The sequence below is a fragment of the Elaeis guineensis genome, chromosome 11, assembly GCF_000442705.2.
Source record: "Elaeis guineensis isolate ETL-2024a chromosome 11, EG11, whole genome shotgun sequence".
NCBI lineage: Eukaryota > Viridiplantae > Streptophyta > Magnoliopsida > Arecales > Arecaceae > Elaeis > Elaeis guineensis.
Genome location: NC_026003.2, coordinates 13,269,085 through 13,334,890, shown reverse-complemented (window position 1 = coordinate 13,334,890; position 65,806 = coordinate 13,269,085). Strand labels below are relative to the sequence as shown.

The 65,806-nt window shown below is 36.3% G+C and overlaps 1 protein-coding gene and 1 long non-coding RNA gene across 7 annotated transcripts; one reads left to right on the top strand and one right to left on the bottom strand.

The window, feature by feature from the left end:
* Window positions 1-12,641: 12,641 nt before the first annotated feature.
* LOC105032470 (uncharacterized) lies at window positions 12,642-17,565 on the top strand. Of its 3 annotated transcripts, none has more exons than XR_012135525.1 (3): window positions 12,657-13,452; window positions 13,700-13,765; window positions 17,195-17,565. It is a non-coding gene; the product is annotated as an uncharacterized lncRNA (long non-coding RNA). The 3 variants fall into 3 exon arrangements; XR_012135524.1 differs by having other exon boundaries at window positions 12,660-13,187; XR_012135523.1 differs by having other exon boundaries at window positions 12,642-13,765.
* Window positions 17,350-21,773, bottom strand: LOC105032484 (uncharacterized). 4 transcript variants are annotated; one of them, XM_029261029.2, is made up of 4 exons: window positions 20,911-21,773; window positions 20,569-20,765; window positions 20,284-20,382; window positions 17,350-17,486 (listed from the first exon to the last, which is right to left on the bottom strand). In XM_029261029.2, exons 1-2 carry the CDS (start codon window positions 21,658-21,660, stop codon window positions 20,703-20,705), a joined length of 813 nt encoding a protein of 270 aa, XP_029116862.1. In that variant the 5' UTR covers window positions 21,661-21,773; the 3' UTR covers window positions 17,350-17,486; window positions 20,284-20,382; window positions 20,569-20,702. The 4 variants fall into 4 exon arrangements, with proteins under 4 accessions (XP_029116862.1, XP_019701860.1, XP_073102240.1 ...); XM_019846301.2 differs by lacking the exon at window positions 17,350-17,486 and adding an exon at window positions 18,046-18,822; XM_073246139.1 differs by lacking the exon at window positions 17,350-17,486 and adding an exon at window positions 18,046-18,813.
* Window positions 21,774-65,806: the final 44,033 nt, after the last annotated feature.

Here is a 65,806-nt window from a genome sequence, read left to right as displayed (position 1 = left end):
GAGAGATTAGTTGGAGAATTGATTTACCATGAAAAAAATATGGGAAGAGATGTCCCATATTTTTTTGGCATGTTTTGGGATGTGGAATTGTGAAGGAAAACAGAATCTTGCAAGAGTCCAAGATCACTAGGACTCTTCACCCTACCTCGTTACATATCTATAAAAGGAGTTTTTGTGGTTTCTTTTATGTGTATAAGATATCAAAAGAGAGCTCTTCATGTGGTAGAAGTTTGGGCATGGTTCATGACATGAAAAATAGAAAGGAGGGTCGTCTCTCTTGGGACGTGCGCAAAAATCTGAATTTCAGATTTTTGATCTTTTGGGTTTGAAAAAAAAGAATAAATTAAAAAAATTATTTTCTTCTCTATCTTTCTTCCATCTCTTCATCTCCTTTAGAAGTCTATCTTCAATCTCTGAAAAAATTTTAAAGATTTGAAGAACGGATCTAAATCAGCTAAGAAGAAGTTCTTCGCACGAGCTAGTACTTCCAAGAAGATCGATCAGATCGAAACTTCGAGTGGATTTTTCATAGAGGCTGGATGCATGTGCGGCTACGAGAAACTAATAAGAATCCTCTCCATCATGTCTATCAATAGTGAAGATCGTCGACCCATGATCAGGTATGGAGTTGTGAACTCAGATTAGAAGTAGATGTGATCTATTGCTCATATGCAAATATGTTGATTTTATCTTCGGATTATTTTAAATTTTATATACAACATAACATATCATAGATCCTAGGGTAGGTTGATTTGATGATTAGATTATATGCATGTTAGATTAATTTGATTAATCTAGTTATCTTTCGCTGTAATTTTTTCAAAAAAATTTTGAAATACATACATGCAATCGCCTACGCATCCCAACATCACCTTGATTGGTCAGCTTTGCTATTATGGCAACTAGTTTCTTTGCCCGAGCCGAAAGAGCTAACTCGGTCTCAAAAGTGGGGTGACCTAAAAGGGGCACTAAGAGTCCTTTGAATTTCAAATTCTCATCTAGCTAGTGATAGTTCGGCCCATAATCCATGCAAGCTCTTCACGTGTGCAACATGCAGGCAATCCATATGAATAAGATGCATGAGTGAGATATGCAAGCATGATGCATAGGTGGGATGCATGGATGGTTACCAAAACTCTGAAGCATATTCTCAGTTTTCTTTATGATAGATACCAAGCTTCACCTATATAACTTGGACCCAAAGAGACCTCCAGTATATTCTTTTTGACTTTACCACCATGCTACCACATGATTATCTCAAACCTCCTCTATTACTTGAGATCAATGCCTAATTTAGGCATCGAAAGATTCTCCATTGGATGCTCTCTAGTAAGTAGACTTTTACGTTTCTTGTTTTAGGTTAGATCTGGTGTTGAGCTCCAGTCTAAGTACAACCACCACCATCCAATCCTTCTATTTTAGCTCAGTGACCGGCAATAGACTCAAGCCAACCTTGTTGAGCTGACTAGATAACCCATTAAGCATCTCCTATGACTTCATTTGCTTGGCACCAAGGCCAGGCCGGATTTCAACAACAACAAAATCTATACCAATGATTTATGAACCATGGCAATAGATGGTGTAGCTAAAAATTATTGTCCCGATTAGGAGATCATTGGTATTAGCAACAATTTGTATACAACTAAAAGGAAATATTTTTGTTGCAAATTAATGCTAAAATTGAGTTGACTAATATTCAACTGAATCCGAATCCTCGTATCTGGATCATATACAATGGATCAAATCTAAGATCTTTTAGATTGTTCCCTACCATCCAACCACCATGATAACGTAAGATTCTAGTATAAAGTTAAGATTTATTATACTTATTCAAAATTTATTTATATTATAAAATATATTTATTTTAAATATATTATAGTATTTCATATTTGATAATTAATTATTTTTTATAAAAAATTCAATCCTCCTCTCTTTGATAGAAAAATAAGAAAAGAATAACTTCATTTTATTCTTTATAATCTTTTGGAAACTTTTTCATTTAAAATATTCAAAAATAATAATAATTCAAAATATTTTTATTATCATATATATATTTTTAAAGTCCTTTAAAATTAGATAATTTATGTTTCTTTTTATTCATGCTATAATTAAAAAATAAGGGCACTTAATTTAGAATACTTTTAATACTTTAAGTTTTATTTTTTAAAGTAATTTTATTTTGTTCATATATTTTTAATACAAATTGGTTGGATCACTAATCCAATTTCTTAGTTAAATCAATCTCCATGCAAATTTTTATTAAAAAGTGCTAGCAACTAGGTTTCTGAGTTGATTTGATGCAATTTTGGTTAGTTTTTCTTTATTTCAGTTATTTTGGAATTGGGAATCTAAGTGTTTAGATTTTCTTTTGATTATTTTAGGTCTCTGGCTAAATGATGGTTGAGATTAGATCTCACTAAAGTCCTTTTATTTTTATTTTTTTATGTTTGTTTTATGTTGACATGCCTATGACATGCTGATCCAATGCAGCAAGAGAGGGTCTAACCATTTTATTGGGGCTCCATGATAAAAGGTGGAAGTTGTCTGCCCCCTCCTATACTCCATATGGATTGGAGAGGATGTCTGTTTCCTCTTATGTGATGTAAAAAGAAAAAAAAGAGAAGAAAAAGTAACAAAAGAAGAAAGAAAGAAAGAAGGATAAAGATGCCCGGAGGTTATGCCAAGCCATCCATCAACTCTTCTTTTCACATTCTGCTATTTAAGGCAAACTAATCCATTTTATTTTTTATTTTCTACCATATGTATAAGGATCCATACAAGCATGTATTGAGTTCTATGTTAGTTATGCACTAGGAAGATCTTAGATACTCATATAGGGTCAAAAAAACTAAAATACCTTCTAACTAGCCTTTTTAGGTAAGATTTTGTGTTGTTACAAATAATATTAGAGCATATCTGATCATGGCCTATGTGAATGAGAGGATACTCTAGCATGGGCCTATTTAGATAGATCATGAGATGATCATAGTGTTTCTAATTGAACTTATAGTACTTATGATGGAATTTGAATTGATTTGCATCCTTATCCTAGTGAGGAAGCTAAGGCTTAAACATGGAAAGTCTGTGAGAACCCATGCAAGAATATGTTAAGTCCCACATCAGCTATATGTGTAGATTTTAGGTACTTATATAGGACCAAGAAATACAAATGATATCTTCTAACTAGCCTTTTTAGTAAGTACTTGGGCTGTTATGTCATGATTTGTTAAGAGCATTCTTGTCCTTGAATTAGGTCGGATGTTTTTTATATTTTTAAATGATAAGTAAAGATGTATTAGCATTATGATTGCAGTCATATCATAAGATCTCAGACTTTTCTTTGTTCCTCTTCCACTTTAATTTTTTTTGATCAACTTTTGGCTGAGTAACCTCAGCAAAGGCTTGTTCTTCATCTCTACCGCATCTCTTTATTCCTTATAAACAGATTTTTTGCACATTGTCTTAAAATCTCATATTTGCAGTTTGAAATTCAGATATGAACTTTTTAGATCTTACAAATATTTTAGATAGGCTACTATAGAATTGGTCCACTCTAGTTTGCACTCTTATTTATCAAATAGTGCAATATAGTCCATACTAGCAATTGTTGAGTTGACTCAAATTGATGTCAAGTTGGAATGATTCAACAGGTTGGGAGATTCAGCAGGTGGGAATGGTTCAATTATAAAATCTTGCGCCCCCCCACCCTTTGAGAGTGCCCCACCTTTGTTCATGGTGGTTCGAGAGAGCCCTTGGCCCTACACTTCTTCGTCTGGTCGCTTATTCTTCTTTAGTACTGCTTTATTGTCAACTTGCTCTCCCCTCTCTTTCTCTCTCTCTCTTGTCCCCCTTCTTTTGTCCCTTCCTCTCCCTCTCTGTCTTTTTTTCTCTCCCTTATTCTCCCTCTCCCCCTCACTCATATCCGGTGTACTCCTTGAAATGGCACGGTAGGGAACCATACTGTATCGAACAGATCGCCAGCTAGTACTACCCTATCAAATCAGTGAACCATGGTCCATGTAATAGAAGAGATGTTGAGCAACTCAAATTGGAACACTTTGTTTGAAGATAGTTTTGGATAACTTTTTCCAAGTAATTGATTCATGCTAGCAGCATTGCCACTATGTGATTGATCCTATGATACCAATTACGCTTGTCTGCTCTAATTTGCTGATTCTCCATTGGATCCTAAATAAAAGCTCATGCATTGTCAATGAGGGCATCTAAATGACCTGGTGGGAAAAACTAGAACTTTAGGATAGCATTTGGATACCCAAATGTTATTCTTGGAATAAGAATACGAATTCTCAGAGAATAGCTATTCCTCATTATTATTCCAGATTTTTGTTTGGTTGAAAATCTGGTATTCTACTTTATTCCAGTGCAATTAATGCAGTATTATTCCAAGCCCTGTTTGATTGACATGGGAATAAACTTCTATTCCATGAGGAATAGAAGATGAATTTTTCCAAAAAGATAAGAATGCCCTTGGCCAAGTTTAGGGTATGAGTTGGTTTTTTTGGCTAAATATGAGCACGGTGTAGTACTGTAAGGCAGCAAATAAGAATATGAACTTTCAATTGAATTCAAAATAACTTGCATACAATAAAAGCTTGTACAATTAGTAAGAGTAAAGAATGAAAAGTAGGGCTCTGTGGTTGCAGATGCGGGCTTCACCAGGGTCGGGGGAGGGGATGGCAGAAGCGGGGCGGGCTCCACGGCTCCACCTCCTTATTCTTTTTAGAAACAGGTGAACCTTATTTTGATTTTTTTTTTTGGATTTAAAGATATAAAGTCGGCAACTGGGTTGCCGACTTCACATTTTTGTAAAAAAAATAGCCGACTTCAATTTTTTTGAAAAAGAATTAGTGAAGCCAGTACGGGTACCTCTAGCAGTTCTGATTTCTGATATTTTTTTGATTTACACTGATACTTCTTTAATATTATTTGGTACTTTTATAGTGCTATATGATACCTTTCTATCTGATAGTTTTGTTCTTATCTGATACTTCTTTATAATAGACTGATACTTTTTTTAAAGTTATTGGATACTTTTATTCTTATACTAATATTTCTCTACTAGTATATTGATATTGCTTTAAAGTTAGTTGATACTTTCTTAAAGTTATCTGATACTTTTTAAGTGCTATTTAATACTTTTTAAATATCAGTATCAAATCAATACATCGAAGCATATCGTGTGTCGGTATGGTATGATATTGGTATCGTACCGTACCGACATCTGAAAATTCAAAACCAACAGTAGCTTAGAAAGGTCTCCCAACAAGTTGAACATAGCACCAACCCGTTGAATCTATATAATTGAGAACAAATAAGAACTGTACATATTCTTAACAAAAAGTAACCCAAAAGGAGCACAACTGTTGTTTTTTTTAGAAGAAGTATGTCATTGATAATTGATAAGTTTACTTACAATCCCAATAAAACCCATTGGTTGCATACATATATAGTTCACAATGAGCACATCTAATTTATAGAATCTGTTTGATAAAATTATGGACAACATCCTCATAGGCCACATGAATACACTACTACATCAACAGGTCGACAAACAAATAATAAAGAAAATGACTCAAAGAACACTTTCATTCAGATGCTCATATATCACCAATGCATCTTGTATTGCTGGTTGATTACTTTTTATCCATAGTCCACAAGACTTCAATTAAAGTGGTCCACCTAAGGATTTGTCCTGTCAGAAAATATAGTGTTATATTAAATGCTGTAATTATGAAACAACCATCCGTTTCTACAGATACCCAAATTCTATCCCACATGAATCCTTGGATGTTTGGAAAAGATAAGAAAAAAAAAGGGAAGAGAAAGAACATCATGATGTTACAAGAAATTGGATAATCAAAATTGAGTAGAGAAAGTAGTGTCTTTTATTGAGTATCTAAACCCACTCAAAATAACTCAAAATCACACCCCCAGCATTTGCATAAATGTGAGGCTGATGACTCTTTTTTTAAAGAGTATCTGCATCCCAAAATTATTGAAAACTCAGAAGTTCGAACATCCATGGAAGCTATAATTTATCCTAATAATCTTAATGGAATGCTACCTCATTTGCTTCTGGATTAGTGGGATGATTAGCAGCTTCTATTATGAACTTGTCCTTCACATCAGCAGCATTTTTCTTTTAAAAAAAATGGAACCATCAGAAAAGTTGAATTTTGACGGTAAATTATCTTGATCATCAATATACTCCACAAGAAACTACCATTAAGAGCCTTTCACTATTTAAACAGAAACAAGAGAAATATCTATAAATTTTGATTCTCACAAAGTTATACTGAAATCAAGAAGCAAACAAAGAATCATTGCTGCTTAGAGATAAAACTAGTAACTTATGATGTCCTTAGCAGAATTATATGCATTTTAGAATGATCAAAAAAACTTATTATTTAGTTTCATGATCAAATTAAAAACAAAATGGAATACCTATGAATTGGTTCCCATGTCCGGGGCTGGAACATCAGTGTGAGTTTCAATGAGACCATGAATTAGTTAAAAATGATATAACTTAAAAATATATGAAGATATTTATCCTTATCCGTTATCTGACTCCAAACTTAAGGGACAACCTACCAAACCATGCAAGAAGAAGATCATCCAAAAAAAAAAAAGATCGTCAGAATGAAGCAGAACGAGAGAAAAATAGAGATAGGAAGAGACGCACCGAGAAGGAGCAACAGAGGGGATGGAGGAGAGAAGGTCTGCGGATGATTATGACCCACCAAGTAGGTAAAAGGGTTCGAGTAGGAGCCACGGCGTGAAGACGAAAGAGCGGTAGATAGGGTTTCACCCCCCCCACCTTTTCCTTCTTTATTTTTCATAAATAACTCTACTACCCCGAAAACAAGCGAGAATACACAATTCTATCCACCACCATAGAATTCGTATTCCGAGATTAAAGAGTACTGATCGGAATACATAAACTTGGAGGGCCCACCATCATATTTTCAGGCATTTAGGGGAATAAGATGGAATAAGGCCTTATTTCATCGGGAATTCAGTAACCAAATACTACTTAGAGGTTTAAGCAAAAATATATGACACGTAAGGCTGTTTGGATGCTTAAAAAAATGAAAACAGAAATATTGTTACATAGCACCTTGCTTTTTAGAAGTTACATAAGGGTTTTTTCTTATTGAGTCAATTAATGAAGGAATAAAGAACTCGAAATATGAGTTTCCAATGATTACAATAGCTTCCATTTTGTTTTATTTTGGGAGACGCCTTTTGATTTGCATAAGGAAATCCCATATAATTGTGTTTTTTGGTGAAGGGTTGTAAAGTGGGTTTCACATGTATTACTAAGTTTAAGAATTCTTGTTCTCAGAAATCTTAGTTCTAGGATCCTTCATCCTTTAGTGTTACTGTTGTTCTGAAATCTTTTTCCTTGATTTCACTTGCTCTTGGTTTGACTCCATCTGATATCCTTAACTTATTTAATTCAACACCATTTTTCCACTATTCTACTTAACTGAGCTTAATCCAAACTAGTTGGGGTGCACCTGCACTGCACTGCAGGAATCCATTCTCTATTGATCTACTTAACCTAGTTGTCTCAGGTCAAGTAAGAAGTATGACCTAGACTCGATCTGATGTCACCACCTAGTTTTGAGTCCCAAAACAAATCTCGGAATGGTGGTCGATGGACATTTTGGGTCAAGAAGTGATGTCCGAAACCAGCATGCTGTATTGCCGTGTAAAACACTTTTGATATGTGATTTAGCTAGGATTATGCACAGAAGATTAGTATGCCATCTTGAAGTTGGCAAATGACGAACAAAACCTTAGGAAGTCTGGGGTGACAAAGCTTGAAGTCTGGGAAGGCCAATCCTGAGGATGAGGGATCAGCCTCTTCAAGTTGTGATCCTGCTCAAAGCTCTAGTCCTGATGATAATGCTCAAGAAAGAAAGTAGGGAGTTCTTATATTTTTTCTGGCTTGTAAGATTACTCGTTGATCATATTCCTCCTAGTGAATTCACATGAAACAATCTAAAATAATCCTTGTGACTTCACTTGAAAGAATTTAATAGCTGGTCCAAGGTCTCTTTGCAATGCTTGTGGATCAATGTGGGCAAACAAGGTTTGTGCAAAATTTTTGTCAATGTTAGTATGGCTTTATCTTGAATATTGAAAGACTTTTACCCCCATCACATGGTTGATTATAGCCTTTTGTGTATGGTCTACAAAATTGGTACCGAGAATCATACAAGTATGTTACTAGTTTGAAATGGTACAGTATGTGCCTTGCATTGAGACGGGCTTCCAATACCTTTTCCCACTCTCAACCATGGTACCATTCAAATCCAGATGGTACAGGTTGGTACCAGGCGGTTCCACTTGGTTCGGATCAGTATGAACCAGTTTGGCTCATAAACCAAACCAAATATTGATATGATACTTGTACATAATTGGCATGTTATGATACAGTGGTATGGTAGACCTTGCCTGTATGCGAATGTTTTGACTAAAACTAATTCTGAAAGTATCATTATTAAACACTTACAAATTTCTTTTAGTAACTCTGTTACAAACTCAGCGTAGGCGAGCAATACCTCAACCAAATTGGTTGATTACGTATATCATATATCACTGACCTTGAGCAAGTGGACGGTGCATGCATCTCTCATTCCTCCATTTGGTGTTTCTTCATTGATCAACTTATATAGTTATATTGTTCTAGCACATTTCTTTTTATTTTTATCATTCATATGATGTTCTCCATGGAGATTTGAACTCTCCATGCGATGTCTCTAACAGTTTGCCGTTCAAATTTGTTTCAAAAACACCCATCACATCAGTAATCTTCTAATCATTACATGTAGAGCAGTCATCATGATGACTACCTGTCGTTTTATTTGAGGGCATAGTTCATATTTGCAAAGATGAATGTATATCATTTAAGACGAGTTATTATACACTCTTTAGCATAAGTATCATTTAGGATTTGTTTGGAAAGGATAGGATTAGTCCACAGCCTATAGGATTTGGCAATCCCAAAGATAAAAATTCTATTTTACATGCTAATTACTATTTGGCTAGATTAATCATAGGATTAAAAACCTACTAGAAGCGGCTAATCCCATTGGAAAAAAATAATCATCTCTACGAGTCTTCTTTTTTTTGCCTAAGATCGTCAGGCTCTCCTCCTCGTCCAAACATCACGTTCTCTTCTCCTTTTCCGTCGTTCCTTCCATCACCCACCTCACATGCACCCTTTCCCTCCTCCTCCTTCAACTCCTCCATCCTCTCTCTGCCTTCTCCCATGTTGCCTATATCTTCCTGTCCTCCTCCTCGCCATCGCCGCCGCCATTGCCGCCGCTGTGCTCTCCTATTGTACCTGCCTTTGGTGGCCCTTCTGATCCAATTGCCCCCGCAGCAACTCCAACTGATGCAGCCCCCTGAAAGCCAGCGATTCGACATCTCATGTCAGATCAAGGAGGCCTTCCACTCTCTTCCATGTTAAACTCCTATAACCTTTGCTCATCAACTGTTTGATCTTATACTAAAGTGAAGATGGTAAACATTAACTATAATAGTTCCTATAATAAAAATTTTGATAGGTTTAACACCAGCAAGTATAATGGTTTAATTATTTCTGACTTTTTTATTAGTGATTTAATTTGTACTTACCATCTAGCAGAACTGAATTTTCTCTTTTGGAGATTAGCCTTTTGCCATGGTTGTATAGCTACATCATCTATTCTACAACCCATCACAATCTGCTGCTTAGTTGTCCTGTTGATCCTTTCTAAATTTCTATGGTGTGCCTACAGATACATGATAATATTGACTGTATTCCTGCACCCCTACACTCTCAAGATGTTTTATATGTCTTCTACTTTGAGCTTCATATTGTCAAAAAATTCATGCTATTATCTCTTGAAGATAGTATACCCTTGTCACTGCTTTTCTATTAGTCCATATGATAATTCAAATTTAACATGAACTCATCAGCGGAGACTCAATGAGAGCAATGGCTCTGTACCTGTAGCCAAAGAATTCATTAGCTTGAGTTCATTTAATATGTTGTTGCTTAGTTTAAAGTTCCCAGATGATATTTCAAGCTTTAAAGATTCTAATGGAAAATGCTCCATGGTATTAAACAGCCCATGCTGGCCTATAATTCTAAATTGGAGCTTGATTCTGCATATTATCTTGCTCTATCATTGTGATGTCTCATCTTCTATAGGGCACCAAGCTTATATGATATTGCTATTTAGCAGCCAGTCAAATGAATACTTGAGATTCTACTTCACTAAGAGTTTGGCTTATAATTATTGCTTGCATTATGAGAAAGTACACTCTTCTTAATGCTTTATACCTATATCTTACATGTAAGTTCTATATTGCTCTTTGCCTAGCTTCAACAATATCCTGAATACAGGCTTCTGATATGCACTGAAGAGGTTTACTATCATGCTAGTTTTCTTCTATTTTTTCAGTCTTATCTATCATGCTAGTTTTCTTCTATTTACTTTCAAGTCTTCAAATCCTTTCAATGCTTCAAACCATGCTAAAGGGTTGAATGTGCTTTGAAACAGCTGAATGTATTTTTCTTTATTGCAAATACCAGCTGGAAGGACTATATGTAGCAATGTCCATGCGGTTTGATGTGTAGTATTGTAATTATATTGCTGATGGGTCAACTAAGATGTATCATTGACTTTGTGGGCTTTTTGTTTTGATTCTATACTTTTGAACTTTCACTTATATTTCATATATGCAGTATTAATTTTGCTACCAAAAAAAAGTGAAAGTAGTTTCTCCCTTTCTTTCTTCTTTGGGTTTTTACTATATCCTTGAGAAAATTGCCCTATTTTACATCACCATATGATTGTAAAAGAGAGATTTCTTACTAAAATATTTTCTTAATTTTGAATCCCAATTTAAGTTGATTGTAAATTTTTTATAATTTAATTTTTTTCTAATTTTATTTTTTTGCTATTGCTTTCTCTAATTTAGAATTAATATTTAATCAATATGCCTTTTTATTCAATTACTATGTTATGGCAAATGCTAGAGCACAATGAAATCCATCTCTTGAAAAGGATCTAGTAGACTTATTACTTGAACATAATGTTTCTCATTATCAAGGACAGAATGGATGGACAACTGAAAGATGGAATAGAATAGTAGATGGCTTAAAGAAAAAATTCTCTAAGTCAAATCTAACGAAGCAACAAGGACTATGAGACCCAAATGAAAAGGGATTACAAAACAATAAAAAACCTAAGAAACAAAAGTGAAATGCCATGGAACCATATTAGGGGCATGTTAGTTACTAGCCATGAAGTTCAAACATCACTTATCATGGTTAGTTTTATATATATGTATGTTATATAATGAGCATTATATATGATAATTATCTTCTCTTAACCGGCAAACTCCAAGCTTAAGTAGTGGCAACGTAAATCATTCATGCATTATGATGCTTTAGCTAGTATATTTATATATATATATATATTTTGTGCCTGCTCGATATTCATTTTTTGAATATAGTGCACTAACGGTGAAAATTTTTTTGGAATAGAAAATATTGCAGAAGGACAAAAGAATTTCACATCCATTAGATCTAGAAATGTAGATTTAAGAGATAATAAAAATGAAGAACTTGCATCATGATCACCTCCTATTCCTCAAAGTTCAATTCTTGCAGACTCTTATGAAGAAAGAGATGAGTATATAGCGGAAGATGAAGATTTTGAGTGCACACTTGCTGTGATTACAATATGAATCACATATTACTAGCCAACATAGGCACCATCTATTTCTCCATCGATAATGAATAGGAAGAAAAAAAAGACCAATCGGGAAGAGAATTGTAGATGTAATGGAGATGTATATGAAATTTAGAGAATGAGAGAGTAGTAGAGAGAAGGAAGTAACAAATTATGAAAATGATTTGCCTATTCCAAAATGCATTGAGGTTCTAAATAAGCTGAAGGGACTTTCAATAGAAAAAAAAGTAGCAGCTAAGGTCTTAATTCAATCATATAATCGAAAAATTTTTCTCTCTTTGAAGAAATTTGAATATTTGTTGGCTAAAGCTTCAAATGCAAAGATATCAATTTTGATAGATTTATTTATTAAATTTTTAAAAAAATTAATTTTAGTATTTTTTTTATTGTAGAATTGAACAACATTGAGAAAGGATCGAGAACTATAGGAAAAGTATAATACTACAAGTTTATGGCTTCGTTGGTTTTGTGTGTCTAATTCATATTCATATCTTTAAATTAGTTATACGATTGTATTTTATCATCTCCATTATTATAATAAAATAAATTTGTGTTTATCTTATTTTAAAATTATAGAATTAAGATAAAAACAAGAGATAAAGAAGGAATTGGAAAGAGGAAGAAGGAAGGGGAAAAAAATTCTAATTTATCATCCAAACATAGGATAGGATTATTTACATGAGATTTTTTTTTCCAATAAAATTTTTTATATAATTTTATAGGATTAAATCCTATATCATATCATGATTTTTATCCTAAATTTAAAAATCCTAAATATCCAAATAGACCCATAGTGGTTAGACATGTCCATTAAATAATGATCAAAAAGTAAGGTTCGGTAACCTTTAAATTCAAATAGGACCCTCCAGCTTATTTCTTGAATAATGGACGTAATTTGGTTTATGGGCATACATGTTATTATGATACATATTTTGGTGCACAGTATGCATTCTCTTCTACCCTGTTCTGGTATTTTTATAGAGTCAAAGATTCATATGAAACTCTAGGAGATGATAATTTACTTCTGTTTTCCATCACCGTAGGATAGCAAGCATCATCAGAAATCCTCTCTATCTTGATAAGCAAACAACCAAAAGAACATCATTGTATGCTTGCACTTGGGTCAGTGAATTGGCCAGACGATATAGAGGTTCATCTAGAGAGTTTTGGGTTAAGTATCACTAGAGGCCAGTGTGTATCCAAATTGCAAGACCTGCGACCACAGGGTTATTATCTTTTTAACATCAAAGGTATGGTGACAAATTCGCCTTGTCCTCTGCAAGCTAGAGCAATGTTGATAGGGCAAGGAGGAGAAAGAAGCAATATAAATTTGGCCAAGGAACACACAAGTCTTAACAATGGAGCTGTCCTTAACACCCGTCTATTCCTCTCTTACCTCAATAGAAAAGGGTAATATAGAGCTAAAAGTTGAGGTCTTCCTTTGTTGTCTTGGTGCATCGGAGAAGACAATGGCTTTGGTTAAGTTGAAGGGGCCTTAGGAGCTGATGTTTGTTTAGTCTGCCATATAATCTCAGGGAGTCGGTTTGTCTAAGGTGTAATTGTTCCCCATGCTAGCATGGGGGCAGACTATAAAGTTGGGTGTTCTAATACATGAGTTCTTTGATAGGCCTGTGCTGCTAGGGTAGCGATGCTAGATCAAATTCATCAGAGAAAGGTGCCAATTAGATTGTGTTACTTGGACTCTCAAATTCACCCTATAGAATATGTCCAATACTTGTGTTCATGTTGGATAAGAGCCAGAATTCTAGACCATAACCATAACCATTCAGCTTTTTCCTAACTATTTGGCTTATGGTTTTATGGATTCTTATTTGCCAAGTATTTTTAACTAAGGCTAGCTCTAATGTTATTTCTAAATTTCTCTATATTGTTCCTCATAATCTCTCTCCATGTTATGTTAGGCCTTCTCCAAATTTTCTCGCAACCTTCACCCTTCATTGGTGCCTCCTCATATCTTCGTTGCATAGGTTCGTACCATCTCAATTGATTTTTCGTTACTTTATCCTTAATTTTTGCAACTCCTATATCTCTTCTATTATTACACTTACTTCTCAATCTATCCTTTCTGGCTTTACTATACATCCATTTTAACATTTTTATTTCTAATATACTCAACTTGTTTTCATGTATGTTAGAATTATAGAGAAATATGATATTATATAATTGTAGGTTTTAGAGATCTCTAGACAGTTGGCATTCCTAGCAAGTAGTTGGATCCCACCATAGCCATTTTAGAAGAAGGCTTTATTGTTTTAGAATTTAGTTAAGGATGCCAATTTTAAAATAACTATGTGAATTGACTTTTGTTTTATCTTTGACCTGTTTTTAGAGTTTTAACAAGGAACATGTGTACTGAAACACCTTGACTAAAAATCTTCCATGTTTTTGTTTTGAAATTTTATTAGAAAATGAATATACCATTTGTAGAACAATACATCCGGTTTTCCATTTCTCAAGTTCAATACTTGCCTTGGTATTTGAATTCAATTCTGGCATCTAAATCCATGCACGGTTGTAGCACCGACAATTCCTAATAAAAACTTTAGGGGTTTAAATGACTAAATTGGTTGCTTAAATCACTTAATAGTTTCTCATGATCAAATCAGCATGTTACCACCTGCTCTATTAGTCCATGAATAAGAACGGAACATCAGACAGCAAAGTAATTATTGTAACCAACGGATATTATTTTGTTGAGGTCACCTTTTCAATCAAATTTCTATAATTTAATTGACATAATAGGCACGCATGAGATGTATTGATCACAACTTTCTTAGAAAATCCATAGTTTCCAAATGCATCCACATAGCACAAACACAAAAAAGGAATAAAGAAAGTTTGCCAAAAGCAAAACTAAGAGCTAAATAAAGCTAGTTTGATGCCCAGAATTCCAAGAAATATTTAATAAAAATGAAGCCAGTTTTACAACATTTATTCCGAATAATATTTATGAAACATGAGATAATTTATGGAAAAAAAAAAAGGGATATGAGAGTGAGGGAATACTAATTATCCATTGTACTAATCAATGATATTTTTTTTGCACAAAGCGGCTGCTCACCATTGTACTTATCAGCTTAAGCCTTTTACTGTTGCACCAGCAATTAGTCCTTTTATATATATATAATATTGCCACCTCTTTTTTTTTTTATTATATATAATTTCTTCCTTCTTCTTTTCTTTTCCACAAGATCTATGAAACCCCTTAAAAAAATTGGAGAATAAAAAGAAATTAAAGCTTTGGGTAAAAACAAAGTAGTGTTGTCACAGGATTGTTTTAGATGCTTATTGATTATAGATCAGTAGTTAGGCAGAAAAGGAAGGAGAGGGGGGGTACTTCCACCAAGATATAGACTTCTGTATTTAGCATATCCTGGTCCCTAAAATTCCGAAAATCATTATAGCATTCCCTCTGGCATGGGTGCTATGAAGCAATTAGGTGGCCAAAATAAAATAGGAATACACTCTTTTTTTTTCATGGGCTAGTCTCAAGTACGATTGGTAGGGAGACTCATGGAATTAAGAACATTGTTATTCTTTTTCAAAAAAAAAAAAAGTTTATTACATGTAAGTCATTGCTGATATTGGTTTCAATCAAGATTATGCCTTGAGTGGAACTATGGATAAACTGAAAATGCCATCAACCTGACCAGACAGGCTAGTCTGACCAGAAGAGCTAAATTGAGCCTGGATCTACTGTAAGATGCTTAAGGATCTTAACCATTAAAACATGCTACAAACTTATACTATTATCATAACACAATATGATTACAACAATAACTATTTTAATTTAGTTTTTTATGCTTTTAGTCTGACTGGTTGAACTGATGATTGGACCAGTGAACCAATGAACCTCCTTGTTTGGGTCATTGTCTGGTTCAGTTCTAATAAATATGCTAAGATTATTTAGGTACAAATTAACAATTGATTGCATGTCGGCCCTATTGGTATGCATGCTCTGTGGTTGGGTTTTCTATGGATTAGGATATCTGTAGTGAATGGGGAACCTTAGGGGTTAGATTGTCTTTGCCGTACAAGTCTATGTGGTGCAACAACCCTACTGATTAGCATATGGTAAAAGATTATTGATAAAAAAACAAATATATTCACCCACAGAGGGAAAATAAACAGTATTCGCTAAACGCTGGTTACCCATCTTGTCCAGCATGAAATGTGCTTGCTCCCGATGGATAACTATGTTCTCTGCCATACAGTAGAACAAATTGAAAGCCATGAATATTGATCACCCACCCATAGGAATGCTTCTGAAAGCTTGACCTCCTGTCATTCCCAGATTCTAGCACAGTCAAGATGATTGCTATGAGAAGGATGCATCATGAAGTATAGGATTAGAAGAGTCGGATATGGTCAAGCTTCTTGAAGAAGAGATTTCACAAGGTGGTGGATGGTGGGAGGGAATATAATTATTGCTTTGCTGTGAGTGAGATTAAATTCCAGACAAATAAGGATGGTATAAAGAAGAGAAAAGCTGTTAATAAAATTGTTCAGCCCAGAGAGTGGCAATGGAAGTGGCAAATCTCTAGTGTCAAGCAAAGATGAGCCTCTTGACTTTGAATATATGGTGGTGACCAGTATCTTAAGTATCATTCTCATTTAATCTGTATCTTGTTATTATTCAAACGAAAATGTTTCCTCCTGGATATCTGTTAGTCCTGGATCTTGACTGGCTGAGAAGGGACATTTGCAGTTCTGAAGGTATGGGACCCAACTTTCCAAATAAAAATAGACAAATAATTAGGGAAGATAGGCAAGCTAGGCATAGAATAAATTGGATGATTTACGGTTTTCCTGCATAAGCAATGAGGTTGTTGTAAATGGAACTAATTTAAGGCCTGTTGGTATTGCTTTTGTTTTCTATTTTTGTTTCCAAAAATACATGAAGAAAATTGAACTAGGGTGAACTAATTTAGGGCGTGTTGGTATTGCTTATAATGAAAGCTCTTTGTTTTTCCAGATTGTTTATAAGATATTTAGAGCTTTTTCTATATAATGTCTTATGAGACTGTATAATAATTGTTTATAACATATTTGGTGCTTTTGGTAGCAAAGATTTGTTGCTTTTTAAAAATGTGAAAGTAAAAGCAAAGAATAGCAAAAGATTTGTATAGATGTTATCTATGACACCGATCTCCATGTGATATTGGACTAATTTTATAGACACAGAAACACGAGAACAACAGTACAAAAAGGTCCTTAATACTTATCTTTTTGTGCTGTGATTAAATTATATTTCATTCAAACTACTATTAAGATCCACATTATATTCAATGATGCCAGCAAAAATGATAATTTAATTTTGAAATTTGATATTTAGTTAATAGGTGGTCCGTTTCTGTCATGAACTGAGACATTCACTTGATTTTTGACATCTGCAGGGTACTCTGAGTAGTGTCTCTACAACCTTCAAAATGGGCACCCAGAATCCTTCCGAGCCAAATGAGAAGGTGGGGTGTTTGCAGCAATATCAGGAAATTCTACACAGCAGCATAAATATAGATGGCTAAATTCACAGACATACTGGCAAGTTTCTTTCGCAGGTAGGATACCCTTGGATCAGAAATGAAGAATGACAATAAGGCGGTTCTTCCATCAAACAATCATCATTCAATTGTGACCACTGCCGAGATGTGAGTGCAAGAAGCAAATCTGATAGCGAGGAATTAAATGCTACACCAAGCAAATCAAACAATCATACTTGGGGGCCTCAATGGCCTGAATCCAAATAAAGCAAAAAGAAAAAAAAAAAGGAAAAGGAAAAGGCTATGTTTTGATTGCGAGGAATTAAATGCTACACGAAGTGTGCAATGCTAGTGGTGGACATCATAGGAACAATCCAAAATAAGATGAGAGATGCAACAATTCAAGATGAGTCACATGATTGATGGAGCCCAACAGAACAAGAAATCTGATTTGTATGATGCACTGGTTAGGATTGAGTTCCGAACCAAACCAATAAATTAACCTGATTCTGCATCACTTCTGTTTGATATGCACTAAATTGGGCATTTTAAATTAGCTTTGCATACCTTTCTTAATAGAAACTAAATACATACTTTTCTAGAGAACTACATGAAGGACTGATAAAATGATTAAAATAGAAGAAAAGTTCACACCCCAATAAGTATTGAATATTTTGTTAATTACAGAATTATAAACATAATTCTGTGCCCTATTTCAACTTTCAAGTGGAGACAACTGGCCACTCATTACCTCATAATTCTTGAATTAGGAGGACACTTACCCAGATATTACATTACACATGCAACATGGTACCTTCAACACTGGAACTTGGCACATTATGTATTTTTATTATTGCAGTTCCTGACCTACTCTTGCTTATCCTAATAAATCTATTACCGTCTACTGCTTTACATTATCACCATTCAGAAAGTGTTCTTGGACAAGCTGGTAAGTAAGGCTTTAACCTTATAGTTTGCATAATTTACAGCTGCAAGAAATTGTAACCAGCATTTGTGCTTCTTTGTGCAGATCAATAATATTTGCTAGGCTGAACCTGAACCTGATCATGCACACTCAGTGGACCGCAATCTTTTGAATGCTTGTACAGAGCTTGTTTCCTGTGCAATAACTTTTGCAGACTTGCCCCATGATCAGCAAATATTGTCATGCAACTTGTAATCAAAGCTTCATAAAGAAGAGGTTTTGCTGTTACATTATCTCTTTGAATGAATGTGATTGACATTCTTTGTAGTACTGCTGATAATTATGCCGAGAAGGCCTTCTTCAAAGGCTAATGGTGGTCAGAATCCAGTTGATTCCTTTGATCATGCTTGCACAAGTTTTAGGCACACTCGTGAATCTCTACTATTATAACGCAAACCACCTGGGGAGGGTCCCTTGTATCTCTGCTCCCTTCATTTTCACCTCCGTGCCAGCATATTTGTTATTTATGAAGGTTTCTCAAGCAAGCCCCTAAGATGTGCACCTTCCTCTCAATGTTTATGTGCACTCTTATTGTAATACAGAGACGCCTCTACATTCACTTAAAATTGGCCAAGATAAAGTGAAGTAAATAAAACTATATTGGATTATTTTTATCATATTTACTCTAGACAATTTTGATGGGTCAAAACACAACATTCATCATAAATAAGTATTATGTATCGCACATGCTAAATACTAGTCTGCAATTATTGTAATAAAAGATAAACAATAGAAATTTTAAGAAGGCTATGACCGCTAGTCTTCTTACACAACATGGAGGGTAAATTACTGCATTTCAAAGTAGATTATATGATTCTTTCTCTTTTTTAAATTGGTTTGGAGACAATAAAAAAAATAAACTAGATTTTAATTTGAAGAGGTTACGTGAGTTGAATCACAACCATTCCCCAAAAACTCTAGTGGGTTGAACCCATGGCATACAAGAGCCCCAACACAATTGACGTATCATCATGTGACCGGACCCATGGAATAAGTTAAGCCCAAGATGGAGTCAAGCTGGATCTTATGACATACAGATTGCACATGCCAAATATCAGTATGCAATTATTACAATAAAACATAGAAATTTGAAGAAGATGGACCACTAATATTGTTGCACTTAACATGATAGGTAACTTACTGCATTTGAAGGTGGATGATATGGTTCTCTATTCTTTCTTGAATTTGGTTTGGAGACAATTAACAATTAAATTTAATTTGAATGAGTTATATCCAAGAAAAAAAACCATCAAGCATAGCAATGGGTAAGAAAACTTTAAATGATTTTAGAAGCCAATATTTATTGGTCGTATATCATGCAGATTTTTTTCCCACCCTTATCCATTCCACTGTTTAATTTCTTTTTTTTTACAAAACCTGTTTAGGCTTCTCTTCCTTTTGAAGTTTCTTTCAGTTTTTAGTGACAATTGGTCCAGAAATCATACATTCCTTATAAAGGGTGAACATCCTTTGGGGAGCAATGTGCGACCACCTGATATGGCTCACTGTGAGACAGCTTCCACTGGAAGCATTTTAGTACTCTCAAGTCCCTTTAAACCTGTGGTCATCTGCCATACTTTGCATGGAAAAGCATAGAGGCCATAACCATAATTCAAAGGCTAAATATATGCCCTTTGAGAGGTAGAGATGTTTGATATGAAGGACAAAATTAATACAATTATCCACCCTATTGGCTAATAGTGGCTAATACAGTGTTTGGGAATCTTTAATTAGATATATGTGAACCCTAGTTGTAGGAGATGGCCCTTTTCAGTGTTTAGAATGTTATAAGCTGGCCAAAATCTTGCAAGTCAAATTGCATTTGGGGCCCTATTACAGTATTTTGTGTTATGGCTACATTTATCGTAAAATAAGCTACAGCAACAAGGAAAAGTCTTTGGAGGCATCTATATCATGGATTTAATTTCAAACAAAGATGACAATTGGTGTAGATATAATTAATACTGTTTTAATAGTTAACCAAATATAGCTAAACAAAAATGCAACTGAAAAGCTATACCTTTAATGTGCTGAGATTTTATATTGTTTGGCCCCCTTCTCCTGCTCATTGCCTCCACTAATGAAAGCTATACCTTTAATGTGCTGCTCCTTTTCCATTCTGACAACAGGCGAAAAAGATAGAGCAGCAAATTTATTGAATTTTAACCAAAAGTAGAACAGGAGATGATCTTTCAACTTGTGCACCCATCTAATTAGTCTAACAGGGGATCCGCACTTCAAAAACATCCCATAAAATAAAACTAATCTAGCATTACTAAATTCTAGTAACTTTCAAATTACTGACCTTAAGCAAGGACCAACATTGTACTAAATCAATGGTGCAGTCTTATCATCAGGTAGTTTCTTATTGGCTTGGCAAAGTCCACCCAAAAAGTTTGGAATCTTTAGGGGTCCGATTCCGAAGGAGATGAAACCAGTCTATCTGAGGGAATAAAGACCGGCAGTGATGATCTTCGGCAACTCAGACCCAGGAAAGATCTCCTGAACAGACAAAAACCCATGTCAGTTCTCCATCTTACGAGCCAAGAAAACAGAAAAATTTTAAAAGAAAAACAAAAAGACAAAAGAATGATCTTTTAATTTAACGAGGCCAAAAGGAGAAGAAAGAAGAAGGCAAGATTAGTACATCGAGCTTCTTTTCGAGTAGCCTGGGCCGCTTCTTGGGGCGGCGGGTGGGCTTGGCGCCGGTCATGGCAATGAAGTCCTCCATGATCTCCTCGTTGGACAGCGAGATGCTGAACTCCGCCGGCCTCACCTTCTTCGCCGTCTTTTCTTCACCTTGTCTACCGGCTCCGGACCTCAAAGATCTCGTCACGGGACCAGCGACCGGCCTCGCGATCTCCAGAGGAGCCCCGCCGGCGGCGCCCTCCCTGGTGTCTTGGCAATGATCTCGCCGCTCCTCCGGAGCGGGAGGCCCGTCTCTCTCCGGATCCTTGGCCTGGGTCCGGCAGGGGATGCGTATCACGAGCCTCGGCCGTCCAGGAGGAGGGTTCGGATCGTTCTTGGTCTGGTGCGATATCGGAGGAGGAGAACGAGAGGCGGATGAGGGACGACGGTCGGTGGGGTCGCGGTGGTCGGAGAGTAGCTGGCAGCACATGCGACGCGTGCTGCCCCACCGAAGCGTGGGGTTCTTGAAGGCGACCGAGAAGCGTCCACAAGAAGGGGACGGATCGTTCTTGGTCTGGTGCGATGTCGGAGGAGGAGGATGCCGGTCGTTGGGGCCGCGGCGTTCGGAGACTGGCTGGCAGCGCATGTGGCCGGTGCTGCCCCACCGGAGCGTGGGGTTCTTGAACGGGACCGAGAAGCTCGGCCCCGCCGTTGCCGCCACAGGCGGGGACTTCTGCGCTTTGTCAATCTCTGAGCACCTCAACACCATCTCGAAGAGCGGGTGTGAGAGAGAGAGAGCGTTCTGGAACTGGAACAGGGGAGGGAGAGGGATTGGAGATTGCAGCGTTAGAGGTTTTCTTTCTTCCTCTTTCGCTGCGCTTGCTTTTGCTTCCGAACGTCGGAGAGAGGGAGAGGGGCTTTTATTGCTCTCGAGGGATGGTGCGTGAAGTGCCTGGGGGCAATGCGGGCCGTCGGATGGGAGAAATTACTTCACGGATCAGGTCCAAGTGCACGGTGGATGACGCGCAATCGGAACTTAGGGAAGTTATACACGGAGTAACGTGCCGTGATGTACACCGTGGGATTTTGGCATCGTCCATTAGACCTGGATCTAAGTAATAATTAGACGTCGGATAGATGATTAGCCAATCTAACATGAATGAGAGTGATACAAATCCAAAATAAGCCGCATGATGAATGGAGCTCAAGCAAATAGAAACTTGATTGGCACAGTTCATCGCTGACGTGGTGCACCTAGCATAGAAGGCGATAGAGCTCTTCAAGATGCGGACAAATCAAGCCATGCTTGCACTAGTAAAAAGCCTTATGATTTAACCATAGTTTATATATATATATATATATAATGCAAAATAGTAGATTTTTTTTGATTTTTGATTATCATTAAAAAATGAAAAAAATAAATCAGAAAATAATAATCAAATGATAAAGAGATTGTTTGCATAAAAGTCTTGCAATTCCAAAATAAAGAACATATTACTTAAGTTTTTGACCTTTATAAATAATGTGCACAACGTTGCTTTTGCGCAGCTATGAGGCATTCAGACATATTGAAAAGTATATTGAAATTATAAATATTCAAAAAATCATAACTTTAAAAGTCCATAAAATTACAAATCCATTATCGGATAGTAAACTAAAAATTTTGCTGTAAAGGATTCTTAGCATGAACTCCAAGCTTGGTTCATTCCCCCATTACTAGTGATCTTATTCATCTAAAAGAAATAAAAGAGAAAAATAAGCTATACAGCTCAGCATGTAAATGTTACATGATTTTACCAAAGAAAAAATAAATTTTTACATGAATCAATGTATAATTGAGAGATAATTGGTTTAGTTAGTATTTCTCCAAATTCCTGTAGGGAGATGGAAGAATTTATAAGTTTGAAGCTAACATAATATCCTCCATGATGCTTTAAGAATTCTATAAGATTGGGATCCAAGCCAACTTGACCTGATCTAATGTAACCAACATAACAATAAGACTAGAGGAGAATTATCTTTCTACTTAGTTATTCTTGTATTGGTTGGGAAAAAGTTTGCCTAAGAATCTTTGGAACAATGCAATGATCTTTCCTCTTTACTATCTGAAGGTTTCCAAATCAACCATCCAAGAGAAAAATTTGGTGAGATAATTAAACAAGTTAGTTTCATGTTGTACAGCGCTCAACCCAAACTCTTTTTTTTTTGTTTTATTTTTAACCATGTTTTTTTGATGTAAGACCATACAATATGGTATAGTTTTAGAATAAAATGAATTAGCAATAAAATAATGCTCACTATACTTGGCATGTATCCTAGCACATATATTGACTAGATAGAATGGTTATTAGGAGCCTGTTGGATAATCAAATAGGATTGGATTGAATTTCTACTAAATTTATGGATTGGATAGTCTATTTGAGCATGACCCGTATTAAATCAACATCCATCCAATCAGAATCATCCCTCCCCGCACCGCTCCAACAAGTCCACAAGCTGGGATTTGCACTAAGACTTTGACTAGCCCTTGGAAGGTGCAAACCAGATTGGCCAAAAAGCCTGATTCCTATAGGATATTCTTCAAAGAATATCCAAATAGGCCCTAAGCTATCAATAGAACAAGCATATTTTCATGTCAACAAAAAGCATGCAAGAGAGAGAGAATTCAACTTATCACATCAGAAAAGAAGTTATTGCCGCAATGCTTTGGGTCGAGGTAGAGTAATTTGGTCAGTGGAGATCTGAGGAGAAATCTCAATGGTCGGGACTTGTAAGAAAAGTTCGATCATCGAAGATTCTCCGATAGAGAACTCTCTGATGCTTAAGTTAGCTGGAGCTTTAGGAGCAATGAGAAAAAGTCTGTGACAAGAGAGTAGATTCTAAATCCAAAAAAATTTATTGAAAGATCCTTTGTCATCTACTTTTATAGAGAAAAGAAAATGTATGTTATCTTGATTATCGATAACCGTTGTGGAGAATCATATACCACGATGAGTCATGAGTAATGGGCAATTAATGGTGTTAAGTGGTGTGCCACGTTTTGTTACAACCATCAGAAGCTTTGTCGAAACTATCTGACATTTAAGGGATGTGGGGCTGGCTCATTTTCTTTTTGTAACGGCTTAACATCCAAAGATTTTTTTGAAGCTGTCAGCCTGAGTCCAACCAGGTGATCGAGGTAGCACGAGGTAGTTGTTGGTGGTTGGCCATAGACTTTATCTAGGGCCTGAGTCCAACCAGGTGATCGAGGTAGCACGAGGTAGTTGTTGGTGGTTGGCCATAGACTTTATCTAGGGATTAAGTCTGATAGAATCATCGGCTTCCTCCCAACTCCAAAGGATCCGAATCGAGGTTATAGCAATAAGGGCTCTCTCACAAGAGGAGTACAACAATCAGATGATGCTTGCTACCAAGGTCTACCAAGGAACCTCAGTCATTGGCCGATAATTGTCCGAGGATGAGCTCCGAGGACAACAGCCAAGGTGGTATGATCTCGTAACACTTGCCCCTACTTCCAAGATTGAGGTGTTTGCATCGAATGAAGTAATAGTCCTCGAAAGGTATCCTCGGTATTTGTTTGATCAGGTGAATCTGAGTTGTTAGGGTTTTAGACGACCCATCACACACTTCATACTTTGTAGAGTTAAATCAACACATAATTTCATAAATCCCGATGCTAATTTGATAAGTCACTTCATAAATTATGTCTTAATTATTGGGGAGATTCAGTGCTTCGTGGTTCCCAATGTGTTTATGAGGGATGGGTGGCTCGAGGTAGATTATTATTTCGGCTTTAAAAAGTGGGAGCCAGCAATTACGGGCTAGCCAATTGGAAGTCACCATGTGTCCGATGTTGATTGGTCCAATGCTTTTTCACATGGATTGGCCTAGGTGGCTGGATCTAAAGGGTGGTGCATCAAAGAGTCGCTTGGTCGGGCAGCCTTGATCTAAGATATGTGGTCAAAATCCAATAGGTCAGGATTTTGATTAAGACTATCGGTACACTGTGTAAATAGGCATGTTCTTCCCTTGTTCTCACTCTTTCAGCTTTCTTCTCCTCCTTCGCTCCTGTGTTTTGTTCGTTGGAGACTCTCTAGCTGCTGCCCATACTGCCATCTCCTCCAGCTCTAGCAATGACTTTCCAATCAAGGCCCCACACATTTCTGGTTTTCCCTTCTTCGAGTCTTTCGGTTGGTTCTTCTTTCCTCTCATTGCTTATTTTTTTCCCAGTCTATCCAATTCTTCATTTTTCTTTGAAAATGTCTTCTAGTAGAGAGGATCGGGACAAAAGTCATCAAGGCAGCCTGGGTTCTTGGCTGCCTCCTCCCCAATCTAGGTTTTAGGGTAGTCCTCGAACCACTACCAAGGCCGCCTCCTCATCTGGATGTTGAAGTTCTGAACCACATAGGTTGGAAAGTCCTGTGTGGGGATTTGAAGACTTCTTTGACCTCAGGAATGAAGAGTCATCCATTACTGGAGCCAACCTTAGAAGATTTTGATCTCTATATTCTATTCCTTCTGCTTTTCGGCTTGAAGTCTCGAATCGAAAAAATCACATCTCCAATGCTCCAGAGAGTTGAGTCATAATTTACAAGAAGACTCTTCAAGCAGGTCTTCATCTCCCTTTCCATCTTTTTGTTTTAATATCCTTGACTTCTTTGAAGTTCTTCCAACTCAGATCACTCCCAACTCCATTCGGGTGATTATCATTTTTGTTATTTTGTGTGACTAGCTCGGCATCCAATCGAGAACTTCGCTCTTTAGACTTTGTTTACTCTAAAAAGCACCCCCATGAGAAAGAATGGTGGTACTTCAATCATCGGTATCGATGCAAGTTCATTACTGGTCTCCTTTCTCTGTCCATGGCTAGAAAAGCTATTTCTATTTTATTTCATTGGATCAACCATGGGGCTTTAGCTGGTTCTAGGGTGATCCTCAACTCTCTCCAAATTAAGAGAATTCGGTCCTTTTCGAAGATGAGGAGGACTATAATAAGTTGCTCGACATCGAGGTGCTGAAGCTGAGTGACCTTGTGACTGAGTAGACACTTTATGACATCGGCATTAGTTCGGTTCTTTCTTAGAGTAAGACTGAGTCCTTTGCTTTGTTGATTACTTGACATTATTCGACTCTTCTACTAACTTTTTGTCTTCATCTTGTAGTGATGAGGCCCACCATCGACTCGCTTAGAGTGGCCCTATAGAAGAAAGTAGGGAGGAGTCTTCAGCGAGGAAGAAGTCGAGGCCGACAACTTCGACTCTAGCTCTCCCATCTTCATTAGTACTTCCAACTTCGACAACTTCTCATTTGATGGGGACTTTGAGCATCAACCTCATCGAAGTTGATGATGCTCCTACAGTCATCGTCGCATTACTACTGAGGGCAGCTCTTCCAACCACCCTGAAGTCGGTCCGAGCTTCGACTCCACCTCCATTCATTAGACCCCATCACCAACTAGGTCGGGGTCACTTTCTCTTTCCCTTATCATGCTGTCTATGATAGTCCGGCATAAAGCAAAGCCTTCCTCATCCACATCCGAGGAAGATTTTGTGACCCTCACTAGGAGGGGTTTGGAAGGATGACTCAGCCTTCCAAAACTAGCAACTTATGCAGGAGTTGTTAGGGATGCTACTGTTATCATCGAATAGGTTCGGGACCAAGTCCGGACCATTGGATAAGGTTTTGTTCACCTCGTTCCATAACCTTTTTAGGGTAAGTCCATTACTTAGTTTTTATTCTTGTTGTCTTCAAGGTTTCTGACTTCGATATTTTTTTGTAGGTGATTTATAACACCACCCACCTTGATGAGGTCCAAAAGAAGGCCGCGGAGGAGGCCAAGATGAAAGTCGAGGAGGGTGAAGCTTGGGTGAAGTCCAACTTCTTAGCTGCATGCTAGAAGATCGGACAGCTCGAGGGCTGCTTGGCTGTGGAGCATGGCATTGCTAATGTCGACAACAAAAAAATCGCTGTGCTGGAGAAGACCATAGAGCTTGGTGATGCGGTGATTCAAGCTTCTGAGGAGAAGGTCAGATTGGTGGAGGCTTGGGCATAGTCTGAGAAGGAGAAGATGATTGCCAAAGCTAAGATGTAGGAGATCGATGAGTTTCAAGCCTCATCTGACTTTGAGGCCGAGATCCTAAAGAGGTTGATAGTTGACTTTGGGTTTGGCTTTGACTCATGCAAAGCCCAAGTTGTTTAATGGCTCCCTAAAGTTGACCTTAGCCAACTTGATCCTGATGCCATTCTGGATGAAGCTCCAAGAGATGAGCAGGCTACTCGACCTATCCCTGAGGTTGGAACCCCGATCGAGCCTATAACCAAGGCTGCTTTCGAGCTGATCATCATCAAGGCCACCACTGCTGAGCCAACTACTGAAGCTGAAGTTGAAGCTAAAACTGAAGTGGTGGTTGAGCACAAATCCGAGTTTCTAGTTGAAGCTCCAGCCAAAGTCAAAGACTTGTAAAAAATTACTTGTACTTTTGTTTGTCTTCGATAATTTTGTAATGAAATCTTTTTAAAGTAATGAAATGAACTTCTTTTTGTCAAATTACTTATGTGTGTGCCTACTTATTGACTTGTCTGCAATGAAATTTTTCAATCAAAATTGATGTCAATGCCATCTTTCATCCAAAGTCTTTTCTGAAGTTGATCTATGCTTAGGTTTAGGCTTCAATTTTGCCAAGTTGTTAGCATCATTCGATAACCGACCTCCTTTTGTGTGGTCAAAAACTTTTCAAAGTTCAATATTTCTATGATCAATTCATCCAAAGTTATTTTTTTAGATGGAATCTGGTCCTGAAGCTACATTCCAACTGATGTAGATTACCAAAGTCAATTCTGACCCGAACATTAATCAAAATTTTGTAAGGTCCTTGACTTCAGTCGTGTCTTCGAATCTATTTGAAGAACTTAATTATGGAGGTCCTAACTTGGGTTGGGATATCTCTTCATTGTTGGTATCTTATCAAATATAATTTTAGAAGTCTCGACTAGAGCTAAGATATCTGTGAGGAATCGATCCATTTCGATCCAGTTATCAGGGTTCAGATTGGTGTCCGAATATACTTAGATTGATATTGTAATCAATCGGAGGCTGATGTTTGGACATTGTCATTGGCCATTGTCCGACCTTTATGACTTCCATAAAATTTGTATGAATTTGAAGAATAATAATTTCATTAATGAAACTGAGCGATTACACATCTTACTGGTAGTACATTTTGAGGTTTCTGGAGTTTCACGTCCAAGAAATCTGGGTGCTGTCAGGGATCTCCAACTTATACGCTTTGAGTCAGATGGCTTCCAGAATTCGATATGGTTCTTTCTAGTTTGGGGTCAATTTGCCCTATTCTATGGATTTGAACACTTCGGCTCATCTCAAGATGAATTCTTTGAATCAAAAAATCTTCATTTTGACCTGAGTATTATAGTTGTGGGCTATCCATCATTGGTACAAGGCCATCCTGATTCGAGCTCTTTCTCTCATTTCTTCTAGCAAGTCTAGGTTCATCTGAAGCCGATCTGAATCTTCTTGCTTGTCATAGAACTCTAGTCTGATTGACTGTATATGCCTATTTCGACAGGAATAACTACTTCAGCTCCAAAGGTGAGATTGACAGGTGTTTCTCCAATTGTCGTTCGAAGTGTTATCCGATATGCCCATAAGACATTCTCTTCTGCCCACATTCCTTTCGCTTGGCCTAGCCTAGTCTTCAGTCCTTGTAGGATCATTCAATTGGTCACCTTTGCTTTCTTATTAGATTGTAGATGATCTATCGAGGTGAGTCTATGGTCGATGTAGAGCTTCGAGTAGAATTTTTAAATTTTTAATTATCGAATTGGTGTCCATTTCGATGATGATTACTCATGAAAATCCAAACTGATAGATAACAAATTTTTACATAAATTCTTGAGCATTCATCTAGGTGATCTATGTTAAGGGCTCGGCTTCAACCCGTTTGGTGAAGTAATTGATCGCTACGATCCAGAACTTTCTTTGACCAATAGCCCGAAGGAATGGTCTGAGGATATCGACTCCCCACATAGCGAAAGGGCAAGAGGCGACAATCAATGTAAGCTCAGCTATTGATCTTTTTTGAATGTTGACATACTTCTAACATGACTTACACTTTTTGACAAGCTCGGATGCATCTTTCTGTAAGGTCGGTCCATAGTATCCTTGTCGAATGATTTTATAGACCAGTGACTTACCCCCTAAGTGGTTGCTGTAGATCCTTTTTGTACCTCCAGAAGAGTGTAATCCATCTCGGATGGGCATAAGTAGTGTAGTAAAAGCAACGAGAAAGATATTTGGTAAAGTCTCCCATCCATATAGATGTACCATGGTGCCTGTCACTTGATACTATGAGCTTGGATGGGCTCGGTAGATAGCTCTCCTTTGATCAAGTAGTTAATGATGGGATCCATTCAGCTCGATTTATGCCTAACCTATGGTACTATGGGTTCTTTGATACTTCGAGTTTGTAGATGCTCGATAAAGACCCATTTATTGTGATCGATCAAGCTCAAGGTGGCGAGATGAGATAGACATCAGTTTGGGCATTTTCTGACCTAAGTATCTACTGGACCTCTAGATTTTGAAAGGTCATTGATATTTTCTTAAGCTTCTATAGATACTTTACCATCATAGGATCTTGGGCTTCATACTCATCTTGGACTTATCTGACGATGAGCTATGAATTGGATAAAACTATGAGATCCTTCACCCTGAGCTCTTTTCCAAGCCAAAGTCTGGTGATGATGGCTTCATATTCAGTTTCATTATTGAAAGCTTTAAAATTAAATCGAAAAGTATACTCTATTATAACTCTTTTGGATTGGCGAGAATGAGACCAGCCTTGTAGCCTTGTAAATTTGAGGCTCTATCAATGTGTAGGACCCATCATGGAGCTTCTCTTTGGTCTTTAGGTTGTGCAGAGGATGACTCCTCATCCAAAATAGTACATTCTACTAAAAATCAGCCAAAGCTTGGGCTTTCATCATAAGCTGAGGTTGAAAAATGATGTCAAATTCTCTAAGCTCGATTGCCCACTTGGCCATGCGTCTGAATGTGTTTATCCTTTAGAGAATTATCTTCAGAGGTTGATCAGTCAAGATGACTACTGAGTAGGGTTGGAAGTAAAGTAAGAGATGATGCATAGAAGTAATCAATGTGTAGATCATTTTTTTTGACCTTGGAGTACCTGATTTCTGCATCTCAAAGAATCTTGCTCGTGTGGTAGATCAGTTTCTAGATCTTTTTATCTTTCAAACCAATATCGAGCTAAGAACATCAGATGAGATAGCTAAATATAATAACAACTGCTCACCTTCTTTTCACTTGGAGAAAAGTAAAGAGGATCTGAGGTATTGCTTGAGATCCTTAAAAGTAGTTCAACATTCGTCTGTCCACTCGAAGGCCTTCATTTGCCTTAGCACCTTGAAAAAGTTACTTTTTAAATAACTTAAAGATAAATCGATAGAGGGCAGCTATACGACCATAGAGACTTTGCACATCCTTTTTGGCACTCGACTGCTTCATATCAAGGAGGGCTCGGATCTTCTCTGGATTGGCTTCAATTCCTCACTGAGTCACCAAGAATTCAAAAATTTTTTTGAGGTGACTCTGAAAATGCACTTATTTGGGTTCAGCTTCATTTGATGCCGTCTGAGCTCTTCGAACACTTCTTCCAAGTTGGCAATATGTGATTTGCTTCTGTGCTCTTAATAAGCATATTATTGACTTAGACTTTCATATTACAATCGATCCTATGCTTGAGCACTTTATTGACGAAGTGCTGATACGTGACATCTATATTCTTTAAACCAAAAGGCATTACTTTGTAATAGTATAAATCTTTATTGATTATGAATGCAATCTTCTCCTCATCCTCAGGATCAATTCAAATCTGATTGTATCTTGATTAAGCATCCATGAAGCTTAATAATTGATGTCCTAAAGTGGTGTCTACAGGTTGATCAATCTTTGAAAGTGGGAAGCTCTTTTTGGGCAAGCTTTGTTGGGGTCAGTGTAATCTATGCAGACTGTCACTTGTCATTGATTTTTTTGACCTTGATGATGTTGGAGATCTACTCTGAATAGTGTGCTTCTCAAATGAATCCACCATCATTAACTTTCCACTTCCTCGTCGATGGCTCGTTGTCACTTCAGGGCAAAGCTTTTCTTATTTTGCCGCACTGGTCGGTATTCTAATTCACATTCAATTTATGAATAATAATGTTAAAAGAAATACTTAGCATATATGATGCCAACCAAGCAAAAATATCCTCGTTAGCTCATAAAAAGGTCATCAGTCAATCTTTATGGTCGACTGTCAACTATGAACCAATCTGAGTTATTCAGGTCGGATCATCTCTGAAGGATATGATGACAAGCTCTTCAATTGGCTCTCCTCAGGACTTCTTCAACTCTTCCTGGTGATCTTCGATTGGGAAGGTCTGTATTAGTTTCTTTTCTTTGATAGTGGTGAGGAAGCATTATCAGGCAAGCATCTTATCTCCTTGGATTTCACCTACTCCACTTCGAGTTGGGAATCTAATCAGCAAATGATAGGTAGAGATGATTGCTCGAAATGCATTGAGTTCAGATTGTCCAAAGATCACGTTATAGGTACAAGGCATATGGATAATGAGGAAAGTCAGCTACATGGTTCGCTACTGAGGTGCCACCCCAATAGTCATCGATAAAGTAATATTCCTCTTTATTATCATGGAGTCTCTCAAAAATCTGACTAAAAGAGTATTCACTCATTTTAGCTGATCAGTTGACAGTTTTATTCCTTGGAATACATCATAAAATAAGACATCTGTGGAGCTTTCATTATCAACAAGTTTTTTTTTACATCATTGTTTGCTATTATCATAAAAATGATGATAGCATCATCATAAGGAGTTTGAACTTCTCGGATATCATCATCAAAAAATGAAATAATGCCTTCAGTCCTCTATCTCTTCAGACTTTCAGCTTGATCTTTTGCCCCTTGCTACCTTTGAGGTCGAAATCATGTTGATGACATCAACCATTGGTCGGTTATTGTTGTCATCCTCATCAGACTAGTATCGAGGTGATTCCTCGAGTAATTAGTTCTATTAATCTTGGACATATTGGCCGAGGTAGCCTTGTCAGATGAGAGCCTTGATCTCATCCTTTAGTTGGAGGTATTTCTCGATATTTGATCATGGTCATGATGGAAGCGATAGTACTTCCATTTATTTCACTGGATTGTCAGAGACTTCATTAGTGGAGGTATCCTTGACCCTTGATCTCTATAAGGATTTAGCTCAAGGGGTGGTCAGTCGGGCATATCTGTTATAGCACGAGGTGGACTCTTTGACTGAGGGGCTTTTGTTGGTCGGAATGATTCTCCTTCAGATTGGTTTGGGTGCATGTCCTCCCATGCATGCTTCTTCTTGTTGGAAACCCGACTTCCCTCTTGTCGATATGAACTCGATCCTGTTTAGCCTACATGTACTTACAGACTCAAATCAGAAGGTCACGTTGTTGGATTTTAACACCTCAAATTTGACCCACAGCAGTGAAGCCCATAGCAGTAAGGCCCAAGATACAGAAGCCCATGACATTCAGGCCCACACACATAGGCCGCAAGCATGCGGCCTACAAGCGCATAGGTGCACAGGCCGTAGGCACGACTGCGTGAGGCACGATCCATTATGTGAGGCACAATCTACCATGTGAGGTGCGATCTACCGAGTGAGTCGTAGTCCACGCACCATGCTTCATGCAGTCAATATGTGGTTATCACACGGAACACATGATCTAATGATTGTGGGTGCATGCAAGTGCAATCAAACGGTTCAATTTGATTTTAGAGTCGTAACAGAAGTCTTGTACATGATGAGATATGATTTTAGGGTCTTTAAAAGGGGGCAAATGGCTTGAGTTGAGCACAGAGAGAAGGTGGTGGCCAAAGAGTCTTCTTAAAATTTTTGAGAGTTTTTTTAGAGTCTAAAGCTTCTTATTGAGAGAGAGATTGATATATGAGAGTTGAGAGGGTGTGATCTATTCTTGTATTTATTTTTTTTTCCATAATGAAGCTTGTATGCCCCATAGAGGTAAGCTTAGAGCTGATCTATGTTGTTTAATTGTATCTTTTGTGCATCTCTCTTCTTCCTTCCTCCTGTGGTATCTACATCATCACCAGCATTTGCAATCTTGGGTGGTTGTCCAGGTTGTGGTAGTGTTGATTGAGATTGAAGAAGATAGAGAAGACAGGCTCAATCAAGTTAGAAATCAACCAATATAATGGAAGAGTAATTTCTTTCTATGATAAATGAGGGTAAAGTATGTGCTCATTCAACAAGGATTGATTGATGCTCTCTTGTATGAGAAGAGCTGACTACCATAGAGGAGAAGGATTGGAAGCGGCTTCAAATACAGGCAGTGAGCATGATCCTCTTATACTTGATGGATGATGGGTAATCTATGTGCTTAGCGAGACTTCGTCGAGATGATGTAGATGAAGTTTGAGGAGATGTACATAGCAAAGTCACTTACCAAGGCTCTCTTTCTTTGAAAGTAGTTCTACCAATTTGGGATGAGTGTGGGGCAGAGTATGCAGAAGCATCTTAGTAACTTTCAGAAGATCCTCATTGATCTTCTCAATATTGGTGAGAAAATTGAGGAGAAGATCTGGGTGTTGGTTTTGCTTTCATTATTTTTTTTTTGAGTCTTTGATGACTATTCTTCTTATGGGAAAGAGCGTCATCAAAATGAATGAGGTCACTTCTATACTTCTCTAGAATGAAGTTCTCAGATGAGAGAACTGACTTTCAAATTCAGACAGCGACTCGACTTTGGTAGTGACTGGAGGTGGTGGTGGCAAAGAATGAAGCGACAGAGGATCGTAAGGTGGATGTTCTAGATCCAAGTCGAGGGACTTCAGCAAAATCAGATACTATCGATGTGATGAGTTGGAGCATCAAGTCAGAGACTGTATATAGCTCAGATATCAGACGAAGGCTATTACGATAGCAGTCTATAGTAGCGACACTGATGCGACTGATGATGTGCTTATGATCTCAGATAAGATATCTACTTTTTTCCTCAGTGAATTTTAGATTGGCATATTTACATCATGTTTGTTATAGAGAGAAGTTGTTTGACTCCATAAGAGTAGCGAGGGTACTGTTCATTTGTTAGATAGATCGAGTTATACAATCCAAAATATTGGGACAGTCAACTTGCAAACACATGATGAAATAGTGAGGAAGTTGGGTTAGGTCTAATACTTATAAAATTTTAGGAGTTATCTGATTCACTGAGCAGACTGGATTCAAATAGCTATAGATGGAGAGCTGATGATAAAATCCTGAAGGTTGTGCATCGCAATAGGATTGTTATGAAGGAGAAGAAGTGTGGAGGATACTATCTCTTAGCAGAGAGCTCAGTATGAGATAGAGCTTCAGGTGCAGTGGGAGCTCGGTGCGAGATGGAGCTCAGGTACAGATGGATTGGGCATGAGATCAGAGACTCGAAAGGATGATAGTGACATCATAGAGTGAAGTTCTTATTGCTGCAGGATGCTACTCCTAGCAGGTCTCCGATCAAACAGGTCACGGACATGATGGAGATGGGATCGAGTGGCCTGACTCGACTTTTTATTTTCCATCCATGAGCAGTCAGGCATTTGTCTCAGGATGTGGGGGTGAGATCATTCACGAGCTCTCAAAGTTATGTGAAGATAGAATATTGAGTCAAGATGGAGATTATTAGGTTTTAGCACCTCAAATTCGACCCACAGCAGCAAGGTCCGAGATGCAGAAGCCCATGGCATTCAAGCCCACACATGTAGGCTCACAGGCATGCAGCCCACAGGCATGACTGCATGAGGCATGATCCATTGAGCGAGTCACGATCTACACAGCATGCTTCACACAGTCTATGCACAGTCCATCACACAGAATGCATGATCTAATGGCTGCGGGTGCTGCAGGTGCGATCAAATGATTTAGTTTGGTTCTAGAGTCCTACTAGGAGTTTTGTACATGATGAGATACGATTTTAGGGTCTTTAAATGGGGGAGATAGCTTGAGTTAAGCACAGAGAGAGATGGTGGCGGCTAGAGAGTCTTCTTGAGGATTTTTAGAGTTGTTTGAAAGTCTAAAGTTTTTATTGAGAGAGAGATTGATGTATGAGAGTTGAGAGGGTGTGATCTCCTCTTATATTTATTTTTTTTATAGTAAAATTTGTATATCCCATAGAGGTAAGCTTAGAGCTTATCCACGTTATTTGATTGTGTTTATTGTGCATCTTTCTCTTCCTTCCTCCTATAGTATCTACATCATCACTAGTGTTTATGATCTTGGGTGAGGATTCATATTCTGCATTCGTGAGGGATCCTCCCAACAAGTAATCCCTCAAGTATGTTTTGTCAAGGGTGTAAGTGAGGCACTCATTAATTCAGAGGCTTTGCTTCAAAGCTGATATAGTGATGGCTTCATCTAGGTTGCTACTTCCAATGTAGCCATATTGAAATACCCATATAATCATGTAGAGATTCACCATACTCCTTGTAGATGGAGAAGAGACTGTCCGAGTTCCTGGGGAAACTTGGTTGTTGTCGAAGTAAGCAACGAACTGATATTCGAGTTACTTAAAAAAAAAATTAACCCCGACTAAAGTCCAAAGTACCAAACTCTTGTCGCCTTCTTCAAAGTGGTGGGGAAAGTGAGGTAGAGAAGGAATCTGAGGTGTCCTGGAGCATCATGAGGTCTTTGTTGAAGAAAATCTGGTAGCATACATGATACAAAATTAAAATATAGTAGAAAGTAAAGAGATTAAAACTATTTTAATCAGACAAGCATGCAAGAGATTGCATCTCTAAAACACTAGGATCCCTCATAGTTAAGATTAAGAATAAAATAAAAAAGAAAGAAGATCTGGTCTTCACCTTGTGTGGGAGATCTTCATCACGATTCGATAATTGTGGATATCTTCAAGACTCTTTTGAAGCTGCACATGCATCCAATCTCTACAAGTATCCATACGAGAACGATCTGATCAGAAGATTTTGATCTCACCGAAGTGCTAGCTCCTTGCGAGATCGTCCTTGGATGTTGAATCTTTTTTTTCTTTTTTTCTTCTCAAGAAAAGAATAAAGAACTTGTTGATCCTATGATTGATTTTGATGATTATCAAATTTTGAGTAATTATGATTTTAATCGTGTATTTTAAGATTGGATGTAGATTTTCCAAGTATCTAAAATGAAGAATTTATTTTAAAGATAAATTCTCTCAAAATGCTAAGCTAAAGTACTTAAAAGAATAAGTTCTCATAAGTTGGATGGCTCATTATAAAGAAAATAAAATAATATCATTTGGAAGCATTGAGGCCAAAAAAATTAAGTTTAGGAAGCTAAAATATGAAGAAAAATATTGTTAGAATATTCGAAGCCGACTCGAGAGATTTCGAGTTGACTTTGGTATGTTAGAAGAAGACTGACACAGACCCAAATCGACTTGCTTTCAATCCGAACCGACTCTCTCAGAGAAGATAAAAAATTATATTTTTAGGATCTCTACTCAAGCCAATGTGCTTTCAATCTGAGCTGACTCACCTATAAATTGAGCTAGCTCATTTTTAATCCGAGCTGACTCACTTGCAAATGGAGTCAACTCCATTCATAGGATTGCACTAATGGTCAGTTTTTCTATATTTTCTCAATGACTAGTTTTTACTTCTAATGACTATTTCAACCCTTCCAATGGTCAAAACTTACTCTCAAGCCTCTTCCCAGCTTATAAAAGACTAGAGAATCAATTGAAAAGATAGCCAAGAGGATTAAAAAGAGAAAATCATTAGTTTTAGTGAAAAACATTGAATTTCAAAGAGAAGAAAAGAGAGAATTAGTATATAAATTTGAAAGCTTTCAAAGAGTGATCTTCTCTAATATCATCTATATCTTTTCTGGTATCATTAAAGAGAAGCTTCAAAAGAGCCATTCCACAGTGATTTCTTTGAGCTTCAAGGAGTTTTTTTTTTGAATTTTATTTTGTGCTGAAAATTATATCTTATATTTTTATTTTCTTTATAAATTTTTGGAGAAAAGAAACTTAAGATTTAAGCCCATCCAAGCATGAAATTGGACTTGTTAAATTTTGATTGGTGAGCCTGTAAAACCAATTGGATTGATTGTGAGCCTGAAAAATAATCAATGTATAGGTTATGGTTGGTGGTCCTAAAAAATTAATTAGATTTATTTATGATTGTAGGTAAGATAAAACAAAGATGCTATAATCAAGAGGATTATAGTAGAATTTCTATAGGACTCTTGGAGAGTGGACGTAGGTGTGGAATTATACCAAACCATTATAAATCTCCTTATGTTTGTATTGGGTATTGTCTTGCTTATCTTACTTTACATTCTTACTTTACTTTCATTAGTTTATATCCGCTGCTGCATATATAAATTCTACACAAACTCATGTTAAGCTTAAATTGAAGCACATATTTATTTAGACTTTGATTTAGTTAAAATTTTTAAAGAACTCAATTCATCCCTCTTTTTGGGTTGCTATCTTTTGTGCAACAATTGATATCAGAGCGGATGCTTTATTATTTGTTGTTGACCTAGCGGTTTGGAGTAAAAGATCATAGCAACCCGATGGTTCTTCATTTGTCGAAGGTCAATCTATATTGAGACCACCACTCTTCAATGGCACAAATTACACTTTTTGAAAAACTAGAATAAAAATTTTTATACAAACTTTAGATTATGATATGTGGGGAGTCATAACTAGAGGATCACACACACTACTATTGAAGTAAATGGAGTATCTCATCTCAAATCGAAAAAGGATTGGGATGAATATAATAAAAATATGGCATAATTAAATGCTAAAGCTATTAATTACTTTATTGCTTTTTGGATGTAAATGAGTTGAATAGAATATTCACTTGTACATTTACAAAAAAAATTTGGGATACATTTGGAATAACTTATGAAGAAATAAGCCAAGTTAAAAAGTCTAAGATTAATATGCTTGTTCATAAGTATGAAATATTCAAATGGAACAACATGAGTCTATTTCTAATATGTTTTCCAAATTTATTGATAATATCAATACTTTAAATGGTCTTGGCAAAATCTATTCTAATTATGAGCTTATTTGCAAGGTTTTAAGGTGTTTGTTAAAGATATGAAAAGCTAAAGTGACAGTAATACAAGAAGCAAAAGATCTCATCAAGCTATCCATGGAGGAGTTGATTGGTTCACTCATGATACATGAGTTGAACATGCATCAAAAGGAGGAAGAAGAAGATCAAAGAAGAAGAAGACTATTGCATTCAAATCAACTATCAAATTTGAAAATAGCAATGAGTCAAAGGATGAAGATGAAGATGAGAGTGAAGATGAAGATGAGGACTTGAGACTACTCACTCCGAAATTTAAAAATTTTTTCAAGAAGAAACGATTGAAGAAAAAAGAAGACAATGAAGAAAAAGAAAAAAGAAATATCATTTGCTACAAGTATAACAAGCTGGGGCACTACAAGTCGGATTGCTCTCTAGTCAAATAGTATCCCAAGAAGAATAAAAAGATGGCAATGATGGGCATTTGGGAAGAGATCAATATTTTATCTCGGATGAAGAAGAAGAAGAGGAAGATATTGCAAATCTATGCCTCATGACCAATGATGATAAAGTATATCTTAAAAACTCCTCTGATTTTTTTTTTGATGAATTATATGAAGCTTTTAATGATTTAATGGATGAATACAAAAAGATGAGGCTGAAAAATAGAGAACTTAAAAAGTTCAATCTATTTTTGGCTGAAGAAAAGAATATGATTTTGATAGAAAAAGATAATCTTTTGAAAGAAAAAAAATTAGATGAAAAAAAAAGAAATTCATGTGAAATCTGAAAAATCTCCAATGGAAGAAAATATCAAACTTAGAGAAGAGATTAATACATTGAAGCCTATGCTTGAAAAATTTACTATTGGCTTATAAAAGCTTCAATTAATTTTGAACAATCAAAAGACTATTTTTGATAATGCTGACATTGATTTTAATTCTTCTAGAAAGTAGAAATTTATTAAAAATATATTTAGCAAAGCTTCATATAAAAATAACTCTATAGTTTGCTTCAAATGTAACAAGATGGGCCACAAAACTTTTGAATGTAATATTAAAAGAGTTTGCCATACTTTGATCAAATAAATTTGGATTTTAAAAGAACCATGTGCTCAACTCCATTGGACCCAAGATGGCTTGGGTATCAAAAATTAAGAAATGATTTTGCAGGTATATCGAGCATCCAAAGGCAAAAAAGAAGTGAATTCTTGAAAAATGGATGTTTAGGACTTAAAGTAGATGGATGATAATGTTTGGTAAAAGCTAAATCTTTCTCATATCACACTATCATTGCTTGCTAAATTTACTTTGTTTGACTGATTGATTTTGATGATCTTTTGTCGTAGTTATAGAATATATTGTTCCTACTTGCATTTGAGAATGCCTTACTCTTGCCTTGAATGTCTTAATGAATACATCATTGTAAGCATATTTTTTTTGGATGCTCTCTCAATTATCCATATCACTTTAATCATTAATTATTTGAGAAACTTAATTAAAAAAGCTTACTTGCATCTAAAAATATTTGAGTAAAAATCTCACTATTCAACTTTTGACATTCTCATAAGACATGTAACTATTAAAATATTTTAAAAATTATTTGATTTGAAAAATATCAAGATAACTCATCAAATCATAAAAGATCACATGCTTGATGTGTTGATTTACATTGCATCTTAGCTTGAACCCTTAAAGATTTAAAAATTTTCTAATTGAACCTAACCCTTAGAGCCTTCATCTAGATTCTTCGAATTATTTTGATTTGATCTATTTGCTTAGATTAATTGTAAACCCCCATTTGATTAATTCTTCATCCTTCAAATTGATTTGAATATCATTCTTGATCCCTGATTTGATTGTCCATTTATTTCTATTCAATTTGAATAAATTTTTTCTTGATTTGAAACTTCTTGAACTATTTTCTACTTTAAGAAGTCGACTCTTGGACTTGGGGAGTCGACTCATGATTTCTGAAGGGAAACAGTTCTATGAGAAGTCGACCCTTAATTTAATAGGAGTCGACCCCCGTGTCTGGAATGAATTTTCTAATTGAAGACGTCCCATGGCTCTATCATTCTATTCCTTTTTTCTTTTGAGCTGAACCTTTTTCAAACCCCTCTCCCTTCAAAATTGGACATCTCCTCTCCATTTTCATTTGATTCTTATGTCCTTATTCTCTAGTGGCGCCCTAAAAGTAACTCGCATAAAGGAAGAAGAAGTTTTGTGTGAAAATTCAAGAATTTAAGGCTTCAAGTAGTTTTCCTATGCAAGAGAAGGACTAAGCATCGAAATGATCAGTAGTTTGGTTTTCAAAGTAAAAGGTTGGAAATTGAGAAGAATGTTGATAGCATTAGATGTACGCTACATATATAAATCGATGGGTGAACTTTAGATTGTCTCAAGAGCAACATATCAGATTAAGTTTATATTAGATCGAGATGAGATTGAGGATATCGAGGATATCAGTATCAGTACTCATACTATAACAGATAATGATGATGAGACTTCTATAGCAAAATCCATTATAGTAGATATTAGGACTAAGGAGCTAACAGAGCAGCATGAGAGACTACATCTTCATAAGCCAGCCATCCAGAGAGTAGCTCATGATTATTTGATATACTAGATGAGGATGCACTTTCGAGAGAATTTTCACCAGAATTGCCTCTTTTGTTGGTGCAGAGATTTAGAGGTATCCATCAGAGGCACGATAGATGAAGAGAGAGCTAATAGATGCTCTACCACTAGTCAGAAAGGAGTCTGCCTGGCTGATTTAGACTTTCATTATAGTGAGGGATATTCAGAGACAGTCATCTAGAGACATCAGACTATCCTCTCCTTCTAGTCAGTCTAGATCTATGTCTTAAGATTATCCTGATCTATCCTTGCTTAGGATGCTAGCATTCATTTTTTAGATCTTTAGTGATCCTAGCAATCCATCTTTTGATAGATATAGCTCTCATCCATCGTGCATGCTTACATTATCTTCTATAATCATGTTTTGCAAATCTATGAAATGTGACTTTTTATGAAAATATAATGTTTTGATGTTTATACTTGTTTGATTGAATATGTATTTTATGTGTAAAATAAAGGGGAGAAATAATTGCTTACTTAAGTGAAATGATTGTGCTTATTTGCTTAATTAAATATTTACCTTGTTTATGAAACTAAAGGAGAGAAAAATATGTTCTTACAAAGCTTATTTTTTAAAATGAATATGCATATTTTGAAAGAAAAAGGGGAAGAATTAAGAAAATTAAATTTTATTGCATTTATTATGAAAATTGAGAAAAAAATATTATTTAAATATTATAAGAGAAATTATTTTTGAACTAAAAAAAGAATTTATTGATAAACTTTTATACTTTACTTATCTTGACTTAGCCATATAAATTTGTTTGAGTATTTTTGTTATTATGTTCATGTGATTTATTTTGGAAGAATCATTTTTGAACATAAAAAGAGAATTATTCATACTTTACATATTTTGATCATATCATCAGTTTTTGATAATTAATTGATATTAAAAAATTATTTGGATCTCAAAAAAAAATTATTTATAATGAACGTTGATACTTCACTCCGATTGATTGTTTTTGAAAAATAAATTTAAAAAATATTTTCTTGAATCTTTTAAAATTAATATCAAGCAAAATATTATAAGAAACTGTCATTTATCTTTAAAGCTAAATATTTAAAGAAGACTTTAGTTTTATTCAATTGATATCAGATAACTTACTGATTGTTTTATATTTCATTGATCTACTTTTTGGCAAAAAAAAATCTTTATCTCAAATCCAATTGTATAAAGCTATATTCTTGATAAGATATTATTTGAAATAAATCTAAAAAATAATATCTTTTCTAAACTTAATTGCTTAATACATCTTATGAAAAGGATGAAATGATCTTTTTAAATAATAACTAAAAATCTCTTAATTTGAATAATTTACTGACATTAATTCAAATTGATTTATCATTCTAAATTCTCAAATCTATTTGATTTAAATTGATATACCTTTATCACTTCAAAACTAAAATAATTAATATCAAAAAATTTTTGAAAAACTTGTTATTTCAAAATATATGGTATGAAGCTGAATTTGAAATATATTTTTATACTTTGCTATGATTAATTATTTTCAAAAAATAGATTTAAAATGTGCTCTTTTTTAAAATCTCTAATTGATATCATGATAATTATTATTTGATTTAATTTTTAAAATAATTGATATCAAGAAGATTAATTTTCACAGTTGGTATCAGACAATCTAGTTTTACTTTATATTTCAATACTTTATCTCTTGGCAAAAGGAAAAGAATACTTTGTCTTAAGTTTATTTTGCTCTGTTATCATATTTTGTTCTGATATATTTTGGTACGATGTCATTTGAGATAAATTAAAAAAATTGATACCATTTCTAAATTTAAGTGTTTGATGCTTTTTAAGAAAAAAAATAATAACTTTTAAAAAATTAAACTTATCCTATGAAAATTTATTATTCTGAAAAGCTCTATCCTTATTGAATCTTTGAAGTTTAAAGTAATTTTATAATTAAATTTGAGAATCTATTTGATGCATCAACTTTATCCAAAAAGAAGAAAATATATTTTTAAATCTATATTAATCAAAAGAAGAAAGATAATTCTTTTTAGATTGTTTCTGTTTGGATTGAATCTCAAAATATTTGATAAAAAAAGAATTAAATTGATTGTTTTTCAAAAGAAATAAACTAAAACTTCTTTAATTTGTATCAAGCAAAATTTTTCAAGAATATTATCATAATTGATATTAGATTGATATCATAATTCTCATAATTGGTATCAAATTCTCATAATTGATATCATAATTCTCATTATTGGTATCAAATAGTTATTTTTACCTTAAATCCTATCACTTTATCTTTTGACAAAAGAAAAGTATGCTAGATCTCAAATCTGAATTTTTATGGCTATATTTTTGCTATTACATTATTTAAGACAAACTCTCATGATATATTTTTAAATGATCTACTTTAATACTAAAAAAAAGATAAGTATTTTCAAGACTATATTGTTCAAAAATTTTATCTCTATTAAATTTTTAAAGTTCGAGTACTTTTAATTGAAATTGAGAAGTATTTTTATATCCATATTTTTTGAGAAAAAGGAAGAAGTCTTGGTCTAAATTTAAAAGTTAAACTCAAGTTGAATTTGAAAGGGGGAGAACTTAAATAAAATTATAAAAATTAAATTTCTTTGGATGATTTTTGATTCAAAAAATTTTAAAATTAAATTCTAAAAACTTAACTTAATCCTTTCCTTATGCTTTTTGATGCTAGCAAAAAGGAAGAGAGTTATCTTGAGTATATATGTTTTGGATAATCATGTGCTTGAGTTGATCATTTGATTCATTATACTTGAGATACTCATTCGCTTGCTTGAGAAAATCATATGAAATGAGTATATTATGCTGAATATAATTTTGGATATATACACTCTTGAATATAATAGTAACATTCATGAAGTAAATATTTACAAATATTTACTTATTATTTTATATTTATATTGATAAATTAATTCAAATATATTATATTTTTATTATGCATATATATAAATTTTATCATCATCAAAAAGAAAGAGATTGTTGACCTTATGATTGATTTTGATGATTATCAAATTTTGAGTAATTATGATTCTTATCATATATTTCAAGATTGGATGTAGAATTTTTCAAGTATCTAAAATGAAGAATTTATCTTAAGGACAAATCCTCTCAAGGTTCCAAGCTAAAACACTTAAAAGAATAAGTTCTCATAAATTTGGATGGCTCATTATGAAGAAAATAATATAAATATCATTTAAAAGTATTGGATCAAAAAAAATTCAAGTTTAGAAAGCTAAAATATGAAGAAAAATATTGTTGAAAGGTTTGGAGCCAACTCTAGAAGGTTGTGAGTTGACTCGGCATATTGAAAGAAAACTGGCACAGGTCCAAGTGACTCGCTTTTAATCCAGTCTACTCTCTCAGAGAAGACAGAAAATATATTTTTAGGATCCTTGCTTGAGCCAGCTCATTTTCAATCTAAGCTGACTCACCTACAAATCGAGCTAGCTCATTTTCAATTTGAGCTGACTCATTTGTGAATGGAGCTGACTCGTCTGCAAATTGAGTTGACTCCATTCACGGGACTGTACTAATGATTAGTTTTTCTATATTTTTTCAATGACTAGCTTTTACTTTTAATGACTATTTCAGCATTTTCAATGGTCAAAACTCACTCTCAAGCTTCTTCTAAGCTTACAAAAGGCTAGAGAATCAATTAGAAAGATAGCTAAGAAGATTAAAAAGAAAAAATCATCAGTTTGAGTGAGAAACATTGAATACCATTAAAAAGAGAAGAAAAGAGAGGAATTAGTGTATAAATTTGAGAGCTTTCAAAAAGTGATCTTCTCCAACATCATCTATATCCTCTCTAGCATCATTGAAGAGAAGTGAAGCTTCAAAAGAGCCATTCTACAGCCACTTCTTTGAGCTTCAAAGAGTTCTTTTCTGATTTTTATTTTGTACTAAAAATTATATCTGATATTTTTGTTTTCTTTATAAGTTTCTTTGGGGGAGAGAAACTTAGAGTTTAGGCCTATCCAAGTTTGAAATTGGACTTATTAGATTTTAGTTGGCAAGCCCATAAAACTAATTGGATTGATTGTGAGTCCGAAAAATAATCGATATATAGTTATGGTTGGTGATCCTAGAAAATCAACTTAGTTTGTTTTGATCCCAGGTAAAACAAGCACACTGTAATCAAAAGGATTATAGTAAAATTTTCAAGAAACTCTTAGAAAGTGCATATAGGTGTGGGGTTGCACCGAACCACTATAAATCTCTTTATATTTGTGTTGGGCATTGTCTTGCTTATCTTATTTGCTTTACATTCTTGCTTTGCTTCGTTAGTTTATATCCGCTACTGCACATATAAATTCTACACAAATTCATGTTAAGCTTAAATTGAAGCACATATTTGTTTAGATTTTAATTTAATTAAAATTTTAAAAAATCTAATTTACCCTTTCTCTTGGGTTGCTATCTTTTTGGGCAACAGAACTAAAGGAGGAAGATAGGAAAGGAGAGGGGCATGGATGTTGAAGAGGAGGAAGTAGGCATCAATCTCAATTAGCGCTCCTTCTTTCTTTTGCACCAACTAGCTTCTCACACACACTCCTTCTTTCAGATGAGACTAGGTGCTGATTTATCTCAAGGCCTCTTAAATCCCAATGCCTTAAACCCTTCTTAGGGTGTAGATAGAGTCCATGGGTGCTTTGACTATTCAAGATAGAGTTGTGCCCCATATCTTTTAGCACCACCCTTCTCCATGTAAAAACCAAAAGAAGAATCAGTATTTCTTCATGGCATGGATCTATCTTAGGTGTGATCACTCCTTGGACCAAGTCAAATACTTGGTCAAGGTTTGGTCCAAATCAAATCTAGTTTGAGTTTCATTATAAGTCAAGCACTTAATTGAGCCTAAACCCTTTTAGACCTATGAAACCCAATTTGACTCAAACTTTGACCAAGTCTAATCAAATGTAATCTTAATTTAATTTGACTACGACTCAATCTCAATTATTTGATCAAATCAAATAATATAGCAATAATTACAAATAAGTTCTCCTTTAACTCACTAACTGTTAGCAAGTCTTCTCTTGTAACTTTTATAAATCAATACAATCATCAATCATATTGATAATTGGATCCTCCAGCAATTCAAAATCATAATTCAACTATCCCATGAATCAGAATTTTTATGTGTTGACTCTATAATTCTATTCTATCTAATAGTGAGATATATTATGATCTCCATCACTAATATCATTAAAAATTTTTCAATAGATTAAAATATTTTTAACTCATCCAATGAGAATTTTTATCATTAAAATAATTTTATTAGTCTTACAATCCATCAGTGATGTCTAGCAGCATGTAGGACAATCCAATAGAACAGAAGGAATCAAATCTCTAGGTGTAGTTATCGAGTGATATAGTTCTTCTATCATGAGTTCTGACCAGATGGAGGTTATGAAAAATTTATCAAATCCCATCATCTGTCATATATGAGATTTATTCAATTCAAATTTATACTGTAAAATTTTATGAAAATCTTTTCATGGCCATGATCTTGAAAATGCAGTCTCATAAATTATATAGGACTACTCTTCATCTGTCAAGATCAATAGATCTCATCTAGATGCATATCCTATAACTATAATGAATCTACTGTAGCCAATATGCATCGCAATGACCATATAGCTAGAGACCAAATATATGTATAGTCAAACTATAGCAACCTCATTATGAATAACCGAGGCACCATAGGTAAAAAAATTAGTCACACCACTACAATATTGAAAAAATCACTGATGAGTAAGCAGACATCCAAGTGACTTCTCATATTATTCACGTTCGGTACCCTTATTTTCTAATAACTACCTGCACTCTTGCTTCAGTATCTCCACACTATAGACTCGAGACTCATCCATCCAAAAAGAAGCGATCCATGCACCAATCTCATCAGATCAATCACCATCTCTTTGATAATCCATCATCGAAAATAATTTAAAAATTAATCACTAATGACATATGTCTCAAATTCTCAACTCTTAAGAATGTGTCATCTTCTTATAATCCTCTAGATGATTCATAAATACATACACAATATGAATGAAAATAAATTACTCAATTTTATTAATAAATAATAAAATTAAGTATAAAACTATACTTTAGAAAGAATAAATGAGTCAGTCAGATTGACTTCTAGGGCATATATCTAACAATCTTTCACTTACACTAAAGCCAATTGTCATACATCTAAGCTCCATTTTCTCAAAATGGACTTTAGTCTTCTACTGGCTAAGCAGCTTAGTCAGTAATTTGCCATATTATCCATAGAGTCTACTTTCTATATCTCGATATATTTTTTTTCGAGATAGTCGCATATGATATGATACCGTCGCTTAACGTGCTTAAACTTCTAATGAGATCTAGACTCCTTAGTAAGGGCTATGCACTATTATTGTCGCAGTATAGTGTGGTGGCATCTGATATTAAGTTCTGCAATAAATATTTTAATCCAGAAGGCTTTCTTTGTAGCTTTTGAGGTAGCGATATATTCAGCTTTCATAGTAAATGCACAATGATCGATTGCTTAGAATTCTTTGACTTGTTGATCCACCATTGCACAAGAACATACAATTTGATGTAGATTTTTATTATCAACATCAAACATAAAGTCTGAGTCAATGTATCCTTCTACCCTTAATTCTGATCTTCTCTAAAGATCAAGAATAAATTCTTAGTCCTTCTCAAGTACTTAAGGATGTTCTTCATAGCTGTCCAATGCTCCTCATTTAGATTTAATTGATATCTATTTATGACACTCATAGCAAAGGATATATGAGAATGTGTACATAGCATGGTATATATGAGGCTCTCAATCGTCGAAGCATAAAGGATCTTACTCATGTGCTGAATCTCCTTAGATGTGTTGGAACATATCATCTTGGAGAGATGTATTGCATACCTAAGGGGTAATAGTCATCTCTTGAAGTTTTTCATGCTAAACCTTTTCGACACCCCTCTATGTATATTTTCTATGAGAGATCCAATATTCTTTTAGATCTATCTCTATAGATCTTTATTTTCAGAATATAGGATGTTCTTCAAAATCTTTCATGGAGAATTCTTTAGATAGCCATATTTTAGCCGAAGTCAGTATGGTAACATCATTCCTAATCAGGAGGATATCATTTACGTACAATATGAAGAACATTACAATACTCTCACGACCTTCTTGTAAACACATGGTCCCCTCATTTTTGATGAAATCAAATGATTTGATCATATCGTTGAAATGAATGTTCTAACTCTGAGATACTTACTTTAGTCCTTATATGGATCTTTGCAGCTTGTAGATCTTGTGATCTCCATTATTGAAAGTGAAACTTAGAGACTGCTCCATATAGATATCTTTCTCAAGATATCCATTCAGAAAGTAGTTCTCACATTCATCTGTCATATCTCATAATCATAATATGCTGTGATAGCAAGCAAAGTGTAGATGGACTTTAATATGTCCATAAGTGAAAAAATCTTCTGATAATCAATACTTTCATATTGACTATAATCTTTCGCTATGAGTCTTGCTTTATAAGTTTCTATCTTTCCATCCGAACCTATCTTTCTTTTGTAGATCCATTTGTAACTAATAGTACTATACCTTCTGATAGATCTACTAAGGTCCATACTTAGTTGGAATGCATGGAGTCAATTTCTAACTTCATTGCATTTAACCACTTCTCGTAATTGATGTCTAACATTACCTCATAGTAGTTTTTGGGATCATCTCTATATTTTCTATCTCCTATGAGTAATATTTTTTCTACATCCTCTATAATTAGACCCAAGTATCTTTTAGGAGAATGGAAGATTCTATTAGATTTATAAGGTGGAGGAGGTACTACATGTACTGATTCAACATGAATGGTTCTATAGGTTCTATGACTCGACGCTCTTTAAAGATTTTTTTTTTTAGCTCAATTTTTCTTCCACTACCTTCATCTGGATAAACTATTTCTTTAAGAATATGACATGTTGGCTTACAATCATATTGTGATTCTTTGAAAAATAAAAGTTATATCTCAAAGACTCTTAGGATATCTTATGAAATGAACTCTCATAGATCTAGCCTCTAACTTATCTGTCTGCTATTACTTGATATGTGTCGAACATTCTCAAATCTTGAGATGATCAAGACTCGATTTCTTACCATATCACATCTCATACACGTGATATGATAGACTTAGAGAAAATTTAATTCGATATGTAAATTATAGTAAGCAAAGCATGTCTCTAAAAGAATAAGGAAAGATTAGTAAAGCTCATCATTGATCGGATCATATCTAATAGAATTTTATTTCTCCTCTCCAATACTCTATTGAGTTGAGGTGTATCAGGAGGAGTCCATTGTGAGATTATGTTATTTTTTGTGAGATAATTTTAAAATTTTTTAGTAAGATATTCACCTCCTTGATCTGATTGAAGAATCTTGAAGAATTTTTCAGTTTGCTTCTCTCATTCATATCTAAATTTTTTGAACTAATTAAAGGCTTCAGATTTATGTTTCATAAAATACGTATATCTATATCGTGAATAACCATCAGTAAAGATAATGAAGTAAAAAAAACCATCTCTGATCTACACATCAAATGGGCCACACATATTAGTATGTACTAAGATAAGTATCTCAGTGATCCTCTCCCATATCCTATAAAGGGTAGTTTGGCCATCTTTTCTTAAAGATAGAATTCACAAATTGAATATGACTCAAAAGTCAATGAGCCAAGAGCCTATGCTTTTCTAATTTGTTTATTCTATCCTCTCCAATATGATCAAGTCTGAGGTGCTACATATACTTCTAATTTATCTCATCTCTGGATCTCTTAGATCCTATAGCACTCATAACTTGCTTAGATATATTCACACATACATTCATATACAAATGATAGAGATTGTTAATCATAAAACCACATGCAACCAATTTATTTTCAAAATAAATCATATAGTAGTCTTTATTGAAATTAAAAATATAATCATCCTATGCTAATGATGAAGTAAAAGTAAATTTCTGCTAACAGTAGGTACATAGTAATAGTCTCTAAGTATCAAATTAAATTCAGATGATAATTGCAGAGGATAGGTGTTTATGGCTACAGTAGCAACTCTTATCCCATTACCAATCCAAAGGGTCACTTCACTTTCTCTCAGTCTTCTATTTTTTTTGGATCCTACATTGAAGTACAGGGTGAGCACTTGAATCAGAGTCTATAGTTCAACTAGAAGTAGAAGAAACTATAAGGTTAGTTTCAATAACGAGAAATCTGACATACTTTCTGAAGGCGTGTCCTCTTTGCTTTTCTTTAGGCTCTTCAGGTATACAGAATAGTTTCTTTTCTAATGGCCATCAATATTATAGTGAAAATACTTTTTTTTATCAGGAGCCTTCTTAGGAGCTTCCTTCTTTGGCCTACTCTCGAACTTTTTTTTCTTCACGGACATTCTTTTCTTCTAAGTAGACTTTCTTTTAGGAGTAAAAGCCTACTCCACAGTGAGAACCATACCTCTTGAACTCTTCAAGGTCCCTTCAGTAGTTACCAACATGTTCAACAACTTAACCAAAGTACAATCAATCTTATTCATATGATAGTTTTCTATAAACTGTCTATATGAACTAGCAAGGGATTGCAGGATCAAATCTACTTGCAATTTCTTATATATGTCATGCCTAGCTTTTCAAGCTCTTCCAAATTCTTAATCATGATCAAATAATGATCATGGACAGATTGCCCTTCACGCATCTTGACATTGAAGAGCCTCTTCGACTCCTCATAGCATGCAGATCGGCTCTTCTCACCATACAACTCTTGCAGGTGAGTCAGCATAGCCTTAGTAGTCTTCATGTCCTCACACTGGTGTTAAAGTTCATTAGACATTGATGCCAAATATAGCACCCGACTTTATTGTTGTCATCTGTCCATTTATCTAGCACTTTTCTTTGGTCAGTGGTTGGACGACTTGGCAATATAGGGGGATCCTGGTTGAGTACATAGCTACGCTTTTCAAAACTTAAAATAATTTTTAATTTTCTTAACCAAACTTTATAGTTAGTTTTGGTTAAATGGTAGTTATTGAGGATTCAGACTAGAGGATTAGAAGCAGATATAGTGAACTACAGAGAGTAGAGATTCTAGTTAGATATTTGTACTTGATTTTTAAATTTTAGTTTAAGATCTTTTAAAATAAATATGCTTTCTTTTATTTTTTTGAATCTTTTACACTCCTCAGATAGAGAGATAGAAACCCTCCATGACTAGAATTTCAAATAGGTATTGCAGTCCCTCTGATCTATGCACATCTCATCTAACAGTTATTGATGATATATAAATCAATGAGTGGATAACTCTTGTTCAATAATTCTCAAGTATGTTACAGCAATAACTGATCTTTAAGTTATGTAGGCCTCATCTGATAGTTATTGGCCCCATTCTTTAGTTAAGTCAGACCCACCATTCAAATATGGATGCAAAGCCATCATTGGATCCCTCACTTAATAGTTATTAGGCCCAACTCAATCTTTATTCTGTAATATCTCATGCTAATAAAGTGGTTGCATCTTTTTGATGTAACTGAACCATTGTATTTAGCAGAAAAAAGTCAACACCAGTAGGATGCCCACACATCTACAATGATAGAAAATCGCTCGACTTAATATATGCAAAGAGATTTAATTTAAATCTCATCTAATTGGAATTATCTATATCTCATGTAAATAACTAATCAGCAAATATATGACTGGTGATGATCATAGATCTATGATTCGGGCTCGAGCCACGAAGTCAGAATCAGGTCTTAAGGTCACTATTACAAGCACATGCACGTCAATTAGTTTGATCATCTTCAACTTTTTGATCTGATCCCGAGCACCTTGATCCGATCGTGATCAACTCCTTGATCTGGCATCAATCAATCATCCAACTCGATCCACATCCATCATGTGCGATAGATTTGCAATTCGATCAACTGTTGACGTGTGAACACATCACAAAATACAACTCAGAATATCAAATTAATAACAATTATTACAATCCTTTTTAATAAGACTCATAGGTTTCTAAATTACATGAATCATATGATGTGCGCAGGCACCCAAGATATAAACATTAGATCTAATCTAACGAGATGCACAAGTCTTCAAATACATATATTTAATGGTGCTCACGACACCATGATCACATCATAGATCTAAAAAGGTCTTATCTATGATCATCATCTTGTGCATTTCATACATGAAAAATAAAATTAAAATTCAGATCTGAATACAATTGATTTGCATGCTTTTAAATGATCTGTTGATCATTTGGTTCATGATTCTGATTGCTTATGATCAATCATCACAGCAACAGAACAATAAAAAATTAGTAAACACAATCAATTATTTTCAGATCTAACATCTTAATCTTAATCATATGAGGGTGGCGTTGATACCACTTGAAGAAAATCTGATAGCATGCATGATACAAAATTAAAACATAGCAAAAAGTAAAGAGATTAAAATTATTTTAATTAGACAAGCATGTAAGAGATCGCATCTCTAAAATATTAAGATCCCTTATAGTTAAGATTAAGAATAAAATAAAAAGGGAGGAAGATCTGGTCTTCACTTGCACAGATAGATCTTCATTATAATTCGATGATCATAAATGTCTTCAAGGTTCCTTCGAAGTCGCACATATATCCAACCTCTATAGGTATCCATATGAAGATAATTTGATCAAGAGATCCTGATCTTACCATAGTGCCAGTTCTCTTGCAGAGATCGCTGCTTAGATGTTGAATCATTTTCTCTTTTCTTTTTCTCTTCTCAAGATAAGAATAAAGAACTAGATGAAAAGGAAGATGGGAGAGGAGAGGGGTGTGGATGCTTGGAGACCTCCAACACCTTGGACGTTGAAGAGGAGGAAGGAGGCATCAATCTCAATTAGCAGCCCTTCTTTCTTTTGCACCAACTAACTTCACACACACACACCCCTTCTTTCAGATGAGATTAGGTGCTGATTTATCTCAAGGCCTCTTAAATCCTAATGCCCCAAACCCTTCTTAGGGTTTAGATAGAGTCCATGGGTGCTTGGACTCTTCAAGATAGAGTTGCACCCCAAATCTTTTAGCGCCACTCTTCTCCATGCAAAAACCAAAAGAAGAACTAGTACTTCTTCATGGTGTGGATCTATCTTGGGTGTGATCACTCCATGGACCATGTCAAACACTTGGTCAAGGTTTGGTCCAAATCAAATCTGGTTTGAGTTTCATTGTAAGTCAAATACTTAATTGAGTCTAAAACCTTTTAGACCTATAAAACTCAATCTGACTCAAACTTATATCAAGTCAAATCAAATTAAATTTTAATTTAATTTGACTAGAACTCAACCTAAATTATTTGATCAAATCAAATAATATAGCAATAATTACAAATAAGCCTTCCTTTAACTCATTAATTGTTAGCAAGTCCTCTCTTATAACTTTTATAAATCAATCCAATCATCAATCATATTGATAATTAGATTTTTCAGCGATTCGAAATCGTAATTCAACTATTCGATTAGTTAGAATCTTTTATGTTTGTGACTCCATAGGTTCTATCCTGTCTGGTAGTGAGATATATTATGATCTCCATCACTAATATTATTGAAACTCTTTTCAATGGATTGAAATATTTTCAACTCATCCAATGAGAATTATTAACCATCACAATAATTCTCATTGATCTCATAATCCACCAGTGATGTCTAGCAACATGTAGTGGCAATACAGTAGAATGGAAGGAATTGAATATCTAGGTGTAGTTATTAGAAGATACAGTTTCTCTATTATGAGTCCCAATAAGACAGAGGTTATGAAAAACTCATCAAATTCTATCATCTGTCTTATGTGAGATTTATTCAACTTAAGTTTATACTATGAAATTTTATGAAATTTTTTTTTCATTATTCATACTACCATAGCCATGATCTTGAGAACTCAGTCTTATAAATCATATAGGACTACTTTTTATCTATCTAGATCGAAAGATCCAATGCACACCCTACTCCTATAATAAACCTACTACAGTCAATATGCACCACAAGAACTCATATGGCTAGAGATCAAATATATGTACAATCAAACTACAGCAGTTTTATTGTGAATAGTCGAGGCACTGTAGATTAAAAAATCAGTCACACCACTACAGCATCGAGAAAGTCACTAATGAATGAGTAGATATCCAAGTGATTTCTCGTATTGATCACGTTCGATATCCTTATTCTCTAATAACTATCTATACTCTCGCTCCAGTATCTCTACATTGTAGACTCGAGATTCGTCTATACAAAAGAAAATGATCTGTACATCAATCTTATTGGATCAATTACTATCCTCATGATGATCCATCATTGAGAGCAATTTAAGAATTAATCACCAATGGCCCATGCCTCAAATTTTCATCTCTTAAGAATATATGTTATCTTCCTATTAATCTTCTAGATAATTCATGGACATATACACAACATGAATAAAAATAAACTATCTAATTTTATTAATAAATAAAAAGATCAAGTGTTAAACTATTTTTTAGAAAGAATAAATGTATTAGTCAGTTTAGTTTTTAGGACATACATCTAATACTTGTAGCCCTCAAGGTGATCTAAAGGGTCGATAGAGCCATCATACGGCTCTACCTGCAGCATGTTGAACCGATCTAGAATTAGTTTTTGGATGATATTGCTGGAGAAGGATAGTCGAAAACTAAAGCTGAGGGCTTCGTCATTCCCTTAACTGCTTATCTAGAATTTGCCCAGATGGTGCTCAATCTCCCGGACCTTTTGCTCGAGGTCCTCCTCCTGGTAAGACTTTTCAGGGCTTGGAGAATAACTTGGGATAGAATCTTTATCGGAGGAGGCTAGGGAATGGTGGCATTGCTCTTCGCATCTAGACTCCCATCTGGATGGCGATCCAGTTGGGCGGGGCAGACCGGCGTGCACCTCAAGGGAGGTTCTCAAGAATCGGGGAGTGGTTCTGATGGCTATGTCAGGAAGGCATAGTTTGTGGGGCAGGTTGCGGAGGCTACCACTACTCCATAGTTTGTTGCGGGTGGTGCACGGCATTGATCAACACTTGGACCTATCGACCAAATCGTCGAACCATTGGGGGTCTACTGTCATGGGTAGTGGCATAGGTTACGTGGCCATGTGAGAAGTAGACAACGAGATGGCTCCACCTTGGCTTCATCAGGTATATTGTCAGTGAAAAGCGATAGAGTTGTTACGTCTTGCCCTTGTTTTTCCTCTTTGATGGGTTGCTGGATCTTTCCTCTAGCGTCAATCTATTGCCACAATATTTCGAACTGAGCTGGAGTCACTTGGTCAGCAGAGATCTGAGAAGAAAGCTCAGTGATTGGTGGTGATCCAAGGATAGTGTATCATTCTTAGGATCGACAAGAAAAGTCCAATCATCAGAGATTCTTTGGTGGAGGATCTTTCGATACTTAAGTTAGTCGGAGCTTTGAGAACAGTGAGAAAAAATTTGTAGCAAGAAAGTAGATTTTAAGCCCAAAAAAGTTTATGAAAGATTTTCTATCATCCCCACTTATATAGAGGAGGAGATGTACATTATTTTAATTTGCAATAATCACCGTGGAGAATCATGGCCCATGATAAGTCATGAGTAATGGATAATAAATGATGTTAAATGGTGCATCACATTTCATACCGTTGGGAGCTTTGTCAAAACCATTTGATATTTAAGGAATGTGGGGCTAGCCCATGTTCTTCGTATAATGGCTCAATGTCTGAAGGTTTTTTTGAAGTCGTCAGCCTAAGTCCGACCAAGTGATCGAGTAGCATGATGTAGTTGTCGGTGGTTGGCCAAAGACTTTGTCTGGGGATTAAATCTGATAAAATTGTTGACATCCTCCCGACTCTAAGGGACCCAATTCGGGGTTACAACGATAAGGACTCCCTCGCAAGAGGAGCAGAACAATCAGATGATGCTTGCTACTGAGGTCTACCAAGGGATCTCGATCATTAGCCAACAATCATGTCTGAGAATGAGTTCCGAGGACAATAGTTGAAGTGGTATGACCCCATAATAGAAGTAAACGGTAAGAAAATGTAAGTTTGACAATCAATAAATAGGCTCAACTTTAAGCAAAACGGCACAGTATTGTGTGCTGTAGAGCCACCATTTTGCAGAGCAAGTGCATCACCCCTACTTTGGTACATATCCATAAGAGTTGCAGCAATCATATTGACTGATCGCTCCTGGCTACTTTTATTGTGCTTAATAAACGAAACTGAAATACTTTAAACTTATAGAGCACAATCACATAACTGGATTTGATCAAGAAATTTAAACTTGATAACTGCATTTGTTCAAGAAATTTAAACCTGAAAACCCAGAGCCTTAAAGCTCAAATTGGTTCAGGTGTTATCAACATTACTAAATATGAAATATCAAAAACTTTAGGAGAGTGAAAAGTGGCAGTCTGTATCTATATATCAAACTTATTCCCTTCGGGAATTTAATTCCCAATCCTTCTCTTGACCATGCTATAATGATTGATACCCATTGACCAATGATTAAAATTCTGGTCCCCTATATTGTATTACCCTAAGATATAGTCCCTATGGTATGATTTATGTTAGAAAAATGCCCAAATTACCCCTATATGCGGGTCACCAGAAGAGCAACACCAATACACCATCCTGTAGGAGCTCCTCTGCATGAGGGACTTGAAGATGGAGACCATTGCGATGAGCAAGAATGCCGTGAACTGGAATAAGTAGTTCAGCATCGAGGCCCTCCTCAAGGAGGCTTTGGACGTAATGGAGCTGGAGAAGGTGGTCTTCATGCATAGCTATGACAAGAAGGCCCACCCCATGTGCTATAACGTTTATGGGGATTTCTAAAACAAGGAGTTGTATGACAAGGCTTCAGCAATGAGGAGAAGAGGTAGAGGTTCACAAGTGGAGGATCTAATACCTAGAGAAAGGGATGGGACTTCACCATCGGTGAGACTTGATTCATGGTCCAAGTGACCAATCCGAGGAACTCGTCGAAGCTGAGGAAGCATCACCAGTGCACGAAGCAGGCCCTCACAATGCTCCAAGACAACTATCCTGAATTCATTATCAACAAGATATTTCTTTTGATAAAGATCTCATCTTTTGTTTGTTAATTCCTTGAGTTTAATCTATGGGTTTAGACTTTAGGCTGAATTGGGTGGTTATTTCAAAAGAGTTTGCATCTTGATTGGTTGCTTTGTTTTATGTCGAGATAGATTGAGTTGGATTTTTATCTAAACTAAAAAAGCAAGATATTTAATTTGATAGAGCTAGATTCAATCTTTTGCCCTTTCCAAATTCATTTGTTTTAGGATTGGGTGAAATTATATTGAATCTATGGTAGAAGGAAAGTGTTACAAATTAATTGTCTTCTTCTTCTTCTTCTTTGATAGCTGAATCTGATGTTGTTGGATAAAGTTACTTTATTTAAAAAAAATTGGGTTGATTTGTTTTGGTGGCGTTGGATTAATGAATTGGATATATTCTTATTTCTTGCTATAAAGTTAATTAATTTAAGTTTGCAGTCTTCATTATTCTTACTTTTATCTAGTTGCTTTGGGATCCTATGAAACTGAGTTGAGTTAATACGGAAGGAAAAGCAGTAATAACATGGATGCTACTTGCTAGGTGTTCATCAATATTCCATGGTGCTACTTGGTTTTCAATAGGATGATCAGCCCCTTCTTCACACAGAGTTTGTGAATATTTTTTCTACTGCAGTATGTTCTTTTCAAATTATGTGATAAAATTTGTCATTATTTTATTGTCAGTCTTTGCTACAAATGCATTGCACCTAAATAGGTTATAGTTCAATAGGGAGGCCAAAGCAAGGACAATGACCCTGATTTCACCACCTCTGATGTTGTTACTCAACTCACTATCAAGCCTTTATCAAATCAAGTAGTTGAAATTCCAGTTGCTGAGGTCTTATACCTTCATTCTTCCCTCAAGACTTACAACATGATTCCATCCTCTATGCTTTTTTACCAAATCAATCCGGCCTAATTTGGTAGTCTTATAATTTCACAACTTTTTGTTCTTTTTAGATAGTAATATATTTGTTTGGATTTGAATGCTAACTCACCAGACATACCTTGTGGTCTAGGAGCTTTGAGTCTTAGGATAGGCGGTGAGCTGTGGAGCTAAGATTGTCCCAAATGCTAAGGATTGGTATAGAGTTATTGTCTAGAACACAAGGAAGTTGGCTGCCACTGAGGAGCCTGTGGTGAAGGCCTCCTTCAATGAATAGCATTTCCAGAAGAAATTTTACCTATGGAATTAATAGCATTTCCAGAACAAAGTTTACATATGGAATAAATCAATGAATTCCAGAGTATAAAACTAAATGGGTAGCATCCGCATTGCATATATGCACTTAGAAGTCTTGGATGAGTTACAAACTACCACCAGATGGCAAAAGAAACATCACAATAAAAATAGCTAGACAATTATTGATTATTATCCCCAAATATAAAGTGCAACAAACTAATAAAAGCATCTTGCTAATATTATTTTTCAGCTCCACATAACATTAAAGGTCTTATGAGCGTTTATATAAATACATCTATATTCATGTACAAAAAGATCCTTAGCGGAGGAAATATAAATCTTTACCTAAAACATAAGTTTATCTAATTTTGATCTTTTAATGGAAGGTGAAACCAGTTATATGAGGGCAAATCATTGATCAGGATCATGAAACTCTATAAACACGAGCAGTCACGTGGGTGATAATTTTGATCAAGGAAAAATCTCTGATCAGATAAAAACCCATGTCAGTTCTCCATCTTGTGAGCCAAGAAAGCAAAAATAAAGGAGAAACAATAAGGCAAAAGGGTGTATGTTTACCTAAAACATCAGTCTTTCGTATAGGTGAACACAACTTTCTTGACTAGCTCTTTAGATATAGTATCATGGCATACTATTACTACTAATGAACTAACCATTGGACACAAGAATAAAAAACCCAGCCATTTCTAAAATATAGAACCAAATGACCATATAAACATAGCCACAATACGGATTGTGAATTCTAGAGAAATCTAGTGCTAGAAAAATGGATCAAATTAATAACAAAAGCAATATCTGCAATGGACCATCAATCTTTGTGATTGGCAAAACAAACTTGAGTTAGCAACAAGAAGAAAAGGTGAACAAATTAATTTCATTAACCATTGTTGGTGCAGAATTCTGCCGAAGCCAGAGAAGCTGGAGTTGAGATGACCGCGGCCGCCGCCGGGACTTGCAAGGAAAATCTAAATCGGAGTTGGGGGTGCTCCGGTAAGATCCTTCGATGCTCAAGTCAGTACTCTGCTTCAACAGAAATGGAGTGCTCGAGTGAAAATTTTAGCAGAGTTTCGAGATAGAATTTTGAGCTTAGAGAAGAACGTATCTGGGGGTCCCTTTTTAAGATGGAGAGCGTAACTGATTGACAGCGACGTCTGTAACCGCCTGGTAGTGGGCCGTTCAGAGCCACGCGGAGTTTGTTACAGAGAGTAGTGGCGCCAGGGGCTGTTCAGGGCCACGTGGAGTTTGTTACGGAGAGTGGAGTGGTGTCCGTTGTCACGACTTGCCAGAAAGTGGTGGAGCCACGTGGAATCTGTTGCAGAGAGTAGAGTAGGGTAGTGGCCATTGTCGTGACTTGACAGAGAGTGGTGGAGCCATGCAGAATCCGTTATAGAGTGTGGGGTAGGGTAGCAGCCATTGTCGCGATTTGCTAGAGAGTTTGGATCTGTCGGCTGAAGCTCGGCTGGGATGTCTGATAGAGCGGAATGGCTCTCTATCTTGTCGATCTAGGAGAAGCTTGGATGTTTTCGAGGTTGTGACGGGTCTACTGTTGTTGGGTGCCTAGAGCACTGATACTGCAGGCGGGAATCATCTGTTGTAGAAGCTCGGACGAAGACTTTCTGTTGGAAAAGTCCGGTTTCATGAAGAATCTGGTGGAGGGTTGGCCGATGGTGGACTTCGGATGGCGTTGGGGAGGTTCGTCCGCTGGAGGAGTCTGGGGATCCTGTGGAAGTCTGGATGGCGTTGTTGAAGTCCGGCTGACGCTATTGAAGGTTGATGGCTGGAGAGATTCGGCAGACATCGGAGGTGATCGACCGTTGTAGAAATCCAGCTACTGGAGCCCGTCTGTTGTAGAAGCTCGTCCGAAATCTATCCGCTATGGAAGTTCGGACGGAGTCTGGTTCTTGCAGAAGGCTGAAAGGAGGTCGCTTATTGTAGAAGCTCGGTCGAAGATCGGTTGTTGTGGAAGCTCGGAGTAGTGACCTGATCGGTGGAGCCTGTCCCATTGTAGAAGCTCGTCTGGGATCCGAAGTAGATATCCGAAGTAGACCATCTGTAGTAAGAGTTCGGAGTAGACTGCTTGCTGTAGAAGTTCGGCTCTCACAGGAGCTCGAGTAGAATTCGAAAGGCGATCGACCATCGTAGAAACTTGAATGGAGTCTGGTTACTATAGAAATCTCATTGTCGGAGAAGCTCGGATATTGACGAAGTCCGAAAGAAGTTCGGAGTAGGATCGTCCGTGGTCGGAAGAAGTCTGGAAGGGATTCAGAGAATAGTTGATCACTGTAAAAGATCGACTAATAGTGAAGCTCAGAGAGCCTTTGGAGTGGCCCGGTAGATGAATGGAGAAGCTCATTATCGGAGAAGTCCGGATAGTATTATGGAAGCTCGGACGATCGAGGGGGTTCAGAAAGACGCCACACAAGGTCGGAAGCCGGAAAAGTCCTGGAAGGATCGGTCTCTTACAAACTTCGGCTGGGGGTATTTTATATCCAACACCAGTCCCCCTACTTTCGAGTTCGAATTCCGAATGAAGGAAGTACAGAAAAATTTTCATAGTTAAAGTTGTCCCCCTCGATTTTCGCACTCGATGGTTTTCAGATATTTTGACGTTTAGCGTGCTGGTGCCGGAGTCTTTTCAAATCAAGGCGATCCAAAAAGATTTTTTCGAAATTCCTACCAAAGCATGGCTCTAGGTATGGTGCAATAATGATTTTGTCAGCTATCAGCCATTTTCAGCAGCCTGTCATGGTGAGTTGGACACGCGGCAAGTGTAGGTCGGCCAGAGAAGATCCGCAATCATTACTACGCCGGGCCCTGTTGCCTATTTAAACACATCCTCCTCCTTCAGGGGTTTTACTTTGCCTGAGAGAATCCCTCGGTCCCCTCCTCTTCCCCGAGAGCTCCAGCTTCCTTTAGCATCATTCTCAGCCTTAGGCATCCTCCGGGTCGACTTCCATCGTCCTTGCCGTCTTCCTGTACTCCTCAGGCCAACCTAGGTTAGTTCCAGAACTTCTTGCCATTTTTCTGTTCTTTCTTCTTCGTATTCCATTCGTTTAGCTTCCTCGAGAGCTTGTTTGTTATTTTTCCCAATTATTTTTGAGATTTTTGTGGCTTCCATTTGATCCAAAATATCTTCCGATATCTCTTCTTCTAGCGGTTCTAGGAGTTCGTCAGCCCCAGTTCTCCAAAGTCCTTGTACCGTAGACGAACCCGTAGTTAGGACCGAACCTCGTCTGGTCTTTGCGTCGGACACCATCCCCAGCTCTTTGACTCCGAATGAACTCTCACTGATAAGGATTTAGTATGGAGTTCCTCCGGAGTACGAGCTGGAGCTTCCCGGGCCAACTGACCGGGCTAGCGCCCCTCCTCCCGGCCACTTTTGTCTGTACTAGGAGGCCTTCTGTGCCGGACTTCGGCTTCCACTTATGCCTTTTGTCATTGCTCTCTTTCATTTTCTGAATATTTCTCTAGTCTCAGTAGTGCCAAACTCCTTTAGGTTTTTGATAGGATTTTTTTCCCTTTGTCGCCTAGCCGAAGTCCAGCCAACCCTTTCTCTGTTCAGAAATTTTTATACCTTCAAGCGTCACCTTTCGACAAAGGACTGGTGGTACTTCTCTCCCAGTTCGGTAGAAAGGGGTTGCTGAAAGGTGCTCCCTCTTCTATCCACAACTGGAAGGAGAGGTTCTTCTATGTCCGATGCCCGACCTTGGAGCTAGGATTACCCCCTTGGGGCTCTCTGAGGGATTCCGTCTGTCGGGCTTCTAGCTGGAAAGGGATGACCTCGAAGCCTCCAAAAAGCTCGAGGCCTATCAAGCCCCCCTCCTCTCTGAACTTTTAAAGGAACAACTCTTGTTCAACGTCGGCCTGAGTCCTCTTAACCCTACCGGTACCATCATTTTTTTCTTTTTTTGCTGCTTCCCCTTTCTCTTATTCCATCTCTGAGCCGTGTTAATCTTCTTTTATTGCAAACATGGACGCAGGCGTGGCTCGGAGGTTAGCCCAGGGTCTCAAGACCCACAAGAGAAAAGGCGCCTCGACTTCAGGGTCGGTGAAGAAAGTTAAGACAGAAGAGACAAGCTCGGCCGCACCTGCTCAGGTGACCGTTGCCGTCGACGTCCTTTCCGACGTCGAACCTGAAGTCCCTCGAGCCTCTTCAAGGAGCCCCCCGGTCGAGGATCCCGCTCTAGAGGCTCATCTCTAGGGAGCACCCGGGGTCGAAAGGAGGAGAAAGAAGACCCTGACCTGTAAGAGCCGCAACCGCAAGGTGGCTGTCGAGGGGACCGACGGCTCCGAGGAAGACCTGGGGGAAAATTCCTTCAACAATAGGGATTTAATAAAGAGACTGGTCGAAGGGTGCATTCTGCCCGAGGTCGTCCAAAGGATCATCCTTGCTGACCCTGAGCTGCGGATCTGGGACTCTCTGGGATTTTTTCTCGAAGTAGGTTAATTCACTTTTTTCTCCTTCTTGCTTCTTTACTCAATTTACTCCTTAACCTTTATATTGACTCCCCGACCTTTCTTGCAGATTGGGCACCAGCTTGTCGCCAACGTCGAGACGGTGAAGATCGCCAAGAGGAAGGCAACTCGGGCGGAGGAAGATCGCCTGGCTGAGGCCGCCCACCTCGAGGAGAAGAACACCGAGGTCATACGTCTCCAAGAGGCGCTGCAGAAGGAGAGACAAACCTCGTCCGATCTGAGGACCGCCTTGGAGGAGGATCGCGACAATGGCTGCTACCCTACCCCACACTTTGTAACGGATTCTGCATGGCTCCACCACTCTCTGGCAAGTCACGATAATGGCCACTACCCTAGTCCACTCTCTGCAATGGATTCCACGTGGCTCCACCACTCTCTGACAAGTCACGACAACGGACACCACTCCACTCTCCGTAACAAACTCCACGTGGCCCTAAACGGCCCCTGGCACCACTACTCTCCGTAACAAACTCCACGTGGCCCTGAACGGCCCCTGACGCCACTACTCTCCGTAACAAACTCTGCGTGGCTCTAACAGCCCACTACCAGGCGGTTACAGATGTCGCTGTCAATCAGTTACGCTCTCCGTCTATAAAAGAGACTCCTAGATACGTTCTTCTCTAAGCTCTAAACTCTATCTCGAAACTCTGCTAAAATTTCCACTCGTGCACTCCATTTCTGTTGAAGCAGAGTACTGACTTGAGCGTCGGAGGATCTTGCCAGAGCACCCCCACTCCGGTTTAGACTTTCCTTACAGGTCCCGGTGGCAGCCGCGGTCATCTCAACTCCAGCTTCTCCGGCTTCGATGGAATTATGTACCAACAATCATATTTATTTATTTTTCTTTTCTAATCACCCAGATTAGTAGAATGTGAGATAATCACACCACTGTTAAGTAAATAATTCTTCTAATTCAAAGATGCTTCCAAGCAGTGTCCTTTATGCAAAATATAAGCTAATTATCAAACATATGCAAATGGTTGATTCCTTAAATCTTGATCCAAAAATTTGATAAACATATTATCACAGACTTGTCTATTAATGTAGAAATAACCTTTGCACTCTCTGCGGCTAGCACCTTAAAAGAAGGTATAAAATTTTTAATAGTAAACTTTGGTGTCTCACTGACATCCACAATGATTTGTTCAATAACATTATATTTAATAAATTGATCACCTTTCATGGATATCAAATAACCAAATTCAAAAATAAAAGTACATAAAATAATACTCATGAAAGGATTCCATAATCAAAATCATAATCAGAAAGCCCATTGCAAATTCCATAAAGAACCACTTACTGAAGAAATAATTACTAAAGAACAGCATTAACAATACATAGTTTACGATGCATTGTGACCTACATGTATAGATTTAAGTTAAAGGAAATAATGGAAAATGTATAATTAAATTCATCACTATTTTCTGCCTTCTATCTAACCAACTCTATGGCATGTGGAGAAGTCACCGTATTGCTTCAACTCAACCTTTGGATAATTGCTTCGAGTATGTTAGCATTTAAACTAATTAAAATGTTGGGTTTGGCATTATCTAGTATATCCTCAATCCAAAGTCTTCGCATTAACTCTTAGTGTTGGTTAACAAATCATCCAAATCTCATTCCCATAGTAGATTCGGACCGATTTTTTTTTGATCCTTCGATAAAAGGATTCATTCTCTTCATAAAAAAAAAAAGTAGAACCAATAAAGATTTCTTTTTGCATTCATCTCTGGAGTTGAATACCTCATTCAAGAATTTTTTTTGATCCAAACTGTAGGAATCAATAGAAAAGGCAAATCCCCTATGATACACCTGATTCAGCTCGGTTATTGATAGAGTGAATAGATCTGCCATTTCTTAAAATCTCTCTTTTGATTCAAAATCATAGTGTAACATCTTGACCTTTCTGCAAGTCGATGGATCATAGCCAAACCTTAGTTGTCACATCCTATTGCCTTTTGATTTGTGTTGGTAGATGATTTTGGTTGCCTCCAACAGTCCAAAAAATAATAATTGAATGCATAATTTTTGATATAATAAATCAAAAAATAATTTAATGAATAAAAATAAAAAAATAATAGTCATATTAAAGAGAAAACCAATACACATCACTATTTATTTTAAATAGTATTGCTGCAGGGCTTGAAATTTGGAGTAGAGTGGATCGACTTGGATGAGAATGGGCTGGAGTGATCCTTGCGACCTGACAAAAACTCTACCAATTTACAAAATCAGTGAAAAAATTGGATGAAAATCTTCCAGTTCTTGACCCTCTGATGCTTAAGCCAGTTCGAGCCTTGAGAACAGGGATGAAAAAGAATGGAAGTGCAAGAGAGATTGAGTGAAACTGGAAGAGAACTGGGTGGAACTCAAGAGTCTAGCCTAATTTTCTACCGACAGAGTCTCTCCTAGTTTTAGAGAACAGAACTTACCGATAGAGGATCCCTGGCCCCCTATTTATAGAGGGACTGAGGAGGCTGTTTCAGAGTTTCTTAGACCATTAGAGGAGTTTATTAGATGATTAGAGAGTCATCTGTAAGTAAGATGGCTCATGGCTATGCATATGAGCTGGACATGAGATTATGGCCAACTGTGCCTTGGTTGAGAAAACTATCATGGATATTTGTAGAACGATTAAATCCGTCATTATAATAATTCACCTCGATAGACAATCGGAATGAAATAGAGATGTCATAACATTCATCCTAAATAGTGAGGCATTAGGATTCAGATAAGTAAATATCCAACTTAAATATTTTTTTACTAATTGAGATGTCATCCAGACAGAATGCAAGGGCGTCCTTCATTCAGACTGGTAAAAATTTGAGCTGAATATGCTAATCGATCAATTGGTCTGTTAGGTTCTGACACTTTTAGATTGACGTCTCTTTGATCTCATATGATTATGCCACGTGTCTTGAGGTTGGTTTAATGCACCAACACTTTGCCTCCCACTTCCTATGTCCAAGGTGACAATTTTCTGATCGGACTAGGAAGTAAAAGTATTTTCATAAAGTTAGATTTTCATCAATTTGGGAGGCATTTGCCATAGAGACTGAATTTTATCGGTCAAGAGATCTTATTTTTGAGTTAGAATTTTTGGTTCGATCTTTTACAAATCAGGAGATCTTATTTCTGTACTTGAATTTTTGATCCAATTTTAACCGATTAGGAGATCTTATCTCCATACTTGCTTTCAGTTCGACCTTCATTGACCTAGAGATCTTATCTTCACATTCGATTTTTGGCTCGATTTTTTATCGATCAGAAGATCTTATCTCCGTATTTGAATTTTTGATTTGATTTTCATCGATCAAGAGATCTTATCTCCATACTTGTA

What these genes read in the sequence shown, in the direction of transcription:
- LOC105032484 (XM_029261029.2), bottom strand. Translation starts at nt 21,660, where the DNA reads ATGGTGTTGAGGTGCTCAGAGATTGACAAAGCGCAGAAGTCCCCGCCT. An exon ending in TACTCGAAAAGAAGCTCGAT is followed by an intron (nt 20,766 to 20,910) that starts GTACTAATCTTG and finishes TTGTCTGTTCAG; the next exon opens with GAGATCTTTCCTGGGTCTGA.